The 61017-nt window shown below is 45.1% G+C and overlaps 1 protein-coding gene and 1 long non-coding RNA gene across 6 annotated transcripts; one reads left to right on the top strand and one right to left on the bottom strand.

The window, feature by feature from the left end:
- Nucleotides 1–12592: 12592 nt before the first annotated feature.
- On the bottom strand, nucleotides 12593–16858 carry BHLHE23 (basic helix-loop-helix family member e23). 2 transcript variants are annotated; one of them, XM_072879454.1, is made up of 3 exons: nucleotides 16079–16858; nucleotides 14960–15177; nucleotides 14155–14165 (listed from the first exon to the last, which is right to left on the bottom strand). In XM_072879454.1, exons 1-2 carry the CDS (start codon nucleotides 16734–16736, stop codon nucleotides 15140–15142), a joined length of 696 nt encoding a protein of 231 aa, XP_072735555.1. In that variant the 5' UTR covers nucleotides 16737–16858; the 3' UTR covers nucleotides 14155–14165; nucleotides 14960–15139. The 2 variants fall into 2 exon arrangements, with proteins under 2 accessions (XP_072735556.1, XP_072735555.1); XM_072879455.1 differs by having other exon boundaries at nucleotides 12593–15177; nucleotides 15962–16858.
- On the top strand, nucleotides 16358–40350 carry LOC140659612 (uncharacterized). Of its 4 annotated transcripts, none has more exons than XR_012045167.1 (6): nucleotides 16358–16616; nucleotides 18641–18735; nucleotides 30464–30575; nucleotides 34888–35085; nucleotides 35575–35677; nucleotides 40010–40350. It is a non-coding gene; the product is annotated as an uncharacterized lncRNA (long non-coding RNA). The 4 variants fall into 4 exon arrangements; XR_012045168.1 differs by lacking the exon at nucleotides 16358–16616 and adding an exon at nucleotides 16997–18126 and having other exon boundaries at nucleotides 35606–35677; XR_012045169.1 differs by lacking the exons at nucleotides 16358–16616; nucleotides 30464–30575 and adding exons at nucleotides 16997–18126; nucleotides 22572–22732 and having other exon boundaries at nucleotides 35606–35677.
- Nucleotides 40351–61017: the final 20667 nt, after the last annotated feature.

Genomic DNA, 61017 nt, shown 5'->3' with positions numbered 1-61017 from the left:
GGGGCAATGTGATAAAAGCACAGAGAAAATGGATGTTGCAAGTCGTAACTACAGGGCTTGACGGAAAACACAGGCTGAACTTCTCGCCCTGAGATTAATGCCGGGGTGCCAGGTCCTGGAACGGGGACGAGGTGGTTACTCTGCCCCGACAATTGGCTCAGGAGAGAGGGAGCACAGATGGAGCCTTTTCCGGCTGGCTAGCCCGGATCAATGACCGGACCCCGGCTTTCATTATTTACACAAGTAGCACAGATAAAGCTATTAAAAACAAGACATCCGCAGAGAATGGGGAGCCATACGCTGCGGATGATTTACATCAGAGCATGCACCAGCACTAATACATGACCAATGCAATGAAATGCAAATAAATAGGTAAGGCATATCTCTCCATGGTCCAAGGTAAGAGAGGATGTTATTTTAGAAGTAGTCCTTGTGATATTTCTGGCTGTTCAACCATTGGAAAACCAAGGACCAAATCCCATGTGGGTGGAATTTTACCCAGGATGCCACATTACCAACTAAATCACAGGAGACAAGGTGCATAAAGTGGCTAATAATGGGGTGGGCTCCTTTTGTTATTTAGACATAACTGATAATGCCCCAGCACTTGAGCACACAGTGATTTCCATCTGCGGGTGTTGGCAGAGCACACGGCTGGGGAACCCCATAGGCAATGACACCGCTCTGATAACTTCACTTCAACATACACTTCTTGGAGGGGATGGCCCAAAGCTACGGTCATGAGACGAGGTGGTCTCCGAAATCGCCAGAGCACCATGGAAAGGCTCCTTGGGAAGATTACCCCAGCCCTTAAAAAGAAACATGTTTTCCACTAAAGCCACAAAATACTCCCTGGGCCTCATTTACAGGCTGTTTAATCCCTTATTGGCCAATAGCATTTTTATGGGGATTAGTATGAAGGACTGGACTGGGTGATCTCCTCTATGCCTAAGGGTTTGTGCTTGTCATGCCACCAAAAATGCTGAAAAATGAGCAACTGAGAAAATATCTGCTAACAAAGGTGCACGACCCTGACTCTGTCCTGACACAGGAGAGAGAAGAAGCTGTGGTGTTCAAGGTGGATATCTGTAGGAGGCAGGTTGGATATGACCTCAAGCTTTCATCTAGGAGCTCTTTGGCCCTTGCTGTCCTCCACGGTAGGTGTGATTCCATCGGGGATGACTGACAGATGACGGCATATCTAGTGGCACATTTAACGGCACCCTGAAATGCCACTTCCCAGCTAGTCCCTGCTGCCACTATGGAACGAGGTCCCTGCTTTCCCAAGGCATGCATGACAAGGGTGACACGTACCCAACACGCGTGGGCTCTGCACACCATCTTCCCATGCTCACATGCAAGAATCGGGCAGCCGTGCCTGAGAGTGGACGGTTACAGTCACTTTCTCGGGATCTGCATGTTTAACAGGCTTAGCCAGCGTTACATCTCCCAGGCACCTTCTCTCCTGTGGGCTGATCCATATAAGCGTCTAAGAGCATCGTACCGCTGCCAGGCGATGGTTTGCTCCGCTGACAGATGTCCCTATGCGATATTTAAACTCTGAGGTTCTAATCCCACAATTACCCATTAGGGAGGTCATTATACATGGACCGACACAGCAAACCTGGGTGGAGATTGATGGCTTTGATTAGTCCTTTCCTCTTTTCCAAACCCAGGATATCTTACTGAGTTTCTCTAGACATACGGTGCTGGAGTGGATTCAGCTTTGCGGTGATGACAGGACGCTATCTGCTACTCTTTCATTGAACAGTTGGGCTGAGCGTTGCTTTCCTTATTACCGAGGGTAAAAAAATAATGAGTCATTATTAATGGTTGCTGGCATGTGGGCAAAGTTCAAAGGTGCTGGGTGAGGGCCAAGTTACGCACAAGCCCATGGCTGCAAGGACACAGACATGCTCTCATGTGTGAGTCTCCCTGTAGCTACGGGAAATATGAACGTAAATGCAAATACCGCTATGGGGACAAAGCTCTCCGGTGGGTAACAGGGCTGATACAGCAGAATGCTTTAGTGAATCCCATTCTGTAAAAGTCCTCATCTGAAGGTGACAGCAGCCACAAAACGGAGGTGTTAAAGAGAACTGACGCATCAGATAAACTCCAGCTGTCGCCTCCAGTCAGTGCCTCTTCTCTTTCCCCTGTCTGGCCCTCTTCTCTTGGCTAATATCCCTAATGATTAAGATGGAAAACATTTCTTTCTTCTTTTGCTTTCAGCCTCAAAGATTGGTCTTTGTTTTTCTTCCTTTCCTTCTTTAAACAGTCTTATTTCTCAAAGAAGAGGCAACTGAAACCCAGGAAAAGTCAGCAGTTTGCTGCTTGACCTGTTTTTCTCTAGAAAGCTTTCTCTAGACACCTTTTGGATGCTTTTCTGTATCCTCCAGGTAAGCCTGCTCCAGACCCTGTGCATTTTTCTTTCCCAACCCCTGTTTAAAAGATCAGATTCGAAGCTTTTTTTCTTGCTGTGAAAAGTCTTATAATACAGATCAGAGGACCCCAACTGAAAGTCTCTAAGGTCACACTTGGGTCACATCATCTACCCTGAAACACATGATCTTTGCTATATTTTCTGGTTGAAAGTTTGGTGAGGTGGTGGCGGGTGGTCTGCAAACAACTGCAAACCACTACAGTGGCCCCTGGTCCAAAAATTAATTGAACTTAGTAGACTCTTTTTTTCAAACTGTTCCATAGGGTCATTTTCTCATAGCTTAACCTTAGCCAGGGGAAAGACGAGTCTGTTTGCAAGGACACTCATCAAGGAGTTAAAGGATGCTGCAGAAGCAGAGGCTGCCAGTTCCGGAGCAAATACACTACCCACTAACACAGGGCTAAAACTAGTGTTCCTCGGTGGGTAATAAAGATTGCTGTGTGGCTCTTCCGAGCTGAGATGAAAAGATTTAGTTGAGAACCCTCCCAGGTACCCAACTTTTTGCATGGCAGATACTAAAAGCATTCCTGGCTCAAGTAACGGTGCCAGTAAGGACCTGTCTCCCTCAGCTCTCATGGCAGGGTAAGGCAGTCTTCCCTGCCTACGTGCAACCCTGGTGTGATTCACTCAAACTGCTAAAATCAATCACCCTCGGTGTAGAGGCAAAGTATTTAGGACCTTTTGGGACACTTCATTTTGCTTCAATAAGCCCAGATGCATCCAGTTAAGTGTATGTGTGTATACAAGATCAGGGGCTTTAAATGGACATTCATTGTCCTGCAAACAAACTGGCCAAACGTGTAAATATATCTCCGTCAGCAGATATACCGAGACACTGATCAATCCATCACTATACCTCAGGATGTTATTTTGTGCAGAGAAATAAAAGTCTTTTAAATTAATTTCTACTCTTGTCTCAGGGGTGTTGTGGAAAATTCCCCAATGGTGAAGAATGTCACTTACTGAAGTCTTATTCTGTCCAAGTAAAACAGTTGATAAATTAATGTAAATAATCTACAGTGTTTTGCTTTAAATAGTCTACCATCAGTTAGAAATCTCATAAAGAAAATGAAGCAACGAGAAAATGTTGTAGAACTGATCCCTTGATGTTGTTTTTTTCCAATAGTGGCTATTTTGAAAATACCCTCTGCTTACTTACATGAACCACACACAGAGGAGAGTTAAAAGTGGCACATTATCTTTCCAATGACATATTTAGCCAGTTATTCAGGCTATAATGAAGCTGTGTAATGAAGTCAATGTCCTTGAAAGTTCTTCATCAATTTTTTTCTCATCTGTCAGCATATCCACTTGCCGACACAATATTAATTAAACACAACATTTCCTGGAGTGTTGAAGTGAAGTCCCATCACTGATAATGAACAGGTTTAGGAGAGTCACATCCCAACAAAATTACTTTTTAAACCAGCCTTATTAAGCAGAAAATTAGACCTAAATCACCCTACAACATCCTCATTAAAAGCCACTGATCCTTGGCTGCTTCTATGTTCTAACATCTTTAATTAGCAAACTGCTAGTCTATCTGCCATGATAAATGCTATTAATCTTACCTTTCATTTGCTTTCTCTTAACCTATCGTTTGCCCACTTCAGGGAGACACACGCTTCCACCAGAATTCATTTTATTGCGTCTAACGTCCTTGTAAGGATGAAAAATGCGGTAGTCACGGGTTAAACGCGATGGCTCTCTCCGCCCTCACTCCATCACTGAATTTCAGGATTTGCAGATATCTTGGATGGCAGACTTGCTGTGTTTGAGGGGAACTTAAGAGTATTTTCCAGTAGATACGTATGGAATACTGTTGTCAAGCCTTAATAGTAAACCACAGTGGAACTGCAGATTGGTGCCCTCTCTGCTGCCCTACTTAAACCAGGGAAGAGTTATGGACGTCAATTAAAAAATCTTCTGGGTGTCTGTGAAGGCTCCACCCAGGGAAAAGAAGTGCTTTAAAAACACAATTGCATTTTAGAATTGTAGCTACTAAATCTACAACCTTTGAGTAGCCTTTACAGAGTGTGACAGCTTCACAGCTTCCTTAATATTTGTTCACAGAAGCTCCAGAATATATCAGGACAAATAACATACTGCATTAGGCCACTTTCACATTACATTAATCAGATGTAAGCATATAATGCAGTGCCATACCATGCATTTCAGAAATGCATTATTATTTGCTGTGTTCTCAGGTACAAAATGCCATCTTGTAAGTGCACTGCTTTTTTCCAGTTTATAACTATGGAATCAGGACTTTTCTCTAGGTTCGTGCTGGCTGATTTTTGCAGTGGGTCTGTGCCTCATCTTCTTACAGCAGGTAACATCACCGTGTTCAGCTCACAGCTCCTGGGCAACAGAGAAGTACAAATTTGACCTTACCTGCTCAAATACCTTGTGTGACAAATTCAGTTTGTGTTATTCAGTAGGTCTTTTCAATGGGCCTCTGAAAGAGGCTCTGACCTGGATTAACTTTACATGTCCTGATCGCAGACACTGTCCGCAACCTTCAATTTTAAGAGCTTAACTCTGAGGTTTGTCAGCATAATTTACCCCATTTACCCCTATTCATTTATCTCTCTCACTGTTATTACCCCATATTATTTAGTGACCACACTTGCTTCCCACAGATATAAACACTTTCCCTTGGCAGCTTTAATGAAAGCTGCTTTTAATTTCACATTGCCTTGGGTTATTCTTACTGCTGACGGGCTGCTTCTTATTGAGGCCAGGTTATTCTAACTGCTAGGAAACCGCAACCTTTTAAGCTCTCATTTTAAGTCCTAGCGCTAGGCTGTAAGGCAGGGCTTTCTCTCACTGTGTTTATGTGGCTGAAGACTGGGATCTATTCTAAGCTACCTGTGTAGCTTCTGCAGTCAATGTCAAGAGAGAAGCATTCCCAGAAGGCGACTTGTCCACCTATTCTACAGTGACATGAATTACCCTTGGGAAACCGTTATCTGTTATTCCTCAGTATGGAGACAGCCCAGGCTTAATTAGTTGTCTGACTTTTAGATGTTGAGTTAGGTACAATAATCTGACTCGCAGTGATTTTTTTTCGGTCTGGAGCAGATGAGTCATGATTCGTATGCAAGAATCGTACGCGTGAAGCTGTGCTTTTCTAATGAAACCCTTCTCTCACCCCCAATATGTTTCCATTATCTTGCCATCAGGAAATAATTTTTTCTCCTGCACGCAAAGACACGTGACGTGCTCATTTACTTGCACACATGCGAAACCAGATTAACTACTCCATGAATTAGTTAAAAGATTTTCCCAGAGAAAACGAAGAAGACAGACATGTAATTTCCACTTCTTAACTCCTGAATGAATGAAGATACTCTGTCTGCTCTGTCCATGACTATCTAGACTGATACTAGAAATCAGATCACTGAATTGTGATGACCAACTTTACGTGGACAGAGGGTCTCCCATCTATCCCAAGCTATTAATGCTTTTTATCTCAAAATTAATGACCACAGTGGGGTTGGTTTTTTTTTCATATTTGGGTTAAACTCCACTATCCTGTGTCTCCACATTTGCGGTATGCCAATTCTGAATTTTAACAGCTGGGCCAAACGAAACCCCGAACTCAGGGTAAAACCACATCTGAATGGAAATTGAGATCAGAATAAACTTTTGGTCTAACTCAAATAGAGTGTTCCAGGCCAGCAGCTAGAATAATGTGGTGAATGAACCATAAGCCAGTGTAGCAAACAGACTGAGTCATTGGAGAGTCATGAGAAGATTTGTGACGAAAAAATATCAGCCTTTTCCATGGCTGGACTGGTTACGGGGCATCCTTGTCCGAGCAGATACCCCTCACATCACTACCAGGCTAAGCCACTTTCTGCTGGCCAAATCCCAACAAAACCCCAACCCGCAGCCCCTTGGAGGAGCTTTTAGAAGTTTTTAGATTATATTAAAGTCAACAGATGAGCGTTACTACTACTGCAGGACCTGACGGGAGTTACGCTCCTGTGCAGCATACCTGCTACATTCAGCAAAGGAGCAGAGACACGCCTTTTCGTCTGGGTTGAATAAAATATCTTCTGTGCCTTACCTGCTCACCTGGGTTGTCTCCTTTGGACCAGAGCACTCCTCATGTCATTTCCTAGCAGAGTCTTTAACGCCACTGGGGAGGTGAAAGGAATTCTTTCATTTCAGACAACTAAAACCAGCCATTAAAAGTGTTTCAGCCAGCAGAAGCGTGTGTGTGCATCATCAGCAATGTTGGTGTAACACAGGAAATCTTGGGAAGGGCCAGAGAATAGACATGAAGTGCTAGAAGTTGACTGCCCAAATAATGCTGATCACAAAAAGTGAACTTGATGAGGCTGGCACTTGTATCATTTGAAAATAAGAAGGCTGCCTGATGTTAGGAGAATGATACTGGTGAAAAATTAGTGTAAGAAACGGATTAGCTCCATGGAACGAAAACCAAAGGTTGGGTGTCAAACTGAGAGGGGAATTACAGACGTGTAAGTATCATCACCTCAGGATGAGCAAGAGTAAACTGGGGCTGGTTCAAAACCAAAGGCTAGCCTGAAGTAGGGATGTGACTATATGAATTAAAAAATCCCTGTTAGAAGTGCCCGTTTTCCTTGTAAAAAGAAAACCAGGGAGTTATTCAGCCAGCGATAGCACCTCCTCCTCTCACTGTGCATCAGTCTTGTTTCCTGGGGCTACAGCTTTGTGCAGGACTCTCTCTGAGGCAGGAGCCTGTGGCTCGAACAGCGACAGAGACACAGAGAAAGCAGCAAAGCACAGCCCTGCGATGACACCTCACGTTCAGAGCCAGGATCTTGGCTGGAGTCTTTGCCATCTCCCCCGTTTCAGGGCAAGAAGCAAAGGGTCTTGAGACAGGAGCTCAGAGAACCAGAAAGCTGCGTTTTGCAGCGAGGGCATGTTTCTACAGCAAAGCGTTTCACAAACTCTGGCCCAGATTCTCCCCTATGACTCGAGCGCGCTCAGCGCAAGACGAGGGTTGGAGAACAAAGGTGGCTTGAAGCCACCTTTATGCTTCTCCACTCTGGAAGCAGCTGGGGACTGGCTGGTCCCTGGGGTAGGTTCAAGTCGCCTCGGGCTAGCGTAGCGGCAGGAGATTGCTAGAAAATAGCCAAGATGTAGCTACACCTCCTTTTCCTTTGGCTGTCACTGCTCCAGAAGGAACCAGGAGGTGACTTGGGTGACACCACCGCCACAATAGAGACTCGATCTTCCCAGGGACCCCGAGCGTGCGGAGAGAGAGAGTGAAAATGTCAGCGCGGATGCTGCCGAGGAGGCAGCGTAATGCGCGGCTTATTTAGGAAAGCAGCAAGCTAAGACCGTCTGAATTCAAATATGGTGAGCCGCTCACTCAAGTCAGTGTGTGTCCATGGGCAAACGCCTTGATCTTTTCTATGCCTCAGGGCAAGGCAACTGGAGAAGGAAGTCAAAAGCAACAGAATTTCACTAAAATGATCAGATGCTGCTTCCAAATTTGGTTTAACCCTAAAAACAAAACTAAGTAAGTATCTACAGACATGCACGCTCAATGTGGTAGAGAATTAATTTTTCACATATTTATATAGGAACTATTCTGTTTGCAGGGTGGATCAGAATCCCACCGAGGGCAGAAGCATTTACAGGGGAGATAATTTGCAAGAATAAGAACTTCAACAAGCAGTCTGGGCCTAACAAGTGCACGCAGGAGCTCAAAAAGGAAAGGAAAATCTCTTGCCCGACAGGGGATTTTGGTTTTGCTTTCGATGAAATAAAACGTAAGATGAACCCCAAACATCTGCAAAGGAGAGAAACATTTCAGAAACGGTGCTCTTTGCAGCACTGCTTACCCCCCAGAAAAGGGTATTTGTGAACTGCTACAAACAAGCCCCTGAAAAAGGAGTCAAGTCATATGGGAATAAGCTTGCCTATGTTGTACAATCTCCGGGTACCAAGGGTATTCTATACAGTGCCACATTCAATTGCAAAAAGGACCGTTAGGAGTAATAGAGCTCCTGTAACTAAAGTGTTTCCTGTCCTCCAATCTTCCAGGAAACTGATTGAGGCAAGAGAGGGAAAAAGCCAAGGGGAAAAAACTTGTTAGAAGTAAAATTGTATTTTCTTGGACATCAGAAAGGATGTAAAACTAACCCAGAGGCCTCCAAGTCAGCAGCCATTTTAACATTTTGCAAGAGATTTTCATCTTTTTCCCCTACAGCCTCCGTTCTGCTGTAAACACTGAGCACACCCACTATGGCTGTCAGCTGCGTAGTTTGCTTTACACTGAAGCTGCCAGGAGATAAAAAATACTTAAGGTAATGTAATTCTCAAATTGGTGGCATAAGGATTTCTTCATGACATCTCTGTGAAGAGCGCAATGCATGACATTTACTTTTAGCAAATCAATAAAACCAGGACGCATGCTTTTGGAAACCAGTAAAAGCAAAGATACGCTGGTTCTCCATCGTTCTTCCTGCAAAGCTGCTGATGGCAGAATGGGAAACTAACACCCTGTCCTGTCCCAAGACATCACTTTCTTTTTTAAGGGTCAAATACACTGATCAAAAATATTATTCAAGGGTTTGTCAGGTTGAACAGGTCAAAGCAATTTTTCAGGAGACCAGTGGTTTTTATGCAATGATGCTTTCTGTGCTACAGTCAAATGATGTTGTACAAAGCTTCATGAAAACATAATAAAAGCAGTCCGGTAAAGCTACCAACAACTGATTGAAAAAAGACACATTGGGTAAATAAATTATAGAAATACTCGTTCATGCATGCATGGGTGCAATATATGTGAAGACATTATAAATACACATCAACATATCACGCACGTAGATGTGCATCTTACACAGATAAACATGCCCACACATACAACCCCATTTATCAGTGTAACCTAATTTTGAAAGTTTTTTTTTCTTCAATAATCAATTGACTGCTATTTTCTTGAAGGCAAATACAAGCACAATAAATTCCTTACTGGTATCACGGCAGGGGAAACATTACTACAGACTCCAGAAAAGTTCAGCACTAGTAGATTCTGATGAACACCATTACGGTGATTACTGCTTGTGCAAAGATATGCCTGCCTCATTGTCATTTCTTATCCTACATCAAGCAAAGGCTGGTGGGGACCTAGTACTGCTGTCGCCCAACTGAATGTGACCTTTTTTGGGTGACCGCATTGCGGTGGGGGTTTTCCTGCTCCTCTGGGAAAGCGTGAATAAAAAAAAGTGCAGACCCTAGGAGGCAACGTAAGGTTTTAATAAGTGCAGAAATTAAATAGATGAGCTTTTTGCTTTTAAATGTCAGCATTGTAACTTTCCTGTCATTTGCAGGAGAAAAAGGAAGGGGCTAAATATCTTGGGATGTGGCGAGTTTTAAGCTACATAATGATGGCGATAAAAATCTATAATGTCAGTTGCCTTGTGGCAATCAACAAACATTTCGCATTATGCTTGCATCTTAAGGTTTGCGGCCAAAAAACAGATTTGCCTCTGTCTCATTAAAATAACGAATGCAGTCCGAATGGATCTGCAATGATTCACTGTACGTCACACTAAATCACAACGCTTTTTGGAGCCAACTGACTATGGCCTCATTACTTTAGACAAAAGTGGGCTTGGAGGAAAAACTGGGGTGATGTTTTTTTGCTCAGCCATGTTTTTCCCTTTGAAATACTTAAGGCAAAAGAGCAGATAGTTTTTTCCCAGTGGTAGCTGAGGAAGGTTGGGTTATATTCATAGTACAGTTCCGTATCAATATACATAAACACACAAAACGTTAGTGGCAGTGGCAGAAATAGAAATTAAGCAAATACAAATGGCATTAACGAAACAGATTTTAATGAACATGAATCACTGACGAAATTAGTGGCTTAAAAATGAAAATAAGCTGTTAAATAATAATAATAAAAATATATTTTAACTGTTTCACTAGGGCAGAGAGTTTGAAAACCAGCATGCTCTCCTCCTCTGTTGTGCAAGACATTACGTACTTGTGGTTTGTCTTCTGCAAGTCTTTGTTCTCCAAATTTCACTACCTTAAGTATAGCAAAAAAATTAAACCTCTTTTTTTTCTGTCTGAAACAGCTTGGCTAAATATCTCTACAAATTAATTTATTTTAACACTAATACTTAAGATTAATCTATTTGGCCTTAAAGAAATTTTGAGAGTTGTGTTCGAAACTGTTCAGCATTTCAGGAATAAACATTAACTCAAATTTTACTATTGGTAAATGAAGCTAAGACTATTTTTAAAAAATTAACTGGATCGTTTTAAAACTGTATGTATTTATAAGTACAAATAGAAATAAGAATTTGAGGTAACAGGTAAAAGAATGTGAATTTTGACTATGAAAAGATTATATAAAGTTCATGGTAAAAATCATACTTCAAAACATCTGAAGGAATGGCAAAGATTCAAATACATTCTCAATGTATTTGAGAATGGCAACTTCTCAAATACATTCTTTGTTTTGATAATTGTTTCCATTTTCTCATGCACATATGCTTTATTGTAAAGAGAAAATGCTTGATATTAAGCTATTTTTCTACAAAAAACATGCAAACATTTCTAATTTGATAGCAACATATTTTGTTATATACCCATTAGGTATTTTTTATTTCAGGTAGGAGAAAAACTGCCTGAAGAGCATTCATGGAATGACCGATTTAAATGTTATAAATCCCTAAATTTTTCATCTCACTTTGAACGGAATGCCAAAGGGGATTAAAGACTAAAGACACGTCACAAACAAATTTACATTATTAAAATTACTGTAATCAAGAGTCTTTTCTAGCCTTAATCAGGATTAGTGAAAACAAAAAAACCAACTTTTCTACTGTGCAATACTAATCAAAATTCTATCAAATGACAGATAACAGAATAAAAGCAGTTTTGAAAATTAAAAATATTGGTTGGTGTATTCTAGGATTCTTTAAAAGTATTTTCACCTATTTGAGATCAGAGCAATGATTTCTCTGCTGATAATTCACATGGCAGGCAACGAACACAGGTAAAAATAAATTTCAGTAATGCTGCAAAGTCCGACCTCCTATTTTCAGGAGTGCATCCAGGAAACACACTTGTTTGAACATATGCTATAGAAGCGGGACGGAAAAGCGCAATGTGGAATGCTTGGTTTTGTTCTCCTAAATTGTAAGCTAAATAATCCAAGTTGTGGAAAACTCGACTAGAAACCCGCTGTACGTGAGAACTCAACCTTGCCGGAGACGCACCGCGACTCTCTCGCTGCTGAGCTGGCAATAAGCAGGTTTGGTCTGAAGAACCATGAAAGCTTTTAAGCGAGGTCTTTATCCACCATGCCCTATGCTTTACAGTTATGCTATAAGGCTAATACAGTAAAGGGATAAAGCTTGTACAGATTTTTCTGGTCCTCTGGAGCCTCTTAAAGAAGGCAGCGTTATGTTGGTTTCGGAAACCACCGCTACGCTCTGGAGCATCAGGCCCCATCTTGCTGTCACTAGTATCACCAGAAATGCCGCCAATTAGTAAAACAGCAGCAGGATTGGACCCTACATTCACTTCACCCTTGTAAAAGGTCACCTACTATTTTAGAATGGAAATGTGCATGTAAAGAACAATCCCAAAAAATGATCTGAGAACAACGACCAATCACTTTCTAAAGTCTTGGAAACAAGCTCGGCAATGCAGCAATACTCAGATATTGTGACAGTATGTCAGAAAATCAGCTAAAGGGATTAAAGAACAAGGAAAACTGTATGATTCTCATGGCTTCTTTCTAGGAACTCCAACTGATTTAACTTTGTTGGTATCTGAAGTAGATAGCCACCTTCCAGGCCCTCCATCTTCAAACCTGTTGCTTCCCTGTATTTGGTTAAACAAGATTTTACCTTGCAAGCTCAAGACTGCCCATGTTAAGTCTTGATTGATGCAGTGCAAATTGACAGCAATTTCCAACTCTCTATTAGTAAGGTTACACTGGTCAGTAAAACATTAGTTTTGGTTAGTGACTAGAATTACATAGCTTAAAAAAGCAACAGACAGTGGAGCAGCATCTCCTCTTTGTGCCTCTTCCTAATGACACCTCATGCTGATCATTCTTGAAGTTCAAAGAAAAACTAAATGAGGTTAGAAAACAATATATTTTCTTTAATTAAAAGCTGGCATTATGTTTTCTTCGAAGTATGAACATACCAGGATAATGAGTACATTAGAACACATGATCTGTATTTCAGTTTCATCTGAGCATACACCATAAACCCTTCTTGGAACAAAAGCGGGCATTGTAACAAGAACATTTGAGCAGGAAAAAAAAAAAAAAAAAGATCGGCAGCATTTTGAAGTCCTCCCTTCGTATTCTCTGAAACACCAACTGGAAGCAGACACTTAAAACCTTACATGGTACACAAAATAAGTTTTCTTTCATAAGCCAGAGAAGGGGAAAAACAAATGACAAGTTACAGGATCTCATCCCCAGGATAACCATGCACATTTGCAAGGTTAGCACCGATGCTTCACACACACAAATGCAATAATCACATGCTAGTTTATCCCCTCCCAACAAAATCATCTTTCCAGCGGTATTAGGCATTCGCTTGGCAGCGGTTTTAGCAGCAGCTCAGCACAAAGCGTAAATCACATCGAAACAGATGCCTTCCTGTCAACGGGAAACGCAAAGGGCTCTGTATGGGTTTCAACTCTGTCCGAGAAGAGTTAAAATCCTGCAAGTCCGTGGTGGCTAGAAGCAACTCACAGGACTGAACTTTCAGATGAACTGAGAAGTTAGTCAACTTTGTTTTAGTTTAATATCAATTTGTTTGTTGCAGGAAAAGTTATGATTGGACTTTTTTACTTTTGAATTAAAAACCTTGTACTTTAAGGTTGATTTTAATAATGATTTACAAGTTCCTCTACTATTGCTTGGATAAGTTCTAAATTTCTGTTTTTAATACCTAGCCTTGTAACAGTACTTAGATACTCAAGCTTGCTATTTTTTCTATCAAAATTTTCTTTAATGCAAATTTTATCATCTGTATTTGAAATTCCACGTTTAGCCTCCTGAGATCATTTAATTCAAAGTGGGCTCTCAAAGAGCCTTCTGAATATTTCAAAGACTCTCAGAAGGGGGATTTTTAGGATTCTAGGTAGATACAGTAATATGAGCAAGCTTTTTACTCATGTAAATTATAGGAAAAGAATTAAACAATCACTGTACTAAAACCCATTGTTCCAAAAATAGCTTGTGTCTCAGACTATGAAGACTTTTTTAGGCTCTGAAATTAGTGAGCCACTTCTTTTGCCTTAATTATTTGAGAAAGAAGCAATTATAAATTCCATTATTATTAGTGTAAGTCTTTAACCAAACCAAACTCACATTTAATATTAAGCTGTTAAAATACTTTATTCTCCAACTATTTTAGTTTTGGTGAAAAACAGAACAGTTAAACTAATGTCCATTCAAATATTCCCAACTGCTCAATCTTCTGTAAACCAGAAGTAATAAACATTTACCTAAAAATCATGATTCTCTGTTAAACTGACCTTTTTTTCAAAATATTATCTAGCAACAACTCAGTCTGCAAAATTTTAAATGACCTTTGCTGATTTGCAGTTTCCAGTCATTTTTGCTTCAGTAGTGGTTTTGGTCGGCTTTCGCTTCATCAAATGCCTTTTAAGAGTATTTTCAAGATTTTCTTTTACGGAAAAAGGTACAACAGATAAACTGTTCCGCAAAACTATTCTGCAGAAAAAGAAGAAATGAAGATATAAAAATGGAAATGAGCAGGAACCAGTTTTAAACATATGTCTTTATGAATGAGGCTTAATCACACACCTCGTTTTCCAAACACAAAAAGCCTTTTGGAAATGTATTAATTAAAATTAAGTGCCATAGACAAGGGGCTTTAGAGGGATGGCAGTCCTTTTCAAATTAGCATAACACTAGCGACAGGCATGGAAATTGGTTTAATAACCCTAAATAGTTACACCCCGCTCCTAACACAAATGGCCATGGACAGCTCTAGCCCCTCAGGCTGCGACTGTACCAGTTTATGTGGTTGCTCTGACATTGGGTGGGTATTCCAATCTGAACAGAAATCACTGAATGCACCTCAATTATTATTATTATTAGATAATGACTAGTGAAGCATACAAGGCACCAAAGCATTAAACATCATAAACCAGAAAACCAAAGTAAACCAACACAAGCAACACCAAAAACTTAGCCAGCGAGTCACTTTGTAACTTGTACTAATACAGTCAATACCTGGCAAGAGGATTATTAGTTTAGTCATGATATTAAATGGCCCAAACCCCACACACAGGTCTAGGGCCAAGCTGTAGATATAACAGAAAACCAAGCCAAAGGGATAAGCAGAGTCTTTAAGCGATTTCCTTCCCTGCCATGTTTCACAGGGGTGTCCTCGGAGCTAAGCTCAATGCCACAATAACCCCTTTTAAACACCACTTTCAGTGCACAGCATTCTCCAGCAAGTGTCAAAATACACAAGCTAAATCTCTACCTACTTAACTCACTCAAACATCAGGTGTAAACATCATTTTTTTGTGTGCTCACGATTCATGAGAAACTGGAGAAAAACCAAATCCCTGCTGATACGGAACTGAATGTCCACAAGCTTTTTCCAAGTATTCCGATCATTCGCCTAACTTCACAACGCTGCTCCTCCGCAAAGGACTGCCACGTCCGTCTCCGCTTTACCTTACTTCAGCGGGGGTTTTGCTTTGACTGCCAGCTGGTTTTAGAGACATGTAGGACAGAGAAAGTGGTTATTCATGTTTTTTATTTATTATAAATACATATAAATATGTTAAGTGACCTTTTGCTTTGTTTATCGTGATGAGCAACGACTCTGGAAAAATCATCTGGAAAACTTAACCAAGCTGAGAAACAGGCAAAAAGCAAGCATTAGCATACAATCACAGATTCCTCTCAGTTCAAGAACAGGTTTTTTGTTTTTGTTTTGTTTTTTTGTTTTTTTTGAGAGCAAAAAAGGCATCTTATATTGAAGCATCTATTGTTTTATCAAGAGCACTGAACTTCCCCCCCTCCCATGAGCTGACCAAATGACATTTTCATTTGGATTTGTGAGTGCAGTCCAACCCCAGCTGGCTACATAGGACACCCCCCATGATTCTGAAACATTGCATAGTTTTGCAGCTGGATTTTGCTTCCCCCCCTCCCTTTTAAGCTATTTTTAACACAGGTTGATCATGCCAAAGAAAACTCACTGAGGTTTCCATTTCCACCTCTCTCTCCCTCCCTGTTTTTCTATAGTTTAGTTTAAAAACTGTTCAAAAACTTTGTGGATCAGAGCAAGCAGGAAAGCAACATTATGCTCACAGTCCACTAACAGGCTGGGAAGGAAATAACTCTACAGATGAAGTTGCGTATGGGGGGTAACTAAAAGTTGAAAGTGGGTGTTTTTGGGGTCCACGCAAACTGCCAAATATTTCCAAATGGGGTGCAGGGAGGGGGGTATTTAAGAGAAGCAAACAAAAAGAAAACCCAGACTTAACTGATGGTAGGAAGCCAGGGCTGATGGTAGTGGAAAGAAAAGTGCACAGAAAAAGAAGAAAAAAAAGAAAATAAAAACAAAAAGCCCGAAGAAGCCAGAAGTCAAGGCTTGTCATTACAGTGTTTGCAGAGGGCAGAGGCGGCTCCTGTGAAGGCAGTGCATTTCTCGGGGCAGCCGGGCAAGGCCGTGCCGCCGAAGGGGTAGACGGCCGACTGTCCGAAGGGGTTGAGGGTGGCGGGCAGCGGGGTGCTCAGCGTCTGGCCCTGGTTCAGGTAGGCCACCAGCCGCCGCATCTCCTCCAGGGCCTGCGCCTGCATGAGGATGTAGTTCTTGGCCAGGAGCAGGGTGGCGATTTTGGAGAGTTTCCGCACCGAGGGGCTGTGGGCGTAGGGGATGACGGAGCGCAGCCCGTCCAGGGCGTCGTTCAGGTCGTGCATCCGCCGCCGCTCCCGCGCGTTGATGCTGAGGCGCAGCGAGCGCTGCTCCTTGGGCTTCTTGCCCAGGGCTCCCCCCTTCAGCTTGCCCTCCCGCTCGAAGGCCGCGCCGCCCTTCACCCCGGCCTCGAAGCCGTCCTCCTCGTCGCCGCTCTGCTCGCCGCTGCTCTCCGCCGACTTGCCCAGCGCCCCGGGATGGAAGTCCGCCCCGCCGCCCCCCGGGTAGGTCCCTCGCGGGCCCTCGGCGCCGCCGTGCACGGCCCCGTAGGCGAAAGCCGACGGGCCGTAGCCCGGGGCTAGCGCCAGGTACGCCTCGCCGCCCAGCGACTTGAGCTCGGCCATCGCCTTGGCGAGGAGGGGCGGGGGGGGGAGGCGCGCTCCGCCGCCGCCGCTGCTGCCTCGGCGCTGAGGAAGAAGAGGGAGGAGGAGGCGGCCCCGCCGCTCCGCGCTGCGCCCGGGCTGGGGGCGGGCAGTGAGCGCAGCGCCGGCCCCGCCGCCCCTTATATCGCGGAGAGGGGCCCGCTGGGATTCCCCCGCCGCCCAATCAGAGGGGCCGCGGCGGCGGGCGGGGGGCGCGGGGCGGCTGGCGGCGGGCAGCGCCTGAGGCGGCGGGCGGGAAGGGGCGCGGAGAGCGGGGCCGGCCGCGCTTCGTGAGCGGCCTCCCTCTCCCCTCGCCCCGCCAACCGCGGCCCCGCGGCTCCCCGCCTTTTCGGGGAGACAAGATGGGCCCGGCGGAGGGGTCCCGGCGTCCGACGGGAGCAACAGACACGCCTCAGTGGGCACCTGGGGATGAAAGGAGACGCTGCCTCAGGAGTGGCAGGAGAAAACAGCTCTGAAAAGTGAGCGGGAATGGAAATGAATCAGTATGGCACTCTCAGGACTTGTGTCTGCTGGCTGGGACAAGGCAGCGGAGGAGAAACTGCCAACGTGAACAGCGCAGCAGCGAAGTTGCTTAATTGAGGCTGCTCCTGGAGGCTGGGGGGGCAGGGAAGGTCCATGACTTCCTAGTGCAGTCTCCAGCTTGCAGTGCCTGAACTCTCTGGAAACGTGAGAGCAGGTTCAGCTCCTAGAAGGTGACTGCGCTGAACTCCAGGCTTGGAGGAGCTTTTGAAAGCTGCGAGTTTCCCTTCCTAAAATTAACAAGAAAAGGGGATGGTTGAGCTGATGCTTCAGACTGCCTCTCACCTAGCCCTTGTTAGCTCCAGAGCAAATAAAGAATTAATTAGGGAACCAAAATATTTTCTGGAGAGTTTTCTAGTGTTATTCCCAGGGAAAACTGGAGATGTGAACAGTCCTCCCGCCCAAGCATGGGGCCGCGAACCACTCGTGGTACATGTTGCGATGGAAGCCGAAGGCATGCAAGGTCCTGACAGCTGTGGGCATGGCTTGCTGATCAGGCCGTTTTGATTTAGGTGGGGATGACAGAGGAGGCACCTGTTGTGCAGAGAGATTTCCAAGGCAAAGGCCCCGTCTGTTTCCATTTTCTTCAGAGACTCGCTTTGCTCCTCCCTTCCATGTGCCAGAAGAAGGAATTTGATCCTTGCTCTGAAGGGACTCTCTGTCCTTCCCACTTGTGGGTCCCAGTAATTGAGTGCTAAGCTCGGAAAGGAAACAAACCACTCCACATAGCAGTCTGCAGCGTGTGAGAAATCATCACTGGTGGGGAATCCTTGCCGTGACTGGTGAAGTGTCTGGTCCATGGAGGAATCTCAAGGAGAATCCGCTGGCAAAGGTGAGAGCTGCATAGGGAAGGATAATCAGGATGCTTTGTCCTGTATTCCTGCATTGAGATGATAGAGAGGGCTTAATCTTTAATTGCAACAGAAAGAGGTCCCAGTCTCATTTTTTTCTAGGTTTCTGAGACCTCTTCATGGTACTGAGTTTTAGTATAAAGATCGTATAAGGGCATACCAGGCTTTCTCCAAGCATGACGTGTGCCTGGTCCAGGCTCCTCAAGTGTCTGCTTAGAAAGGATGGGATGAATCCTGTGTAGTGACATACAGATGCGAGCAGGTGGATATTGCCTACAGGCAGATGTAACCAGTCAATGTAGGTGTACCTGGTAGGTTATTTGCTATAGTAAATAGCTTGGGTGTTAAGGTGACACGAGGCCTTTTCCAGAATGTGTTTTGTTTTTATCAAGCCCTCTACAAAGCGTAGTTAGCTTGTCCTCCTCCCATCACCTCCCTTTATGCAGTGTGCTAATGTGAAATGACGAGCTTGTCTCTCTTCCTTCTCCACATCAGAGCCAAGAGTGCTGAGATCTGCAGTGACACACACACCCTCACCCGTGGTTGGAGAGCTGCTGCCTGGAATGAGGCTGGTCCCCTGCTCTGTGAATGTAAGTCTGGAAGGTTGCATTTCCGCGTTTCAGAGTGGTGGAGCACATAAAACTAAGCTGCTGTCCAAGCCTGGCTGTCAGAGTGTGCACAAGGTTTGACCATCATACTTTTCACTGATCTTCTCTTATCTCACCTCCAGTGCCTGAACATGTTGCAATATTGTCACGTCTCTTTTTTGCTGCCCTTATCGGGCTTATCAGAGCATGAAGACCAATTACTGGTTTTAGTCACTTAATTGTTTTATGAGAATTGGACCACTTAACTACTCCTGGGACAGATCACTGTATATATTCATGGTGACTTTCAAATACAGATGAGCACAGCGTAACTTCTGCTCATCTCTAGAATCAGTCCCACACTCCAAGTGATCAGAGACAAATGAAGGGAGGTACTGGAATATTATCACTGGCATAAACCATTCCCATGAGAAAGATGTGCAGGGAGTGTTAAAAGCAGGATTGTCCCCTGCTAGAAATGATTTACCTTTTTTGTAATGTGTTGAGATCTTTCAATGAGAAGGACTAGCAGTGTTATAAAGTTTCTGGAATTCTGCTTGTAAAGACACGTTACAAGTAGTGCTGGCTTTCTGAGTATGTCATATGCATCTAACAAGGCTAATGCCAGAGAAGCATCGTGCTGAAAAGTAGAAGTAAACACTTTTCACACAGGCTCTCTAGTGCTTTAATAAATAGATGTGTTCTTCAAGGGTTATTTCAACACTGAAGGGCAGCTTGGGAGGTATATCAAGAGAACAGAGCAGAAGGATTTGCTGCTTTATATGTAATTCCAAAATGCACAGCTGAGAGAAATCATTTGGAGCCTGTATGAATCTGAAATCAAATCAGATTTAATGTGCTACCAAGAAATGCACATGGAAGAATTTGTTTTGGACTTCTCCCTCAAATTTCAGCTGTGAATATGCATCTTTGAGACTATTCAACTTGGTTTCTCACTGAAAACTGAGAAACAGAAATATCCAATTTGGGTTTTGACATCACAGACTAGATCAACAAAAAAGGAAGACAAAAAAAAATAGCAGAAGGGAGTGACTCATATGGAAGAACATTGCAGAAAATAAAATCTCTTCCAAGTGCTTTGGGAAAAATGGACATATGCAAGAGGAAATAAATTTATCACATACTATAGAGTATTTGCCAGCTTTAAAGTGGGATTTTTCCTTCTACTATTTTACATATTCAGAACTTGGTAGGAATATTTAATAATTAATAGCAGACTATTATCACTGCAATTATAACAGTTATTGTGACTGTAAGTTCCTCAAGGCAGGACCCATACCTTTATTAAGACTTTTTCAAGTCACAAACATTTTATTAAAAATAGGCAGCGTCAATGATTTGATTACTGCATTCCCCACATCTGCCTCCATAAATTCAAGGGGTTTCTGTTAGCTTGACAAGGCAACACTGCCTGCAAAGAGAAACGCTTGCTGCTTAACTGCATGCAGGGACCAAACCACGAGCAGCACGGACTGCCAATGCCACGCTGACCATCGTTTGCTGCTGGGGCTATTTCAGGACTACAGCTCCCAGGTTCAGCTGCAACTTTGAGACTGCTCTCATCCTGGGAAAAAAGGTGAATTTGGAGGTTTTAGCACCTGTTACTACAAGAAGAGCTTGAATACAATTTATTTCAGTTTTGATGCAAAGAGAGGGAGAAAAGGATCAAAATAATTACATATTTTCTTCAATTTCAGTTTTAGTTTTAAAGCCATGCACCTGAGTCAAACAATGCATCCTACAATGCCACTGCCTATTGTCGGAACATCTGTCTAGAGGAGTGGAGTGAGACAGGACTAAGCTATGAAGCAGAAACCTTTCCTCAGAGCTACATGTTACCTATCCCATGCAGATAAAAGACCTCAGGGTTTGGGGTGGACCTATTATCGAAATGTGTAAGAAAATTAGTTGCAAAGACTGCCACATTCATTTAAAAACTTTAGTTGTTTTGCTGGATAACAGCATTTGTGACTGAGGGACCAATTCACGAATGGATTTTTTTCCATCAGAAAAGAGGAGGGGGCAACCATGAGAAATGCCGTCTCCATCCCTACCAGCCAGATTTGGGTACCAAAAGTAGAACAAAACAAAATCTCTCGAAAAGATCAGAAAGAAAGAGGTTTAAGGGAGATGGATATGCTCCGGTCTTACGGGTTGTATTAGGACGGGGGGGTCGGGCAGCCTTCCCCGGGGCCCGGGGCCCTGCCCGGCTGCGGGGCTGGGCAGCGCCGGGCTGGCGGGCGGGAGCGGTGGCGGTGGCCGGTGTGGCGGTCCCGTGCTGACACCTAGCGACCGCCGCCTTCCGAGCCCCGGATTAGGCGGGCACCCCCCCCCCCTCGGCATCGGGGCAGGGGTGGCAAAGCGCTAAAAGTTCCGAAGTGACCCAAAGGGCGAACAGGCGCAATAAGACCCGTGAGCGCCTATGGGTCTCGGGTTGCAATGCCACCTCTTCCGTTTTGGATACCTGCCCTGTAAATACAACCCTGTTCCTGGTGGCAGCTGGCACTGCAGCAAGCCCAGTCTTTGGACCTTTTATTCAGACAAATGCGAGGAGAGTGAAAAGTGAAGAGGTCTTCGAGCATCAAAATGCGCGAATGGATCATCTTCTGCTGAGAAAAAATGATGGTAGGACGAGGGGAGCTATTCTACTGAAAGCTCAACTGGAACTGCTGGAGACAGCGGGTGTATACTTCTTCCCTCAGGTGTAAGAGTAGAAAATCAGCAAGAACAACCAGGTAGAAAAAGCACAAGCTATGGCAATGCTGTGCTGGGTCTGGCTATTTGGAAATGGTAGGTAGGTAGAGGACAGAAACTCAAGGCAGGGAAAAACAGGCAGAGCTCAGACCTGGCAGGCGTCTGGCCAAACATCTATAGGTCTGGACTACCTGGAGGTCATGGCTGTCACCTGGAAGCATGACAGGAGTGTGAGAAGAACTGGAGCTGCTGAAGCATTAGTGTTTCTGCTGACTTTTTGTCTATCGCTTGTCTATCACACAGCTGAGGCACTCCTCTCAGAAAATCCCTGCGTGATGCGGGAACATACCATTTTTATGTTAGGGAAGGAAGATCTTATGGCTAAGACCCAGGACTTTGGATATAACACTTCTGTTCTCAGCCCTAGCTGAAGCTCACTCAGGTACTAACAAGGAGTTTGATTCTGATTGCAAAACCTGCCTGAGAAATTAGGTGGATGTGTAAAGAGTCTGTGCTCACGATCCTCCGTGCCATAGTGGCTATATTAATTAAGTATTCATGATATTATAAAAGACAGTGAAAGCTTCCTTTACTGTCTGATCCTGCAAAGACCACCACAATTCCTACGGGTTATAAGAGCAGCCGGAGGAGTTTCAGTACAACAAAATGGTCAATATTGTGTTGCTCTTCAGACACAAGTGACGATGAAGTAAGGCCTCCGTCAGTAGCTGTCCCTTCAAGGACCTAGCAGGACGCTTTCTGAAGGAGACTTCCAACAGGGAAGGAGCAGATTGTCGTGCAACTTTGAAAGTTATTTTGAAGCAGTTTATTCAAAGTGAGAATTTGTTTAACAAGTACAGGCCTCTGAGGTAGGTTTTGCTCTGCTTATGTCACTCGGATAGTCATACTTTTTCCCCTTCACTAGGTGGCAGCAAGAAGATAGGTATAAGGATTTGCAAGATTTCTTTTTTTTAATACAGTAAGCAGAGAGTTTTCAACTGGATCCCTGTTTGAATGGATTTCTTTAGCAGTTCCCGTACATACACAGCCCCCAACAACCAAACCAACCAGCAGCAAGTTGGTCAAAAGCACTGGCAGCGGTGCCTGAAACATCTCTCTTCCAGGCAGGAGAGAAGACTCCGGGCTTCGGTGCATGTTTCAGCGTGGAAGGAGAGATTACCTGGTCTGCAGTTCCCTCTGCTGGCAAAGTCTCTACTTGCAGCAGCCCGGTACCTCCGGCAGAGCTCAGGGTGGAGCAGCCCAGCCCCACTGCTAAGGCGAACAGGTAGAGCTGAGGAGGGTTAGCACAGCAGACGGCATGGGGAGGAGGGACAGGGCCACACAGAAGTAGCCTCGGATGTGCTGCCTAGGTGCAGGGCCACAGTAGCCCCTGCTCCTTACAAGGGCAAGGGGACACCATCCTCTCTTTCCCATCTAGCTCCACCTTAAGCTTGCAGCTGGGATACTGGATTTTGAAACTGGATATACAGTTCTTGCTTCTCCCAAGTCCCAGTCTCCTTCTCCTGTTCTTCCTTCCCAGTTTGCTGAGACTACCAGCCCTTTAGCACTAGGACGAAGTTCTTTATGGCAGCCAGCAACGCAAGGAGGGCCCTTAGCTCTGGCTACACAAACTTGCTGAACAGCCCTCATCACTGCTTCTGCTAAGGGAAGGGATGTGTGGATATTGAGGCCTACACCTACACGGGGAGGAGAAAGCATGTATTTTCAGGGAGAGTTTGAGTACTCTTATGCAGAGCTATATCCCAGAACATGAAACCTACTAAAAAGAAGACAGAGATGAGGACTCCAGCTGCCCCTTTAGAGTCCAAGCAAAAATGTTGCCTTCCTTCAATGAAACAAAACCAAATGCTAAATACAGCCCCTTTCTGAGCTAGAAGAAAGGTTCAATGCATGCCTTCCTCTGTTCTCCACAACTCTCTTATAAAGTCCCTGTGCATCTTGGTAACTGTCCACAGCTGGGTGCAAGGCCAGCTAGGATCCCTTTCCTAGCCAAAGCAAAGGAGATAGCCCTTCTAGGGTCCTCTCCTGGCACAGGGGGCTGCATGCCACCAACATGCACATGCTTAGTTTGCCAAGACGAAAGCGTTGATGGAAGCAGTAGGATGCAGAAGGAAGGGATGGGCTGACTGTTCAGAGCTGAATGACTCTGTAGTCATGGCGTGGCTAGTGGGACGTGCAGTGTGAATGTAAGTGCATGGTCAGGTTGGTGCTGGCAATCATGGGCTTTGGTTTCTGTGGTCAAGTGTAATAATGAGTGCCTGTTGTCATATCCTCAAGTCTTAGAGGCATTAAGGGAGGTGCAGGGGACTCTACTGCAAACCACTGGCTTTTTAAGACACTGGCTTCTCCCATCGAGTATGCCTGTTTGGCTCTTGCCCCTCTGCAGAACTGACCCATGCATTAGTGAAGGTGATGCTTGAGAGATCTGGATGTGACAGACAGCCTTGGAGAAAAACTGAAAGGTGTTCCAGTGTGGGTCAGGGCTGACAGTGGATGCAGGACGTGTCATGGTTCACAGAAATGGGGCCAGGCTTTCTATCAGAAGGTTTTTAGAGTAGGGATTTGAGTTCAGAATAAGGTCTAGACTTCTCTCCCAGAGACAAATGCTCTGTTCTCTTTCCTGCCTTTCTGCTTCTCTGGGTGCTTTCAGTTGCCTCCTGCAACGTGAATAGCCCAACCTAACAATTGTGGGAAAACTTGGCTGTTCTAATAAGACAGGGGAGCATTCGAAAATGGATTAAGAAGGGATTGAATGTGTCTTGTGAGAGCTTGACTATTGATTTCTAACCCTCCCATTCTGATGTTATTGAAGAAATTATTTTCTTCTGCACTGTGCAGAGATTAAATATTAATAAATAGAAAATTAAAAAAAAAGGGGGAGAAAAAGACCAGATCCCAAGACATGCCACTGCACAATTAAAAAGCAAATGAAGTATTTCTAGAATGAAAAACTTTGTTTCCTCAAGTTTTCTTGAGCTCAGAGTAGAAACATAAGGGGTTTTGATGAGATCATTTGTAATATTTCTATTTAGTGTTTTGTAGCAGAGATGTGTGAGTTTGAGCCACATCCCATTGCAGTAGGTTCAGTATAAAGATAGAATAAAAAGGATGGAGATTTACTTAGATCTCATTCACCAGTGACCCATTTACTCACTGATGATGAAGTAAGGGGGAAGATGCAGGTCTACTCTGGCTCCACTTACACTGCATCCTGCAGTCATACTCTGTTCCATTAGGTTTCTATTTATTATTTAACACGAGGAGATGGAAGACAAGGCATACCAAGATGATTTTTATGTCCTAGACATTTCACTTGTACAAACATTGCACAAGCTGCTACTTCCCATGAACTCTGTGGTTCCCAAGTGAAACCCACATCCTTGGGTCTCTGAAGCAGGAGGGGAGCGGACAGGCAACCTGCATGCAGATCAGGACTCCTAATGCACACAGGCTTTGCAAGGAAATCTGCTTCCCGCTTTGAGCTCACCTATGAGAACTGCAGTTATTTTGCCCCATCTCCCCCCTCATTCCAGAGAGCTGGGCAGTAAGTGAATGCAAAAAGGGCACAATGAGAATCTCCCACCCAACTTCTGCAAGATTAGTGTTCTCTCTGTAGCAGGATACACATAGAAAATGCAAATGAAAGTTTGGAGGCATTTAATGTGGAAGACCATTCTTTTTTAAGGGAGTTGTTACCATGAGAAGGGGGCTTGCTAGGGTCTTATCCAAAGGCTGCAGAAGTGTATGTGTGTCTGCCACCCGGCATTCACATTCTTTCCCAGCACTCTAAAAGGTTACTTACGTTGGTACATTGTCCAACAAATTCAGAGCAAAGTTAGTGAGTGGAGACAACAGAGGAAGGAAGAGGAACTAGCTCTAGTGTCCCATGAGCATAATCAAAGGCAGGATTTGGCCCACTGCATTTCTCCACTCCCATCTGCAACAGTCAGTGGTGTTGCTGGCTGATTTCCATTCTAACCCAGTAGCTTCCAAGCTGCACAAGATGTACGATCAGTGTTTTACATCCCAAAGAGTCCCTTCTTTGACAGACTCATAGCTGGACATACCTTGACTGTTCCTGTCTCGATTCATCTTCTTTTTATGATCTCCCTTGAATTTAGTGGCCGTGTCTGGTTGTGGCTTTGCTGCTGTCAGTTCTTCATGGCCTTAATGCTCAGGCATTTGAAGTCAGCTCGTTGGCTTTGGATCTTGTCACCATGTTACTAATTTCATTATGGTCCTGTAGCCTGTTCTTTGTTTCCTCAGCAAAGCAAGCCCAGGTGGGACTTTCAAGACAGATAAGCAAGCCTGTGGGGAGAGACCCCTTACTTGGATGGCAGAAGCGCTGACCACCTTCAGCCAGTAGAGGAGGGGGAAAAGAATTGTTTCTCTGGATTTAAGGGAAGTTATTTGATAAATTTGTGCCAAACGCACATGGAGAAATGAAAGCTTGGCCCTGGGCTTCAGATTCTGCTGTAGGGCTGAGCAGGTGGGGCTCCAGTCTTTAGTCTTTTACTGATTCACTGTGTGCCTGAGGCCCTTGAAATCACTGGGAGTCAAGAAGGTAAAGGCTTGTGAAACCCTGGTTATAAAGTCCTAGAGCTTCTGTGGCTTAACAAACGACTGCCTATCACCAGAGCTGGAGCACCTAATCATGCGCACTCTCAGTCTGCTCTGAAAACAAAACACCCTAAATTGGAGAGTCGTCCAAGAATTTTTATATAGACAGTTATTAGGGATCAGCTGATGGGTGGTAACCCTGTAAGCCACAGTAAATCAATTGCTTTCTGTTATTCCTCATGCTCTCAGCCTCTTTCTGTGCTTCAGTTCCTTGTCTTCAAAATAGCATGTTTGCAGTCCTGGGGCCTGAGAGGATCACACAAAAATGATTGTAAAGCACTGATATGGTAGATAGTGCTAGAGTCCCATACATGTTCTCCAGTGTTGCCTGGTGAGATGGTACAGTAATGGAAAAAAGTGAGTAAATGCCCTTCCTGGGTGTATGAGAAGAGCATGTGCAGATTATCCAGCACGTCACACCTAGGTTTAGAAGCAACATACGGCATTATTTGACAGACACTAGGCAATATTTAGTGACTACGCAAGCTATATATAATGGAATTATGGAGGGTGTGAGAAAGCAGCACCTCCTCCCATCTGCCCCCTTAAGGGACACAAATGCTTTGCTATAACAGTGTTCCCCGAGAGCTAGAACTTTAGCAAATAAGGGACTTTATTAAGTTGTTAATAAGATTTCATTTTCTCACTAATGCTGCGGTGCTACATTATTAATTTAAAACTGTATTTAGCCTGACATGCTAAAGTGCTAGGCCTCATTATTAATGCATAAACCCATGCCTCTGTTGTTTAATTAAACACCATGATTATGAAGTTCTGATGTGGTTTAATGATAGCAGGCTGGAGTGGCAGTACATTCCTGTGCTCAGATCTCCCCCCTTCCCCCCCCTCCTGCTGCTTTCTCCTTTCATTTCCCTTTAAAAGCACAAATGCAGTTGTTGTTCTGCTGAATAAACACCACATGACAAATGATGTTGATCTTTCCAAGGTGACATAGAATTGCATTTTTATTTTCCTAGGTTTAGCTTCTTATTGACCAGAGATTTCTATCCTCTATTTTTTAATGGCTCTGAAGGAAACTGTTTGTATTTCCCCAGAAGACAATGTAATCCTTGCTCCCAATGAAGTCAACAGGACTTTCCAACTGATTTCAACGGGACAGAGTTTCACCCAAAGGCAAGAAGAGACCTCGAGAAGAAGCCTAGACCGTTGTTGTATATGTCTGTTTAAACATGGTCATTTCTAAACAGTTGTTGTCTTGGAGATGGAGCTTGTCAAGGGAAGATTATGTTGTACTGAATCACGTAAGAATTAAATGGATCTAGACCAGGATAATAAACCCTGCGGGCATTTCCTTGCTTCAGTTTCCCCACCAGCATCCTTCTGCATTGGGCTCAAGTGTTTTGGAGTCATTGTTTCATGTAGCCCATAATTTATTGTATTCTCCTTTGCAGGACCAAGACTTTCTGGGTATTTCTCAGAGACTTTCTGCTATGTATCCCTTCCTTTCTCCCCTCAACGTTCAGCTTCATCATCTTATTCCTCCCTGTTCCTTGCGATGATTCTTTCTGAACAGCAGCTTACCCAACCTGGCTTGCCTCTTACTTTATTGACTAGGAGTGAAATTAAACATATTCTTATGTACTTTCCTGCTTAATAAGGATTTACGCAGATCAGCCCTCTGTGCCTTTGTTTCTCTCCATACCCCTTGCCTGCTTGTCTGTTCAAACAGGAAGTGCTTGGCTTTGGAGTCTGCCATCTCCCAAACTTTGGGGTCCTCCCTCTCTTTTGAAGGCAAAGGGGGTTTTGCTGTGGTCTTTACTGGAACCAGAATTTTACCCCAAGCGTTTTTTCAGCCGAGGCAGACACTGGTCTGGCTAGTGGAGAAGGACAAGGAACAAGTTGCATGACTGCATCAGGGGTGCAGGAGCACTCATCATTCTGGCCATTTCTAGCAGGGTGGGTAAAGTCCCTCTCTATTGCCATCCAGGTGAATTCACAGCTGACAACTAGTGCTTTGCTCAGCGGAGCCCAAATGTTGTTTTTACATAACCATTTGTTTGAACCACATCTTTGATTCTCTTCCTTGTATCTCTCAAAGAAGAAAATTGTTCATTATAATCAACCATCCTTTGCCTTCTTGCACTGAAAGTGAGTGCACAGATCTGTTCTCTACATGTGCAAATACAACAGAAATGTTACCAAGCTTAATTTCTTTTAGTAGATTATTTTTTTTTAAAGTATGTGTTCAGCAAAGTAACCTTTCTCTAACAAAGAGATGACCTTTTTGCATTTATGTAGTGCTTGTTGCTAGGATTTAGATCTTTACTGAAAGCTGTTATTTCTCTTAAGTACAGGAGAAAGTGCATTTTCACCTCCATTTGGGTAAACTGTCATTTTCTACTGTTCACTGCTTTTCTCACCATGGAATAATAATTTGAGGTTCAGTGGGTTTTTTGAGAGAATGCATTCCAGGAGTGTGGTGGGGCCTGGGAAGTCCTCTACGTGTGCTAGTGGGGGAGAAAAGGAAGAGGAGGGAGAAGGCTTCTGAAATATTTAAGGCTTCTGAGTACTGCAGTTGCTCAGCTTCTGCCATCAAATCATATTCAATTTAGGAGGGTCATGCAGGTATTTTATAATCGTACACAAAAAGCAGCCGGTGGGTAGCTGAGAAGCTATACATGTATGCATAATGTATTATTTTCTGGTGGTAGGACTAGCATCCATGGGAAGCCACTTTAGGTAGATTTAAGAGGATTCTGTCCAACCGTGATACTGATGAATAACAGAAATAATCTAATATTACTCTTTGTATAGCTGTGTTACTGGTGTTATTACAAGTCATACTATTAATACTGATGCAGTAGGAACTAAGCCACTTCCCATGCAGTAGGCTGTAACAGTGAAAGGGAGCATTAGACACATGTATGCAGATCACTTCATGAGACATAGACATCAGTATCTCACTCTTTCTTGAACCATTTCCTTTATTAGTTCTGTAGGTAGTGAGAGACTAAAAGAAACTGCAAAGAGGAACTTGACTAGTTATCTCTCTTTTCTCTGCAAATTGAGCATGGGAAAATCTCTCAATTCCTTTGGTGTTGGACATGTATGAAGTATGAAGACCCTGTCTAGTGGGGAAGAAGACCCAAAGACTTCAAGAATGTGCAGCTGCAGTTGTCTCCAAATAGGAACATGCAAAGTAAAAATGTCCCCTAAGAAAATTCACGCTTTTCTTGGTCAAAATTGCTCTTCAAACACATGACTTCATAAGCTGGATATACTGTTTGCCAGTCTCACAGTATTTCAGGAAGCGGAAGGCAGTATCTTAAGCATTTATCAGTCAGGTATAATAATTGAATTGAATGTATTGCGGGGGAATGGCACAAAATTGCACTGCTCTGTGCAGAGGGCATTGCATGCTGTGGTTTCCAAAAGGTCAGTCAGGCCAGCCAAGTTAACAGCACTAGTCCCCCTTTACATCCTCTCTCTCTGTCTCGCATGCACTTAGAAGAGAGAGAGCAATCGACAGTTTCATTGCAACTGAAACAACTAAAATTACTCAAGTCCAAATCCCTCTTCTCCAAGAGACCATGAATTCAGCTGGATCAGAAGCCCTTGGTTAAGCAGCCCCTGAAAGTCTATCAGAAGTTTATTAGTATGGTAATTTATCTGGGTAAGCGCATAAAGATGCTAATTGAAATGGGTTTTTATGCATTATTTTTTAAAGGCAGAAAGGTTGGGGATTTTCTAGGAAGAAAAGTAGAATTGTCACTTATGTTCCATCATGTCATAATGTTATAAATTCATTATTTTCCTATGCTTCATTTTAATTTTTTTATTTTAAATGCAAAGAACAAAGAACTTGATACTCCAAAGATTTGGGGCTTGTGCCATGTCTGGTTCTGGTCTTGATGCATGGAGATAGATTGAATTAATCAAACTTCTTCACACTGCTATTTAATCGGGTTTACAATTAGCTGAGGGCTGCAGGTCTCCCGGGCCTATCAGCTTTGCAAGCAGAAGCTGTAATACAGCAGCTCTGCAGCCACACACTGGGAGTGCCTTACAGACCAGATTGTCATAATGTGGCATGAAATTAAAGCGTGATGTTACTTGACAACAGAATTTCAATTTCTCCCTCCCCCCGCCTTTTTCTCTTTAACAAAGTCTCTACCTAGACATAGGCCTCCGTGTTGAGTTGCACCCACCTGCTCTAAGCTACACAGCTGCCTTCAAAAGAGTTTCTGATACTATTAAACCGATCTCTGTTCCATTACAGTCATTCTGATATTCTTCCCTGTCTGCTTTCAATGGCAGATTATTTTGCTGTGAGGAGCTAACAAGCATACAGCTCTTAACTTGTTTCAGTTCTTACTCAAATGTATTGATTTCGTCCCTCCCTCTCTTCTCACAGCGCAGAGGGTTTTCACTGGCGTCTGTTCTCCCCAAACCTGCCTGCGCAGTTATGTCAAGCCTCTTCAGCTGCCTTGCTGCCATTTAGAGTGGTTAAACCCATTTCCATTCAGGTAAACAAACACCGAGGAGTGGAGAGCCTGGGCTGGTTTTTCCTTCCATCACCCCTCATCTCTCGAGAAGCAGTATGGATGCACAGTTAGGAAATGGGATTTATAATTCCCCCTCCCAAAGGCAAGTCAAGATCTTGTGAACAACACCACCAGCACAAATTAATTATCTGGCTGTTGATGATTTTGTGCTGTTCAGGAAACCTGTCATAGGAAGAGTTGAAAAGAAGAACATAACAAACCCAGAAGGGCTGGCTGGAAAGAGGTAAGGATCAGGTCAAGTTGGTAATGGAGGATGTTATTCCCTCCTTGAACTGACCTGGAATCTAATCTAATTCAATGCACACCTTAGAAATCAATGGGTAGATGATGAAGCGTTCCCTGCAGTTATAAAGGAAAAGGTTGGGCATATGTTCCTGATGGTGAGATTTGACTGTGGAATAAACTCCCAAGCTGCAAGACTCGAAGGTGCTGGAGTTACACTGGACAAGGAGAATCACACTCTAGGTTGAGAAGCCTGGCCAGGTGGTGTACGTGGGGATCCACCTCTGGTCCTGCTGAAGGGAATGCGTGAGGCTCCTGCAGAAACAAGGTCTGGCCTTTGATAACACGGTTTGGTTTCTCTGGACCACACTCACTGGTTTCTCATGACTTTTCTAGGTCTGGGAAGTGATCAGCCCCACTGGTGGCCTGGCCCTTCAATTTGCAATGATGGATACTGCTCGTTAGTTCTGTGCTTTTTTCCACCTCTTAATTAAAAAAAGTGTTTAAGTTCCACCTCTTCTAATATCAGATACTGAATAGAAAACCAAACCGTATCCACAGAACAACAGCTGTAGAGGGGTGACAGAGGTGAGATTCATGCGAAACAGACATAATTATGTCTTCTACATTCACTTTAACTGTATCTGCTGCCTGAAATGGCACAGAGCTACAATTCTGAGTTATTTGGACATATTTAATCAGAGTAGCCTCCATTTAGCTATCAAACATAGGAGCAAAATGAGCTTTGCTTATTAAAAAAACCAAACTCTGTAAACCTCTGTCCCCCATTGCTCTCCATTCTTTTTTCTTTCCTGCATGGTGCTGAGCATCTCCCAAGGATTAAGCGATTATTCAGAAAATTGATTCTGCTCCCATTGAAGGTGATTACTTCCCCCATGCTGAAATCCACAAAAGCACAATCAGGTACACAACCAAGGTAGTTTTAAGCATTTGCATCTTATACAGGTTGGCCTGCAAACACCTGTAGTTTTTCTGGCTGATGGCAACCATTTACGGGCATAGGGGGTAAGGAAAAAATCAGTGAACTTTAAAAAGCAAAATAAAAAGAGAACATTCTTCTGATTGAGAAAAATCAAGCTTAATGAACTGAGATGAAATAATTTCCTCAATTTGCTTGGACATTTTAAATTAAAAGCAGAGTGTAACCTCTGCTTGTAAATTACTGTAAACATTTCAATCACTCTAATTCATGGTAAAAGGGAGGAAAGGCTGGACTATGGAATGCTAATCAAAGATCACTCCTGGGAAGTCAGACTCTTTGTTTTCCCCTATTTTTTTGGGTCAGAGTGTCTAGGACTTTACAGAATTTCATATATATATATATATGAATATTTATGAAGAGCTTGCTAGTGACAGACCAGGCTGGCCCTGCAGGCCCAAAGGAATTAATGTAAGTTCCAGTCAACCATGAAAACCCACTAGAATTGAACTGTATTTCAGCATGGTGGATAAAGCACATCAAAGAGCAGAATTTCTATAAGATAATTACACACAATGCAACTCTAATCACAGAAAGACTGTGGATATTGCTGATAAAGCGTAATAAATCTTTTATGACTACGCCTTGTTCTGCTGAATCAGCTTTCTGTTTCTAGTGCACTAAACTCCAGATTCTTGCCCTTATTTATATATTTACAATTTAAAAAAAACCCACACATCAACTAACGATTTACTGTAGCTTCTGTGAAAGGTTTGGGCTTATTTAGTTTTTTGTTGTTGCACTTGTTGAAGTGCAGTTAGATGAACAACAGCAAAATATTCATCTCTCCTGTCTGGCAAGTCTGCAGAAATAAATTGTCTATAAGCTGAGAACCTGCCTTTCTGTGGTTGTATTTTAAGAAATTGGAATAATTTCAGTTCTGACAGTTTGAAGTGTTCAAAATTCGGGCTCTCTCTCTCACACTCTCTAGCACCATGAATTTGTCTCACAGACTCACAGAACGGTTGAGGTGGCAGAGAGCTCTGAGGATTATCTAGTCCAACCCCCCTGCTCAAGCAGGGCCACCTAGTTGCCTAGGACCATGTCCACTTGTGTTTTGAATGTCTCCAAGGATGGAGGCTCCACAACCCCTCTGAGCAACTGGTTCCTGTACTTCACTCTCCCAGTAACATTTTTTTCCGTACATTGAAATAGAATTTCCTGTGCTTCAGTTTGTGCCCATTGCCTCTTGTCCTTTTAGTGGGCACCACTGAGAAGAGTCTAGCTGTCTCCCAGCTTCCCACAGCTGCTGTCCCCTTACACACAGGTGTAAGCCTGGGGACTGAGCAAGCCCTAGCACAGTACGGGCCCTGAGCAGTAGTAACCTGTGCCTGATGCTGATAACACCCCATTCCTACAGCAACAGGGGAACTGGAAACATAGAGTCTGCGGTCACTGACTGTTTCTTGCCTGTTCTTGGGGACTCCTTGTGTCTCACTGTGGATCTCGCTCGTATATCAAAACATCATCTGAGCGCCAGCAGACACATTTATAGAAGGTGTCTTTACTGTTCCTTAATCAAGAAGCAAAAGTTTGCCTTCTTCATGTGAGCTTTGCCCTTCATTTGTCTTTCTGGCATATGGGCAGCAGAAGGTCTCTGCTTCTGACAGAGTGAAAGAATTTTACATATGGTTTAATTACAGTAAATTATCAGCAAAGGGAAGAGTTTGCAGGGGGACAGCTGAATCCCGCTCATGGGTTCAGTGAACGTCTGCCCAGGATCTCAGTGCTCTGCCACGTTTCACAGTGACACCTTGCTCCACCCCAGAGGACAACTGTTCTGAGCAAAGTCCATCCCTCGGTGTCTCTCTGTGCTGGGAACCTTTCTCGAAATGACAGCATGGGAAATGTCTGGCTTCTCAGTCTGTTGTCTCAACTTTGTGCTCTGGGAGGAACATGGAGAGGAATTTGATGACAGGATCAATATTTCCTAACTCCAGATTCATATCCTCTTCTAATTTCATAACTTAGAGGCTGATGTCCTCTCTGGGTGTTGTCTTCATTAAGCCTATGGCGAGTCTGAACATGAACTGATATATCCTCTGGCAAGTAGCTAGATACTCTCTTTCACATCTGTTGTGCTCTCCCGATCCCTTCGACAAGTGGATGTTACTCAAGCTACACTTAAGGCTTTCCACAGCCCTTGTGAGTGCACCATAACTTCAGAGCCTTATTTATATTAGTAGCATCACCCTGGTTGTCACCCAATGGGAAATGCTTTCGTATGCAATCCCCCAAGCAGACATGAAAGACCATGTCAGGACAATGGAGGGCTGCAGAAGATGTTCTTCCTTTGCCTGATTTACATCATATCTTTGAAAGCATGTCCCTCCTGTGACAGTCTGAAGCGAATAAACAAAGTTCCTGGGGAAATGGTATGCAGTGTTCAAACACTTTGCTGAACTTTAATGTTCTGTAAGTTGTAAGGAAATGACTACAAAAGCCTTGGGAGAGCAAAGGAAGAGAGTTAGCTCAAGGCAAGGTGATATTCCCTCATTAAAATCTATTTGTGCAAAGTTAAGATGTCAAAGAAATTTAACTTGTTCCAAGGGGGTATGAAAGCCCATGTTATTAGTGATCAGAAGGGACTTGGGAGTCCTATTTGCCAAAGAGGAGGGTGTAGTGAAAGAAAGGAAAAGAAAAAAAAAAAAAAGAAAAAAAATTGTGTTTGAGCATTTAGTGTTATCTTAGAAGAATAATGAATTCAACTGCCTTAAAACAACAACTTTTGTTACCCAAGTATGGATCATAGAAAATATTTTTAAGAAAAAAGTCTTCAAAATGGGGGCTGAGATTCTGCATGCAGTTTTTCAAGCCATGCTGCTGCACACACAGAGACCCACAGTCCAGTTCCAAGGGCAACCAACCTTGTATCACTTCACCCATTTTCATAGAGGGTGAATGAGGTTGTTAAAGGCCAGATTATTAATTCTTATATTATCCTGCGTATGCTTGTGTGGATGGTGTGTGCCCCAGAACCGTGGTATCACATGCAGGGTTAGAATGAGATATTTAGCATTAAACCTGGCACTTCTTTTCATATTTTCATAGCTCAATGATGACAGCATCAGGCGTTTTTGCAATCCAAGAACCAAACACTCCTCAGATGCAAACCGTTTTGTGGTTGTTGGGGGTTTGGCCCTTTCGATGCAGGGGTTGTGGCAGAATCAGCATTTGCATCTGTGTTCAAAGTTGCCTGACCAGAGATGTGGCAAGAACACCATGTGGTCCGCCTGCCCTTAACTGCTGGTGAGTAGAGGGGGAAATTAATCTGGGCCTTTGATTCTGCACTTCATGGTGTATTAGCCATCTGCAACAGTGGGAAAAACTGCTAAAAATACTAGTCGGAAGTACTAATAATCCTGCCTCCAGGAAAAGTAGCTTTGGCTGATGGTGGGGCATGCATGTGAGCCAGACCGCAAAATTCAGCAGCATTCCTGGGCACCACGTGCTAGCAGTGACCCTTTTCTGTGCCTCTTTCCAAGTGCCATACTCCTCGGCAGGATCTGCAGTGGGACCTGCTTGGGCAACTCAGCCCGTGCTCCAGAGAGAGCAGCCGAGCTGCGGCAGGGAGGGGGTGGCAGCAGACGATATTGCAGTAGCACACACAAAAATGGAGTTAGGATAGCTAAGCTTATGACTCTCCGGGGCCCTGCCAGAGTCTCGGTTGCTCTGTGAGTGGTAACTGCTGAGGATGTGCATAGTGCTTACTGCATGCTTTTTTTCTCTTTCCTTGAGAAATCAGCAGAAATCTCCTATCTCTGCCTAGGCTGGCCTGTCCATCTGTTTTGACGGCTTCTTTTATCACTAGCAGTCGTGTGAAGAATGAGCACATTAAAAGGTAAGGTTCTCTTTTTGTGCTGATAGTAGACGAGGCCCTCCCCCAGTTTTGCATTAATGTAGAGTGGCGACGTGGCCATGGGCTGATTGCATTTGCTAATGTTAATCACCAAGGGGCCAGGCGAGGTGAATAAGTGAACTATATTTTATTCAGTTTGACAGAAGGAGGAGTCGAATGGAAATGATTTTTATCTCTGGTTGTGGCCGACCTAAATTAATGCTACCTCTGGTGCTGAAAGGCTCAGGAGAGCAGATGTCTGTATTTTATATGCTCTCCTTCGTAGGGGTATCAAACCACACATCAGACTGTGCGTTAACTTAGGGACAAAGCTGATCCGTGTCCCCAGTTGCATGGGCCGTGCAGCCTGAAAGATGAAGATGTAGGGAGTGAAGTCACGGTTTGTTTTGCCTGCTTGAAACAAAGACAGGTCACTAGAGCTGAATTTCAAGTGCTGGTGAGGTGGATGGCAGGTCCTTTACCATGACATGAGCAGAGGGAAAGACAGGAGGGAAAATACCTTAGCAATTCTTCAGCAAAACACTAATTAATTGCTGAGCACCAGTGATGATTACTACCCTGCCAGGAGTGTAGACCCCTGTAACCAGTAGCTCTGGTAGCTCTGTCTGTGTTGTTTTTCTCTCAGGAGGCTGTTGAGGCTCTGCACTCCCAGACCAGGTGAACAAGGCTGCATGTTGGGCTGTTCCCCAGACTCACCCAAACCCTGCAATCGAAGTAATACTGAAAGCTTTCAAGGTTTAAATAGGGGGTGAGATATTGCAAGGGACAGATATTGCTGCTGCTGTGTCCAGGTGGGAGAGAGGTTACTAGAGGACCCTTGTCTCTAACCTCCCTCCTGGGGAGCAGTGCTGTGGGCTCCCTGCCCGCGGGATCCAGGGCACTGCTTGCCCAAGGGCTGTACAGGGGACTGGTAGGAGAATGACCAAGGCCTGGCAGTACCCAGGCACCAGAAAACCTTTCCTGCCTTGCATCTTGCATTTACTTCTTGGGAAAGCATCTTGCATTTGCATCTTGCATTAGCATCTTGCATTTGCTTCTTGGAAAAAGAAACACTGTGCTAATGATGGATAGGTGAAAACAGAGCAGTCACTGGAAACAGAGAGGATGGAAGAGGCTTAACGAAATCTACCCAGCGAATGAAAGAGAGATGGGAAGGAGAGCAAACGGGGAAGCAAATGTGATAATTGGCAGAGCGTGGTAAGCAGTGCCACCCACACAGCTATGGGTGGGATGTTGGGAGCTAAGGCAAGAGGCACTGCAAGCACATTTCCATTTCTTAATTCTCTGTATCATGCTCCTCTTCTCATTTCAAGGTCTGATCAAGTCTGACTATCGTCACCCCTTTTTGCTGTAAAGACACCTATTAATGTTGACAGTTTAGGTGGCTGGGGGATGTGGTATTAGTACTGACAAATGCTGGTAATTTGCAAGCAATGTTTTCCCTCTAGCACCAGTGGGAAATCACCTAACCTTTGCCAATAATTCTCAACATAACTCACAAAACCTCATCTTCTATCATTACGAGGAGCGGCATTTCTGAAAATTATCAGCTTCTTCTTGAATCCATCCATGCTAGACTACACAGAGGAGGTGATATTAATCAGTGTGTGAGGCCCACTGTAGTATTAAGGATTCTCTTACAAGATCTTTTTACCATATGCTCTCTGATATTAAGCTTACTTGATTATGCTTTCAGATCTTTTTTTCCAACCTGTCACATCACTTGGCTTTAACTATTTTTTAGCTGTTGTTATTATATCAATTTTTTTTAACCATAATTTGCTTAACATGTCTGTGGGGAGCACTTGTGTATGTTTATGCTTTAAACCAACACTGATTAATCAATAACTGGTAGACTGGTATCAATGTAATTGGCACAGATCTGAAGGCTGCAATGGGGACAGTGAGCCGAGAATCTGACCTGCCATCCATACACTCAAGCACAAGTAACAGATTTTCAGAAGTGCTGAGCTTAGAGCAGCTTCTTTGGAGAATACATTGAGCTGTTGGCCAGTTAAGTCTTTGGCAAATCTTGCCTTAATTTTTCAACTGAGAATATACAAAGAAATGACACTGATAGAAAATATCCTGGCACCTGTGCTGAGCCGAGGAACCTCCTGAGTTCAAATACAGCCTGATCTTATTTTGCAGAAGCTGTAGCCGAACAATGCTGATAGCAACTGTCTTTAAAGTGAAATTAAAATGTAATGAGGGTGGGAGGCAGGGAGAAGCTAGCATGGACCATCTGAGCTGTTGCAATTCTAGAATTCATCAGTGCTGCTGAAAGCGGAGAGCGGCTGTTGTGTTATTGATGCAGGGGGAAAGCGAGGTTATTGCATTATTGACATACAGTAGGTGGAGAAAGATTACCATGTTAGCAGCGGTACAAGAAGCGAGATTATCCAAATGCAATAAGCCATTGTTACAGCAATGACATTTTTCCACACCTCCCCCCCCCTTCTTATCCTGTCCTTTCCACCTCCCGCCTGCATAATATTAAAGGTCAGTAATATCCAGACAGATGGTTGGGAGGGTTTACAGAGAGGGGCTGCTTTCTTTGGTCATTTTTCTGAAATGGTGATTGTGCTCAGAAAAAAAGAAAGCATTTGGGTTTTCTGACTGGGATTAACTCATCCGAATGCCGTACTAGGCAAGAGAGAATTTGGGTTAGGAGATTGTCCCTTTCACTGACATCTGCGCTACTCTATATGACAGCTCTGAGAGGCACAGCTGCATCATAGGCACTGGAATAACCAGGGGATAAATGCCACTGGATTTTGGCTCTTTATTTAATAAATAACTTTACTAAATGTTTTTTTGCTGTGAAAAAGGGGCAGTAAGATTTTGAGGAGGGTCTCTGCAATGCGTTGATCCTTAAAGGACTCTGATCCCTCATTGAGAGAGTATTTATCTCTCAGGTTCACTTTTTTGCTTCTAGATGAAACCTGTCTTCTCTTCTATTTCAGTTCCCTGGATTTAGTTCTGTCTTCATCTGGAACTGCTTGTTTGCTCTTAGAGCAGGCTTCCTAATACTAAACCATAATTGAGTAAAATCATTACCCACTGCAGAGGAAGTGACTCACTGTGTAAAATATCCTCCCTAGAAAATGCATCAAGCTGTGTTCATGGGTCAGATCTGCAGTTCAGAGAAGTTCATGTCAAGAATCCCTATCGATGGCCGTGAGTTTTGGAGCTGGTCTGAAGTGATCAGCTCATATCCTCCTGCATTTAATTGGGTTACAGGGGCAACTTCTGAACCCTGATCCCCAGGGACGGAGCCACAAAGATTGCCGCGTCTGCAGCAATCTCATCTGTCCATGGTCGCAGTCAGGGAGAGAAGAATGGCTGCTTAATCAGACGCACAATCTGAAAATGTCACATTATTATTTATGAAGTGTTTAATAATCACACCACAATCATTGGACGCAGTGAGGTGGAAAACGAAAATGTATTTTTTCAAATAATATATTTGAATTCTGTTATTTTGGGAAAAAAACACTAAGTAAATGATTTCTTTTAATTTGAAGAATACAGTTTGTGCTAGTCTTGCAACAATGCCTCCTTTATGCGTGGATCAGAAGTCACACACGGCTGGGGCAGTCTTGAATTTAGCAGCTCGGATCAGCTAGATGTGCCCCTCTGCTGTCCACATGCATCTCTCACTTGCTGTTGTGAAACCCTGCAAAGTTTGTTCAGCTCTGAGCATCGCAGCCCAGGCGCTGCATTGTCTCTGAGAAGCAGCACACTGAGAAGTTCAAACCTGGCTGTGTCTGTGAATACTAACAATAATCTATAGCTTTTAGATAAAGCTATAGTATAACGGCATTTTCAGCTGGGATAAAGAAACGGCTCTACCATAAAACCCACTTACCTAACTATCCCAGGGGTGGCTGGAGAACAAATTGCATTTGGATAGATGTGGGTCTGGAAACGGGACTGGTGCAGGGAGCATTTCTGTGTGTATTTGCATGATGCTGGAGAACGTGACTTGTCTCATAAGAAAGGCAAGCAGGCCACTGTGCTTACTGAGGGAGAAAAAGGAATATATAGTGCTTCTTTTCAGACAGAAATTAATCTGAAAAAATGGATTGGTGTAATTTGTAATTATTAGAGATGTGTGTCTGTTTTTGCCTGTATGTTTCACCTAATATTTTTTCCATCTTGCTGTCTTTCCCTTTCTGACCAGGGAATTATTTTGTAGCAGCGCTTTAAGCTTAAAAATATAAACGCTTATCCTCTCTCACTGTTTTGCATCCTTTCTTTCCAGACTGGCCTTTTCTTTACTGATGTCTTGCTTCATTTTCCTGTTTTCAGATCACGGCTCTTATTTGGAGTGGGGTCCTCTGAAGAGCTGAGCTGCTCCGTGTCCTGTCGCAGGGGAAGGGAGTTCAGAGCACATCATTACTCCAAGGCTGGCACCTTTTGCTGCCTCCTAGTTCGTGTGCCAGCATGATCAGCAATCGAAGGCAGCTGAGGGGATCGCAGAGTCCAGGCATGTAGTGCTGCTCAGGAATTTGTGCTCCCTCTGTTGGCTGCCTGGCTCTGGAGCAATGGAGGAAAAAAATAAATGTTATTAGGTTATGTCAGGCAGAAACAATTTCTCTACTTCTAATTGCCTGGTGACCAGCAAGCCAATTTTGGAGGGCGCTATCAAAATAAAGGGCCTATTGCGTCAAGAATTTGACTACCCAACTGCTTCTGAATTTGGTGTGTTGTGGATAATTCAGGGAACTAGACTTTGATTTGTGTAAATGCTTCTGTCTGGGAGAAACAGTGTGAAGCTGAGGTCTGTGGGCTCAGGTCTGCGTAAATCCGAGCAGCTTCAGGGCACTCCAGCACATCCCTGGGGCAAAGAGCCTTCATGGTGCATGGCAGCCAGACGTGTCCCCAGATTTGTCATCTGTGCTTTGGGCCTGGTTGCGGAGATGGTGCAAAACCTTGTGCCTGGCGTGTGCCTTTATGGCGATGCTGTCAGCTCATCTACAGCTTGCCTCCACAGACACTTGCAGCAGAAATGGGTCTGCCTCTCTCCTCATACTCTCCTCCGCACCTGCACCTCCCACCCCATGGACGTGTAAGTGATGGCACAGGGAGGAAGACAACACAGGCCCATACAGACATGCATTTCATATAGCTTCCCATGTATCATATCATCTCTGCCGATTAATGCAGTGCAATCAACAGTTTAATATGTTACTACTAAATACGTTAATTATATTATTCCTTTCTGACACTGCAATCACTAGATTTTTATGCTTTGATGCTGAATCTAGTAAAACTTTAAATTAGAGTAATTAAATAATTAGCTGTAATATGTGACAAGCCAACAAGACGATTGCTGGTTTATTATTTTTGCGGTGACATCGTTGCTTCTGTTTGTGTTCAGGCAGCCAGGCCTCGCAAGGGAGTATACAATCAGGAATACCATCTTACTTCAGAACCAGAGATCTCAGCCAGAGTCAGTTTTGGCCAGGGAAATTAATTTGTATTGTCTTGAGCTCCAACAGTAGCTCTCCGTGTTTTTCTGACTTGTTTCTTTGTCTTTAAGATAGACTTCACCACCCCTTTCTCCTTAAGGATTATTTCTACTCTTTTCCAAAGCTCTACTGTCCCTAATGGTTTTTCCCTCTCCGTTTAACCTTACACTTCAGTGCACTTGTTTAGGCTTTTATCTTTGGTTCAGGGCTCTGGCTGTTTTCTGCATGCCTTTTCTTTTTTTTTTTTTAATTTATATATATTAGCTGCCCAACACATCCCTGTGACAACTGGAAAAAGAAATACCCCCTTTTCTGCCTGAGGAGCTCCTGCTGGGGAAAATGGGTTGGGTGAGGTTTCACAGTGTAGCACTGGCAACCTGAAATGTATAAAACTGGACAGCCCTGCAAGAGAAATAGAGCTGCCAATGCCGTGTTGTGGTATGCTCAGAAATCAAACATCAATTTAGATGAGCAGGAAGATTGCCAGCACAGACTTGGGCTCTTCTTCTCTATCGTTTTGCCTCTTTACCTCTTCTCCTACTCCCTCTGGTTCTCCCTCGCTCTCCCATTTATTCCTGCAACCACTTGTGCCTGAGCAGCACATGAAGTGCTTGGGAAATCACTGGTTGCAGCAATTGCAATTACCAGATTTTATAACTCTTTCGGAGATCATTGAGATTTTTAAGTTGGCATCTGAACAAGGTCCTGTTATTGAGGATGTCAGGTTTTAATGGAGCCTTTGTTTGTTTGTTTGCTTGTTTATTTTAATGCCAGCTGTTTTCTTACAGGTTGGTGCCAGGAGAAAATCCTGCTCTTGTACATCACTCAGGACCCTTTAGGTGAGAAAGGGGATGCTTCCCCGGCCCCTCTGCAGTGCTTTGGCACTGCAAACCATGGCCAGAGGCAAAATGAGAGTGTCCTCGTTTACCAGCTCCCTCCCATGACAGTGGGCAAAGCCGCTGCAGCAGTGTCCAAAAGCGTTTCGGCTTGTGTTGTTCCAGCAAAGTGCCCCTCGTGCAATCCCTTGGACGTCAGCATCTCACTGGGATTAAAACCCATGGCCCGTGCCTGTGCAGAGGCAGGACCTCGGGCTGGGGGACCCTCCCGAGTGACAGGTTTTGTCCCTCCTGCACACGTTCTCCTGTTTTCAGCAGCTCTTCCAAAAACTGAGAGCAGCAGTGATGTGTTTTACAGCCCCGCGGAGTGTGAGGAGAAGTGACAAGATTTTCCTATAAATATGACTCTAATCACACAAATGTGCAAACCCCTTAGGAGGGATTCAGGTGAATTTCACACTCTCTGATAGGTTTTTGTTGTTGTTTCATTTTCTTGTCTTTTTTCTTTTTTTTTTTTTTTGCTAATTTTTTACATCGCTGCAAGGTCTGGGCTGCACCTTACCTTTTTTCTTGTAGACAGCTTAGGCTGCGTCCCCAGAAACACAAAAAGGATCTAAATTAAATACTTCACAGCAATGCAGCGCTTTACAGCCTTGAATTGGCTATTAATCCTCACACTCACTGTCTTGGCCAGCCACACAAAAACAGGCTGTCTCCTCTAAAATAAGTGGAAAACAAAGCAAAAGAGCTAGGTTAACTTTGGTTGCCCAGTAGCACCATTGACTTTAGTGGGCTTACATCAGGGGTTAATTTGGCTTAGAGAGATTCTGTTTTTAAAAAATAAGCCTCCAACTTTCCTCTCGTCCTATCTGCGCATTTATTTGGTGGGTACCAATCCAGTAATGACACCCATACCCCTGACAGAACATAAAACTGCCAAGCCTTTTGCTGTTGCTATTTTTCTAGCAACGCAAACACTATATATACCCCTCATGATACATTGAAAGCATTTTACATCATATATACATATCTGGCATCACTGGTCCCTGAGATGCTGCTTGCTGGTAAGCTTGATGGGATATGAATTTTGTTAGCTTCCCCGGGGAAAATTCATTTTCCCACTTGTTTTAACTTCTTGTTTCAATCTTAAAAAGGAGCGGTAGGGAGTAACCTTGCAAAGTAAGAAGGATATTTAAGGAAAAAAGAAAGAAAAAGAGAGTCATTGTTGAGCAGGCAATTTTTTTTTTTTTTTTTTTTTTCACAAGAAGCACTATTTTAAAATGTTAGAAATTTGAATATAGATACTCAAATGGAGTTTTAGTAAATTTAGTGGAAACCCAAAAATAACACTGTAAGAGTAATTAAGGCACTTTGCTACTAACTCCTTAAGTATTTGATAGGCTTGGCTCTTGCACAGCAGAAGTTGGATATCGTTTCATGGGGAGGTCTGTAAAGTAACTTACACCAGGTGGAAGTTTGATGAGATCTAAGTTAAATAGGTGCCTTTTAGGGCATGTTACAATAGCTCTACCTTTCAGCCCATTGTAGAGCAGCCTGCGTGTAAACCAGTGGGATTTATTGTCCGTCACCTCCGGTGCTATTTATATGGGTAATTTAATTTAACACCAGCAGGAGGCTTCCAAATAACTCTCCCCAGCATGGGAAGAACAATAACCTCTAGTGCATATTCACCCACTATTTTTGACCTGCGGGGCTGACCAGATTTGGGAAGGGATGTGTGTTGTTCTGTTTGGAGGAGAACTGAAGCCAGTTATGCCTCTACCCTTGTTCTGTTTTATTTAAGGGATTTCCTAATTCTCCTTCCTCAGAGCTGGGTCTCCAGGGTTCATCATGTCCCTGCCATTTCTTTCTCCTAGCCTTTGCATTTGCTTTATTATATTAAACTGCACAAATCGCATCTGCCTTTATGACCAAGCCTCTACGCTGGATTTTTTTTGACCATTACACAAATCCAGTTTCAACGACGGCCCTATAAACGATTGTATTGACCCAGAAGCATTGTGTGTGGCTCTTAGGGGACAAGGACATGGTAGCTGAGGGCTGGGAAACTCCGAGCCACATCCCCAGCCTTGCTGTGCCAGCCTGTGTTTTGGGTGATGGTCTCTCTTGTTTTGGCTGTCATGACATTAAGCCTCAATGGAAAGGCAATTGCAACTGCCAGTTTCACTGAGGTTATAACCCACCCATCGCAATATGGTATACGTCTGCGTAGAGTGAGGATTTATAGGCTTGTGGAAAGATGCCACATGCTTACTAGCCGGTGAATAGAAATAAGAGAGTACTAATTAGGTCTGTGATGTTGGCAGATGGATCCATGTGTCAGGAAAAGAAAGCACTGTGCTATACAGAAATCCGGCCATCTTTCAAGTGTATTCATCAATATATGTAAACCGGGAAGAAGAGTTATTCCACATTTGAAGAACACAACACAGATTTCAGCGCCAGGCTCCTATGAAAGATGCAACCTTCTGAACCGAGCCATTTCTGAATACATCATTTAACTTATCTCATGGTGCAGCTGTCTTGCGTGATTCCAAATGTCACTAAGTTTGGGGAGATTTCTGAAAGGAAATGTGCTCGGTATTTCTTCGGCTGCCTTTATTAATTGAACCAGAGAGGGAACAAGTGGATACAAATGGTTTCGTTTGGCACGTGGGATATATTGATTCCGGTCTTTTATCCTGCAAGTATTATTAGCTGGAGCGGAAGTTTTCCAAGCTGGGTACCAGTTTTATTTAGTGCCTCCGCATGTCTGGGGGAAGCTGGTGGCCGTGCCTGCGAATCTGGTGGCCCAGGTGAATGCGTAACGCTCTGACTTTGCCTGCTGGTATTAGTCCTTGCCCTACATCTCCTCGCAGCACTAAACACTCCTTTATTTTGGCTCCCCCCAAACGGGGCAACAACAAGAGCTAATTGCCTGCTTCGGCTCCACCGCCCAGGCCTGTGCATACCAAACCCCAGTATTTTGCCTGTGCATTGACTGCGTCACATGAAAACACACTCTGTTGCACCCTACCAGATGCTGCTGCTCCTTGTACTAATGCTCCGCAGTAAGCGAGCCCTGGCAAATCCTGGAGGCATTCCCACCCCTCACTGAGGGTGCTGATGGCTGAAGAAACATGCTCAGCTTTTTTGGGAGCTGTGTTTGATTATTGCACTCAATTAGTCACTTCCCCCACCCCCACACTTTATTTATAATTTTTTTTCCACGAGTCACGAAAAGGTTGTAGCCAAAAGCTTTAGAGATGACAGATGATTCACAGATAACCCCCTCTCCTGTTTTGTACTCCCAAGAACTTTGGGAACCAGAAACCAAAGTAATTTTTGGACTAACGCAACTGCTCATGCTGGGGCTGTATAGCGATAAATTACCTGGCCTCTCCCTTCTCCTTCCCTCCGGTGGCTCTGGCACCTGCGCGTTATGATTAATATAGGCATTGCAGGTAATATTAAGCACATTGGAAGGTTTCCATGAGCCAAAGGCTATTGGGGGCCATTTCACGGGCTGGAATGAAGGCCGTTAGGGAAAATGTGGGCATTGCAATTTCATAAAATGCATGAAGAGCTGGCTCTAAAGGAAGACGCACCTCCCTCCTTTGAGAGGAGACCCCAGAAAGGCAATGCTTTATTTTCCCGAAGCCTTTTTCTGCCTGCTTAAGTTCTTGAGCTGTTACAGAAAATAGGAACATTTCGGTCCTATCAGTGTAATAGCTAATAATAGCCTCACAGTTTACTTATCTTCACACAAACCCTTTAATATACCCAGTCATTTTCTAACAGATGGGAAACAGGTATGGAGGACACCTAAGCAGCTGGCCCAAGGTCGTACGGGAAGGCTGTGGCAGAGCCGGAGCTGAGCCCAAGTCTGCAGATCCTGAGCCAGATCCCCAGTGATGGGGCGACATCCTTGCCTAGCAAGCAACGGGAGATTACACGCTGAGAGCCAAGCCGTGTCCTGGACTATCCTCAGCCTCATCTGCTGACAGAGAAGGTCTCAGATTGCTGCTGAGGGCTGAGTCTGATCTGCCCTGACGGATGCTGCAGCCTGACCCAGGGCTGGGATCTCAGTAGGAACAAGAGGGGCTCAGCATCTCTGTGAGCGGTAGCCAGGATTTGGCCTTGTGCAGCAGCGTCCATGCTAGGGAGAGCTGAAGGAGCTGGTCATCTTGCAGAATGCATGCATATATATAAGTATATGTATATACAACCTACCTCCCACATGCAGCTGCAGAGGTTCAGCTCAGTGCCATGGGCTCTGCTGCACCTATTATTGAGCCCACCCCGCTCAGGCTTGCGATGCTCCTGATCAATACTTGTTTATACAGCATTTCCATGTTAATTTTTGTTTGGCGGCCTTTGCAGTGAGGTGCAACAAGATGCTTGTACGAACAGTGCTGGGGGGAAGAGAAGGCACGTCCTGCTTCACCCTGCCAGCTCACCGGCAGCCCGGAAACGCTTTGCGGAGGGGATGGTCCCTCCTGGGCTCCCCAGCATCTCCTCTGCGAGCCCCCAGACCCAAGGGATGGCTTTTTCAAATCCGTCAGGCTATTTTAAAGAGGGCCATCTCTTTTTTTAAAAACACTTCAGTGAAACAGATGCTTGAGTTGTTCCTTAATCTAGAAGGTAACTGCTAATTAGTTTTGTATACACCATAAGCCTTCGCTCCACATGGCATATTTTGTGTCAGCGAAGGATCCCTATCAGGGGCTTTATCTGTTTGCTGTCCTCCCCCGGTATTCAAGAGAGAAATGGAGTTTCCATCACCAGCTCTGCCTTGCCACTCTTATCATTTCTCTCTTAAAAATCAAATCACGCATCCTGTGTGGCTGAAATGGGGTGTTCGGAGGAGGGGACCAACCCCTTCCCCCTGGCCCTGCTCACCTTCTTTCCACGAAGGCTGCATGGCTTCTGGGGGAGTCCACGTGTACGTTGTGGCTGCACAGTAGGGTTTTTTTCTTTCAGCAGGGCCCCTCTGCCGCATGGGGATTGCACATGTGTGGGAGGAATACAGTGCATGGCCCATTTGAAGTCTTCTTTATAAATATTCAATTCCCCTTGACGCAACGGGCAACACAGCAAAGCAGCCCCTCATGGTCTTGCATGGCAATAATTTGCAGATTAAAACTCCTCCAATGTGCATCCCCACAATGGGCCCTGCCTTATCTGGAATGGGCCTGTGGAACTATTGTGGTGATAATCTGGGGATTAAGAGACTTTAATAAAAAGCTTTGACATGACAGGTCATAGCCGCTCTGGGGAAAAAAAAAAAATCAAATCTGTTACTCCCGAACGGCTTAATCCTGTGTGAGCCGGGATCCTCACTCTCCAAGGGTGCCAGGGGGATTCAGAGGCACTCAGCACCTTGCTCCAGGAGCTTGTGGTCCCCTAGGACAGGGCTAATTGTTGCCTTATGAGTTTGCTGTTCTCAGTGTGCCCTGTATAGCCGACCCGGGGAGACTCCAATGCCTTTTTGGAGCTTTTCTTAAAACCCACCGCCCCAGGGCTGCTACTGCCCTTAACCCTTGGCTGCGGAGGACCCACGCTGCATCCATCCTTCTGAGCTGGCTGCGATGCTGGCCACGGCACAGCCCAGCCGCGGTCCTCACTCTGCTCCCAGTGCATTTCGGGGAGGGCTCCTGGTTCAGCCGCCCTCCCGGACCCCACACCGAGCGTACGCCCGTGCAGATTAATTACATTTGGGTTTCTTACGAAAATACGACGCTGCAGCAATCCTCATCCAGCACTTGTCTCTAAACAAATTGTTAATATTTTAAGTGTCTTTCATGAGCCTGAGTCTAATTAATTAAAGGTTTATGAAAAACAATTAGGTTTTGATAGGGATCACCTTCTCTTGAGTCCCATGTCTGCATGGAAAAAAGCGAGGGGTTAGAAAGGCTCAGGTTGAAATTTAGAACTGCAGTGAATAAGAGAATACACAAATCCCACATGGATTGGGGAAATTAGGACATTTGGTGCCAGATTGTCTGACTAATTAGATTTCTATCAAGTCCTGAGGGACTGGCTGATGCAGCATTTTAATTTAAAGCTGCAGTAGCAGCAGCAGCAGCAGCTTTTTTTCTTCTTCTCGTGCCCTTTATCAAATTGCCTGTGTTTTCAACACGCAACTGTTTTCCTTTCTAACGTTGCACCTCTGCAAGGATCAAACCTTCTTATTCTGCGTTTTGCAGCGCGGGTCTGCTGTTCACTGTTGGGTTTCGTCTGAATGGGAAAACAACTCTCTGTGTCTGCAGTGGATTTTCCCATAACGTGAGGCATGGCATTCCTTGACAGACACGTGGGATACGCTCGTACGGGAAAAAGCTGAGGTGTCTCAGAGTTACCCAGTACACCGGCTAGTCTTTATAACCGAGAGCGTCTTCAAAAACGGGCGTATTGCACAGGAAAACAGACTGAAGGAAATAGTCCATCTCACTGTAGAGTCACACTGCTCTCTGAACCTGCTATCTAAATAGCTTACTGGGCATCAGGAGCGTAGCTTTGCATTTCAGATTAAATGCTGGCAATTTCTTGGAGTTAGTTCATTTCCATCCCGAACCTCCTGAAATTAAGATCAATGCTTAAATGGCTGCTCCCTGCAGGGAGAATAGAATGGCACCTCTTTCAATTATATTAATTTAAATTATGGTGATGCAATTTTTCTGCATCCAGATACAGGCTGGAAAACAGAGCAGCTTGGTGGCAAGGCTGTGGAGCGGGTATAAGACCGAGGTCCCCGTCCCTGAACTATATTGCTAGTTCAGGTACCTAATTTAGAGCAGGAGTCTAACTTTTAACTCCCTGAAGTTACAGGGGCTGAACTCGGGCTTAATGTTTATGGAGCAATGCACAAATTGATCCAGAACTGCAAAATTATCCGATTCCTACTTAGTAGGCACCAAAATTTAGCGTTAATTGCCCCAAAATTAGTTAGCATTATTGAAATAGAGTAAGTGGAGTTTTTTAAAGCCATTTCTTACTTGACAGTATGAGATTGCAAATATTCCCGTGCCCTACTTAATGAAAAATTATTATGCTATTATTGCTACTTTATATGATGGATACATAATTAACAGGGTCTATAGAATCATTTCTTCTCCCATTTTGCTCTACTTCTTCCAGATTATTTTATCAAAAAAAAAGATAATGGAATTATATCTTATGCTTCAATGAAACTGAAAACTATTATTCCTCTCGATAACCAAACCCAGCAAAGTCAACCATTCCAGTGAATATTAAACACAAAAAGTACATTTCAGATGTATTATGAATCTGCTGCTAAGTCTTTAACTCATTGCTTTGCGAAGAGAAGTTCAGCAGCGGAGGGAGCTAAAATGAAATGATAGCCTCTAAAGACGTTGAATTTCCCAGCTTTCATTGATTGAAAGCAGGCCTATAACATTATTGAAATGGTTTCACTTAACCTCATTTTCCCGTTATTATTTTGTTATGCTTTTTGGGGAAGGTTATATAATACTTATTTACTCCTGTCAGTGATCCCTAGATGCTAAGAATGATTTAACCCCACCGTGTTTCAGGCAGATGCATGATGCAGGAGGCAACAGGCGTCTGGCCAGGACCAACATCACTGTTTGTGGCCTGATCATTTCAATTTACGGTGTATGTGTTAAAGAGGGAAAAGGCCAGCTATTACTGTAAAAGCATTAAGAGCCCGAGTGATGGATGAGATCCCACAAAACTGGGTAATAAAGAAACACAGAACAAAAAGGACATTTCTAGCCCCCAAGTGCCCAGAGTTGCTGGGCTTTCAAAGGTGCCATAAGCATCACGGTGAGAGCGAATGAGTTTGAGCTCCTGTGAAAGTATAGCTCTTAGTTAGGGTCCTAAGAGGGATCTCGGGTCTCTTGAGAAGGTAAAGATCCCTAATTCTCTCACCCAGATTTGTGGGCCTATAAAGTGCTCCTACAATTTTGTGCTGGCGCTTTTTCACCCTTGAAATATCAGAACAGATAGAAAATGTAGAATGACGATTATAAAACACACTTTTAGGAAGCTGCTTCTGGAGAGAGATGTTTTTTTCCCCCACTTGCTCCCCTCCTGTTTCTCTCTCCACCTGACAGAGAAATATAACAAATTTCCAACATATTTGGATTAACTAGAAATTAATTTTCTTTCTTCTCCTTTTCCTTTCACTGAAAGAAAAGCAAAGAACAGAACAAGCCACCACTTTGCATTGATGATACTGTTTCATTTCCCTTTCTTTTAAATCCCATTTTATTTTCAAATTAAATTGAGGCACATCCAGAGAATAATTTATCTCATTGGAAGGTAGTCGTCAGAAAGGCGAAGGAGGGATACGCAGTTTGTGTTCACGGATTGTGGAACCTAGCTGAGATGTCGACATTTTCAATGGCTAAAGCTACAGAGAGGAACTCCCCCTCAGAGGTCTGAAATTAGAAAAGAAAAAGGTAGTGATTTGAAAATTATTGAAATAAGATAATTTTGACTTTTCCTAAAAGTAATTCCTGCTTGTAACTATGTATTATACCTGTGAAAAATTATCCGTGGCTCTTCCAGAACTAATGCAGTTTTTAAAATAAACTAGTTATCTGAAAATGCATTTATTTTGATTTGCAATCTGCATATTGTGAAAACATGGTCCTGAGTGACCATGATAAATGTTGTTCATATCATTCTGTGAATAACAATACGATGAACAAGCTGAGGATTGCTTCCCAACATAGTATAACAAGTCTAGCCAGAATTTTTGAAGAAAAAGCCAAAAAGTCTTGTTTCAGCAATTTCCAAAAGTGAACAGTTTTGTTTCTAATTTCAACATTTCCAGGATTCACCTCTCCTGATTTTGAGCTGGACGAGTAACCTGGGACTATTACAGGAGGGAGGGACACAGGTCCTGCAGGCACCAGGCCTGGGGAGTGCTTGGATAAACGCTGAAGTGGTGATGGGCCACGTGCCGCACTGTGAATATGGGACACATGAGGATGCTTTTGAGGCCGTCAGTAGTGAGGGCAGATTCTGAACTCTTTTTTTCAACCATTCTTTACAGTTTAAAAGTGAATCTGATGCTCGTGGAAGGTGTCTCGCTGCCTTCCTTCAGGTAACTGGGAAATTGGGAAAAGGCTATTAAAAAGTTTGGGGACACTGTGTCATTCAAGCAGCTCTCTCATGGTACCCATCCTCTTGCTATAACGTCAGGACAGAGCATTCTTCCCTCCAAGCATTATCTAGTACTATCTGAGATGTCTTTAATGTTATTTAAATGTAAAGCACTAGTAAAAGATGTCCAAAAGCATGATTTGGCAGAAGAGCAAGGAAATCAGGGCCTGCTCCACGCCCTGCTCCTTTGCATCTGACAGCCTGTGTCCAACGCTGCCCACAAGCAGAGGGCTGTGAGCTGGGAACGCTGCAACGCGAGACAGCAGGAGCTCAAGGAAAGTTGTCTTTAAAACCCACTCCTGTCTGTTGTGGATTACTGGCTCTAACTCCAGGCCGGAGAGGTTATATGTTATTTTCAATAGATCACGTCGGCCAAGCAACTGTGAAAAAACAACTGCTCTGTTGTAGGTGGATGATCTAACAAAACAGTCGAAATTCGACTTATATGAAATTCATACAAGTCGAAATTATACGACAACTATATGCCAATTATACAACAACAATTATACAAGAGTTCTTATACGAAAGGAAGGGGATAACTTGTTATATTGCTATCGCAGCCATTGGGATCGAGTGTTTCACGTTCTGGTGGCCTGCGCAACTAGCCAAAAAATGAGGGACTCCTGAATATTATTTTGTGTCTTTGGTTCAGTCCACAGAAAAGATATAAAAAACTAATCATGTTTTGCTGAAAGTAGCAGAACTCTGCCAGGAGAAACCAGGTTCTGCCTTTGCAGCTTTGAGCCCCTCGTAGGGAATAATCAGCCCAAAGCATCCTTCTTGCTGCCCCGAGCACCAGGGTTTGCTCAGCCGGTGTCTGGCACATCCTCGCTGCCTTTCCCTTCAATGCCTCCGGACTTTTCTGCCTAATACCAGCCCACAGAGCCTGTATTTTTGCAGCCCACGCCTTGCTAACCCTTTGCTGAAAGCGGTGGGATGAGTCTGTGCTTTGGATGAGGGCTGCAATCATTTTGTCTAACCTGAAGGAACTCAAGTATCTTTTACCTGCCTTAAATGCAAGGTGACAGCTACGCCCGCATCTTCGCTACTCCTGCACTTGCTATCTCAGCCCACAGAGAGAACACACATGATTTATTTTAACGTAGGAGCTTAAATCACTTAGAAGCCAGACCTTGTTTTCTAGTAATTATTTATGCCCTGCTCTATAGTAAAGAATAGATTGCACCGGTGGGATATTTTCAAAAGTAAGTTTAAAAAAAAGCTTAAAAACTATGTGTTTGTGCTTTGGACACAAAAAAGTAACAAACTACCGTGTGCCTCTGCCCGGTCTGATGCGGATGGAAACCCCGTCACGGGCCCTTGACCAGCTACCTCCAGTCAACATGTCTCACTTGCCTGGGAAGTGAAGGGAAATCTATTTTGTTTGTAATAAAGCTGATTATCATAGATAAATGTATCTAATTAGTCTCATTTGCTGACACACAAGCCTTTAATTGCAAGTTGAATAATTAGACATATCTGCATATGCAAATGAATAGGGTTATACTATGTCACTCTTAACATGATTTCTCTGGAGACAAATAGCTCTATATTTCAGGAGAGAATATGATATATTAATTTACGTAGACAAATAACTTTATTTAGAACGAGTCGCTCTCGTGTTTCTTTATATACAGCAATAAGAGGAGAAATAGAAGAGTTTTTATGTGGAAGGAAACAGCTGGAAGATACTAATTTATGAGGGGGAAATCCTTGCAAACCGTAAGCGGCGAGCGAGGGGACCGGCAGCGCTCCCCCCGCACACACGTCCCCGCGGGCCGGATGCCCACGACACGGGGCCGGAGCTGCGCCGCACGCCGCGGCCCCGCGGGCCCCCCCGCTCCCGTCCCCTTCGCTCCCGCACATCCGACCACACCAACCGCCTTCCTTCTCGCGGGCGTTCCGGCAGCCCCCCCCCCCCTTCTCCCCGCTGGCTACGACACGACGTGACGCGGGAGCCGCCCGGCCCGCCGCTTGCCAACCAGATGGCCGCCGCAGCACCGGCACCGGGCCGCGATCTGGGGCGGGTGCATGCCGGGATGCGTGGCCCTCCTCCGTCCGGATGCGGGGTGAATCCTAAGCAGGCGGCGGAAGGGGGGGGGGTGGTGCTGGTGGCCGGCACCCCGCTTTGGGCGAGCGGGCCGGGGCAGGCACTCGCCGGAGCGCGCGGGCCGGTTGCCGCCGGGCTCCCGAGGCTCCGCGTGGGAGCGGGGCCCCGCGGGTGCGGCAGGAGCGGCGAGCGCAGGCCGGGCGTTGGGGAGGGCTTGGCAAAACTGCACGGGGGGAGCAGCAGCAGCGCATAAAGCACTCGGGAGCCGTGACACTTCCACGCCTGCCGCCAGCATCCCCGGCCCGGCCCGGCCCGGCCCGTTCTTACGGTAATCCCTCGTACGGGGTGCAGATCTGCTCCGAACCCCCTCTTCCGCCCAAATAAAGAGCTAAAAAATAATAGTAGCGGGGCAGGCTCTGCCCGCCCGCCCCCGCAGCAGCCGCATCCCCGCGGCCTTGCGGGCCGTGCCGCTCGCTGTCCCGCCGCAGCCGAGCGGCCCCCCCCGCCCCGGCTCACCCCGGTTTGGGCCTTTGCTGCCCCGGGACCCCCGGCGGCTCCGCACGATCTCCGGAGCAGCCCCGGCAGCCGGACGTCCCCAGCGGAGCCGAGCCCGGCCCCCCCGGTGCCTCCGGTGCCTCCGGTCCCCCCGCCCCGGCCGCTGCCCCCCCCCCGCCGTTGCCGCGGCAACCGCGGGCCGGGCCGGCTGCAGGGGGCGGGCGCCGCCGCCAGGGGGCAGCACCGGCACGGGCCTGCCCGCGCGCCGGGAGGGGCGGGGGGCAGAACCGGTGCGTGGAGGGGCCGGCAGCGTGCAGGCAGCGTGCAGGCAGGGTGCAGGCTGTGCACGGGCTGGGTGCAGGCAGGGTGCAGGCAGAGTGCAGACAGCATGCAGGTAGGGTGCAGGCTGTGCACAGGCTGACTGCAGGCAGGGTGCAGGACACCCACCTCCCACACCAGAGCTGAGCCCCCCTCAGCAACCAACATCCCTTCCTGGCGGTCCTGCACAGGGAAGTGCCATGCCAGGGCCTGCAGCAAGCCCCGGCTGCACGGGCTGTTTTCCCATTGCACCCACATCCCACTCGTGTCAGCGGGAGGTGGGTGGTGTTTTGCCCCACATCAGGAGCAGCCCCGTGTCTCTACATGCCATGGTCACGACAGTGGAACGACCGTCACTTGGGGCTGGCTGGCAATGGGCCACAGTCCCCCATGTTATCCATGCAGTGAAGCAGGGATTATGGACTCCCTGATTCCCAGGATTCCCATTCAGACCTCATAGCCTTATGAGGAAGCCTAAATCATCTCCAGGATTTCTAAAACAAGCCTGATTCATTGGCTTGGCAGGATCCAGTGATGCAACCTGCTTCTCATCATTTCGTAACTTTTTCTTCCATCCTCATTTTGAACTTTTAATTCCAGCATCATAGCCTTAATTTAGGCTTAGAGGCATCCATCACCACACAGCTAGAGAAGCTCACCGAAAGATCCGTGTTCCCCTGGGCCGTCCCTCTGCCCAGCTAAGGGAATGGTCACGTCTGCTATCAGCCCAACTCAGACGTGAAATAACTGTGAGTTACGTAAAAATGTTCATGGATAAACTGGATGTTGGTTAACTCGCACTTTACTAGTAAAATACAGCTGTGAGCTAAGGAAAATTGCGGTAAACATCTACGCTCTTAGTACAGAATAGTACAGCACCCTTAATGCTATACAAACAGCGTTTCTTTAATCCGACTCGTATAGGCTTTGTGATAAGAGAAAGATGGGAAAAATGGCTGATAAGGCACCCAGAGCTCTGTGGTAGGTTTTCTAAGGAAATTGCCAGATGGTCTCACTAAGGCGCTGTGTCGTGCCGCAAAGTTTTAGGATTCCCCCTACCAAAACCCTCCCCAAGTGCTTAAAGATATTTGGGGTGTGCTGGCGCTGCGGGGGTTAACCGGCAGAGAGGGTGGAATCTGCATAAGGCTGATTTGGGGAAAAAAATAATGAAATGCAGCTTAGCTGAAATCACGGCTGAGTGGGATTTGGTGAATAGCATCTCTGAAGGGAAACCTGCCCTAGATAGGAGCTGCGGCGTTGTGTGAGGGGCATCTCGCTGGAAGCCGGCAAGGCCTCTAATTCACATGCAGAAACATCCCTCTGTGAGATGGGGGTTATTTATCGCTTCCCGGCTCAGTGCTTTTGGCTTTTCCCTCATGCCCCTGCCTGCAGGCAGGGTGCAGGAGGGTGACGGGTGGCCATCGGGGCTGCCCGCTGGTGCTGGTGCCCGGTCCTGGCCACCATAATGCCACAAGGTGGTCTTGCGTGGAGCCGCTCAACCCAAGGCTATATCAAAGTTGCATTAATTTGCCTCAATGATCAGCTCAAGATGAGCCTTTTCCTGCATTACTATTATTATTATTATTATTATTATTATTATTATTAAATATTTCTGCACAGCAGCATCTGGGAGCTGCATCCAGCCCTGGTCTGTTCTATGCAATCAAATCCTCTCGCCGCTGCAGCGAGTTTTTAATGTAAAAGAAGCTCCTTGTGACCGATCCCTTCCCTTGCTCCAGGAACTATTTCCAGCGGGGGTGGAGGTGTGCTGGGAACCACCCTGTGCTTCTCCCCCACATTTGAGGGGCAGGGGTGGCTCGAGGTGCCCCAGCTCCCACCAAGCCCTATTGCTGCATCCCCCCAGCAGCAACACCCCGACAGCGAACTCCTCCGTGGACCTTTGAGCTGATGCAATTATGCGGGTGCATTTCTGTAGCCCTTCCTGGGACAGCTCGGTCCCATGCTCACGCTTTTCTCCTGACACCTTGAGTCCTTACAGGCTTTCCTTCGGTGCGTGTGGCTGCGTACGTACGTGTATTTCTGCACACACACACCCAAATACGGTATTTTTTGGAAAGGCGATGTCACAGTGTCATGATGCTTTGCTAAAACCCATCAAGTTGTCATTCCCGTTAATGCCTTCTTAATCCCAGTGAATTGGTGAAGAGTGATCAGACCGCATCCTTGGCTTTGGAAAAAGCCGTGAGGCTCTTTTCCCTAATTCGTGGTTTTATTCTCCCTATCCAGGCGCAGCGTTTTAAGGCAGGTTGCAGCTTGGCATCACCCTTTTTATTCTCTCTAACAGTTTCTTTGTCTCATGACAACACGGAGCTTTCACAGCACAAACAAGTCCAAGGAATAGATGAATTTCCTCAGCTATGTAATAAGTAAAGCAGATGACTGAATAAAGTTTCTTTTCCCCGCCTGGTTCAGCAGCTCTGTCTTGCTGTATTACATTTCCTAACTTCTGGCCTCAGCAACTCTCTTATGCAGATCTGCGGCCCCCCTGAGCGGGTAATGCCGTTGGGTTTCCTCCGCCATTGAAAACCTGACCTTTTTACATAGGGCCAAACGCTGCTCTCAGTTCCCGGGTTAATCTGGAGTAAATCCCTGGGATTAACTGGATTTAACCCTGCGCTGGCTGGGGGGCTGTGTGCAGCCCTGACCGGTGGCGTTGCCCGGGGGCTACTGGGCTCCGTGTCCTCGCCAGGAGCCACGAGTTGGGTAAAGAGATGCTCCCAGAAAAGACCAATAAACCATCCCAGGCTCCGCAGGCAACGGCAGGTCAGCCACCTCCTGGTGAAAAGCTGGAAGGGAGCCATCCGAAATCCTGCAGAGGCTTCCCCGCTCTCCCCTGCCCTCCCCGGGGTGGGGGCACAGGGTTTCGTTTCAGTGGTTTTCTCTTGGGAGCCTGGGTGAAATATTCAGGCCCTTTGTTTGGCCAAAACCAGGCTGAAAACCTTGTGTGGGGAAGATGCCTGTAGCCATGGTTTTTCTACCTGCTGGGTATTTTCTAGGACTCACGTGAACGAGGAGAGGTTCTGCCTCCACAGAACCCCGGGCGAGAAGCTCATCCTGCCCCTGGCTCTGCAGCCTCCTGAAACCCTTTTCGTGTCCGTCGTCACAGGAGGATGCCACGACTGGGGCTGGGCGCTGGAGGACGGAGCGCATGAAGTGCGGCGTGGGGATGACCCCGGTCCTGCATCCTTGGGTGGGCGCGATGCTTGGGGGACGTGGGCTCTCTCACCCTCTGCCTCGTGCACACCCTGCCGTGCTGCTTCCCTCCCGTTTGCATCTCTACCTGATGCTCCCCCGTTGGGCTTGCGATGGAGTGAGTCCCCTTTTGCTCTCCCTGTGTGTAATCGAGGGAGAAGCGCTCACCTCTTGCTCCCCAAAGCCCCCTCCGTCTCCTCCGCCGCTATTCCACCCTTGCCGGCCGACCTCTCCCCCCCCGCCGCCGCCTGCCTCGCCAAGGAGGCTGATGGAAAAAGAGAGCAGCAAACCCCAAAGATGTGTCATTGTGCTAAGTGCTTTCAAACCTTGCAGGATGTCACTGTGTCACAATTTCAGTTCATTAGGCGGCGCAGGGAAGACGCTGTGACATCAAAGCACTCCTTTTCCCTATAGAAACGGGAGCAGCTCTTTTGATCTCAGCCCCCAGTATCCCCCCCAGATTCATATTTACTTGTACAACCCAAACCTACGGGGGATCCTGCGCTTGATTCCGCCATATGTTCTGGGGCGGTTTTCGTTGCTTCCCTGCTTTTCTTGGGGAGGTGGTTTGTCGGCGGGGGGAGGAGTAAGCAGTAATTTTTATATGTTTATTTATTTCCACGCTACCCTCTGCTCCTCGGGCACAGCAGGGGAGGGCACCCAACCTATTTCGTGTCAACCAGTCGCTTTGAAGCTTGCCACAATCAAACGCTTTTATTTTGGGGGAACCCGGCCAGCTGTTTGTTTGCTTCCCTGCTTTATATTGATTCAAGGAGATAATCTCCCAGGCCCCACGCGCTTAATCTGTGAGCTGCTAATGTTGCATGAGATATCGAAATGGTCCCCTCTCCCCTGGATTGCTGGGGTATTTATACCTTAATGCAGAGGTTTACAGCATAATGCTCATTTTCGGAGCAGCAGAGGATACGTACGTGTATCTAATACCACAAACTGCTGTTGACTTTAGCAGGGATATTATAACTCTAATTCAGTGCCAAAAGGTGACCATGTACTTCATATTGTAGGAATAATCTGATATAATTTGGTTCCTAGTGAGTCGTTAGGATTTATAACATCAGGGTTCAGCTGCTGTCTGCATCCCAGTAAGAGCAACGGATGCTCCCTGAGATACCGAAACGCAGGGCGTGAGCTCGGGATGGGGCAAAACTTGGCACAAGTGTGACGCCCCGACTTCTGTGTGCCAAAAGAGGGACACACCTCGGGAGCAGGATCTGGCTCTCACTGTGTTAGCATCTGACAAAATGGAGTGGAAATGAATTCCATTCAGAGACACCTAATTTCATGAGAGACTCTCTAAGAATAATTCTGCTGCAGATGCTTAAAGTGATTTCAACATGAAAAGCAGGAAAGACAGAGAAGATGATAGAAAATTACTACAGAATTTATACCTTCCCCCCCTTCGTTTAAGCCCTGCACATCCTGCGCGTGTCCTGGCATGAAAGCTGAAGAAAACCGCAGTGCAAACGTAACAATTTCTTCTATGTTTTTATTGCCCTGAAACAAAGAGATGGCCACTGAAGGTGTATACAGCCGCCTTCCTGGACCCACAGGGACCAGTCCAGGGGGAAAATGTGTGGTTTTTTAAATGAAGTTTTTTAGCAACGTTTTAAGTGCTGCTTACAGAGTGAAAAAAGGCAATATTTAAATCGCGTGCTCTGGATATCAGTTATTCACACCATCCTGGGGAGCCCTAGATGATACTTCTGTGCCCTAAGTGGTGTTTGGGAAGCCAGATCTCAAAAGCCCTGACACAGCGACTGTTGCTGATAAGAACACATGACCACTATTCTCTCTATTTTTTTTTTTTTTAAACTGCATTTTTCCTTCCTGCTGTTTAGGGGGTTTAAACAGCCTTGATTTTCTGTGGCTGACAACACACCCCATATGCTATTTATCTTGTCAGAACTCTCTCCCTCTGCCCTCAGCTCCCATTTTGTTCTCATTAATAGTGATTATGAAAAATGGGGCTAAATACTTACTTTCATGTGATTTATCCAAATGTTGAACTGCGTAATTGGAGAAACTAAGACATTATCCCTTCAGATTCTGTCAAGACTCAATTTCTGCATTTGATTTAATTTTTAGACTCATGACCCATAACAGTACATATATTTATTGCCTTTATGGTGGCTTGGCTGAACAATATATCTATCAGTCAGAAGCAGGAAGCTGCATATTATTTATAAGAATTTAAATAGTTAGGGTTTTTTAAGAACACTTGTCCTTAGCATGCAGTTATTAACACAGGGCCCCTAGATACAACAAAATTGAAAGTCAGCTGGAAGGAATGCCCTTATAATGAAGATATTTAATAACTGGCATCAGACTCTGATTTTCCTGTCGGTGACAAGTGACGCATGAGCAAAGGCAGGGGAGCGCTTTGCACTGCAGAAGCCTCGCCTGCCCCTGTCCAGGGCCTGATCCAGCGGCTCCCTCCCCTTCCACTTGCCACTGGAAATTGCTCACGTATGAAAGGCACCGGTGCACAGACACATAAAATTTGGTCCTGCCTTTTTGAGCTCCCACCCAGCGACGTGCACACACACGCGCTTGCACACACACTGCTTACGGGAGCGCGCGTTGCTGCCTTGCAGTGATTTTGTGCATCCCTCTCCCCCTTCCTAATCTATTATTTCTATGCCTGTTTTTCGCAAATCACTTTTGCATGGCTTTGGCCCTGATGGCCAGCTGAATGCAAATGCTTATCTGCAGCGAAGGGTCTCGATCATATAGATTGTCAACACGCAACTTGAATCGAAACCGAGACTCCTCTCGGCTTCAAAGCCCGGTTTGCTGGGGTAAGGGCAGCCAGCGCAGAGCACAGCAAGCTAAGTAACAAAGCATCGCAGAAACTCAAACCACCGTCGCATCCACGTCGCCGACAATACCACCCTGCTTCCCAAATCAACACTGACACAGTGCTGAAATTGTTAATAAAACAAGTAATCAAGCTGCTAATATCTGCAAGCACCATTTTGCAAAAAAAGATAATAGAGCAACCATCAGGGAGTATAGTTAATATATAAAACAATTACTGTAGTCAGATGCTTAAATAAGAGCCATGGTGGTAACAAATGCATTACTGTACAGAGGAGCAGTTTACAGTACACGTGATATTTTATTTGTGACGCCAGAATGGAAAAGAATAACTCTAAGATGAAGCTGATGCATTTATCACCAAATTTTCTCCAGCAGCCTTTTTCCTTGGCATGAAACCTGCCAGCACACGTGTGCACACACACACACATACGTGTGCGCACGGGTACAGTTGTAACTTAGTATTATTCGTTGTAGAAACTAATATAATGATTTAAAGCACACTCATTTACTGCCAGCTAGTTCATCTCAGTGGTCGTCTTTATTTTAAATACAAACACAGTAATCAGTCCGGAGAGCTTTCTTTTAAGTAGACCTTTCGAACAAAAGCTTCCCATTGCCATTTTTGATAAGGATCTAACCGCTAATCTTTTATTTTGCAGCCAGCCCTGAGACATGGGCATGGCTCTTCCCTCCTTGTGAGACTCTTGCAGGGAACAATAAGAATATTGATTTATTTTTTTTTTTTAGACTCATAATACTGCAGTGATTCCCCCCCCCCCCCTTATTTTCTATAGCGTTTGGTGGGTTTTGACCAGCTTTAATTGCTACAAAGCTCTCCTATTTTCTGTTGTTAGTGCTAAATCCGTAACCTGCTCTCTGCTGCACGGCAGCGGTTAGGACTTCTCATTGTCTCTTTAATCCCAATTCCTCTGTTGT

The sequence above is a fragment of the Ciconia boyciana genome, chromosome 14 (genome assembly GCF_034638445.1).
Source record: "Ciconia boyciana chromosome 14, ASM3463844v1, whole genome shotgun sequence".
In the NCBI taxonomy this organism is placed as follows: Eukaryota; Metazoa; Chordata; class Aves; order Ciconiiformes; family Ciconiidae; genus Ciconia; species Ciconia boyciana.
This window is presented reverse-complemented; position numbering and strand designations above follow the sequence as displayed.

Excerpts from the sequence above, each read along its gene's own strand:
- BHLHE23 (XM_072879454.1), bottom strand. The coding sequence starts at position 16,736 with ATGGCCGAGCTCAAGTCGCTGGGCGGCGAGGCGTACCTGGCGCTAGCC. Across the intron at positions 15,178-16,078 it reads CTCTGCCCTCTGCAAACACT|CTGGCAGTCAAAGCAAAACC; the intron begins GTAATGACAAGC and ends CTCTAAAACCAG.